We start from the raw sequence: 72,089 nt of genomic DNA on the forward strand, positions 1-72,089 counted from the left end.
AGCAGGTTCACGTCCTGGTAAGCTCTCCTGATGGAGTCCACCTCGCAGCAGAGCAGCTGCTCCTCCATGGTGCTAGCTTACTTCTCCGGGGGGAATAACAGCACTTTTTTACCACCACAGCCGCCGCTCCGGGGCTTCAGCAGCGAACAATGCGTCCAAGTAGAGCCACTGTGATACCGAGGTAGACGAGGCGAAAGCAGGCCAAAGGTGAACTCTGTGTTAAACCACTTTGTTGTCGATGTCTCTTCTGCTGCTGCTGCTGCTCCAGTTTGTGTGAGCTCTCTGAAGAACAGAACTCTTCCCCCCGCGAGACAAAAAAAAAAAAACCCTGCCTCGCGCTCACCAGACACGCACGCACACAAACACAGAAGAGTCTGCCGGCTGGCGCGCGCTCAAGCAGGCGGAGGTGGTGGGGTAGGCTTGGTTCGCGCGGTGACGTCAGCCGTTTTTGAAGGGGGGAGCGGGCGGGCGGGGGACCAAAGAGACATGTAGTCTGTGAGGGCACGCTCGAGGAAGGGATACGATTATATACATATATTAGGAAAAGAGGGAGTGTGGGCGGGGCTTGGCGGTGGTGGGCGTCGGTAGGGGGCGACAGGGGCTCGCAACTCCCTCTCTGTGGAGCTGAATTAAAGAGAAGCATCTCTCTCTCTCACACACACACACAAACACACACACACACCAAACATGAGGTGAACACATGGGACAGTTATTTAATGTCCTGCTCTTATTTACACATTTCACTCCTGCTCCAAAACAGCTTCATGTCAGCTGTAAACATGCCAATGATGCTAATGATGCTAAAGATGCTACTTGTATTATACCTATTAGAATAGTGCAGAAGCCAAGGCAGTGTCATCATCAGTGTTATATCAATGACCCGAGAACAGCAGTGTGTGTCGGTGTGAGTATTAGCACATTAGCTTCATTCTCACAAAAACACACTAAAATCCATTCATGGATAAAGTTCTACCACAGAGCAAATAGTAGTTTAACACTAACATGTGCACACACACACACACACACACAAACGGGAGGAGACTTGAGTTGCACCAATGGGAGGAATTGCTGTTACTAGGCAGATGTCAGTGTAACTTTTCATGTGGGGAAAAGTTCAGTTCACTGGAAAAGTTGACCTTGTCATCGATAACCTCGTCGCACGTCCTTTGACGCGTTTAAAACAATGGAGAGACACAGATTTTTTAACGCTCAGCCTCACACCCAACCTGAAAACCACTCAGAGAACACAAATCAATGCAGAACGCCTCAGGAATCACAGATTTTTACAACCCGACACACAGTAGATCAGTACGACTCTGTTATTTGAGTTAAAAAACAGCATTAGCGCATTTTGATCTCGTTTCAATATGAATTGGAGGTTTTCACATTCCTGGAATTCCTCTCTAGGCTATTGGCTGGACTACCGTAATGACTGCAGAGGGTTCCACTGGTGCAGGAGGAGCACCATCACACACTGTCAGCACTCAAAAACTCTTTTCAGGATTCTTCCATGGAACTTTATATTCAGTATATACGGCTACAACATGTTAGCAGTTTTACTCCACTTTGATTGAATGTTTGTGATTTTATTTTCCATGCATTGAAGTGTTTTTTATTTATTTTGATGTCCCCTTTACCAATGAACCCATTATTTATTATGTGTGTGTATGTATGGGTGTATGTACATGTGTGTATAATATATGTATACATTTGTCTAAATACCTGAAGCATACACTTTGACAGTATTTAACAAAGCCTACTTTCTTATTTGCTTCACAGAGCAATGTAAATATGTAAATGTGTGTGTGTTTGTGGTAAAGCAGAATAACTTTTTAAAAAACTTTTTTCAAGTGATATGTTGAAAAACAACAACTCTAATTTTAACTCTAAGTCGTTGTTCTCATCCTCTCCATCTCCTGCAAATGTAACTTCTCTCAGTCTGCCCAGTGTCACTCATTCACACACACGGGATTTATGTGTCAAACAAAGGGAGTTAGAGCATGTGACTTTTGCAGTGAGGCTCTTCTAGCAGTTTTATGGTAACAGGGGAAGGGAATGTTTAAAGGAATAGGGACAGCAGAGTTGAAGTGAAAGCAGGCAGGGCACAAACTGAGACTGCTGATCACACCAGCACAGTGAAAAGAAGAAGTGATATTAAGTCAATGCTGCCACCGTCTTTCACTGCCAGCTCCATGTGACGCTTTCTACTTCTGTCTCCTGTTTACTTCCTCAAAACTGCTTTCAGCCCTTTGTTGAAATTGACTACAGTGTTTAATGCAGACACTCCATTATAATTCAGGCGTTGGTGTCTTTGTCTTGTTCATTAGAAGATAAGAAAACAAACAAGAGTAAAAAAATGCCACGTGTTTACTTTTCCAGTGAAACAAAGCTTCTCAGGTTCCAGCTGGATGTTAATTCTGGAGAAAAGGCTAAAGCGTTAGTTTTACTAACGTCATTTTACCACAGGACATCTGTAATATTAATGGCCAAATCGCACTGGATAAGAAGTCTCAGTAAAACGACTACAGTGTGAAGGTGAAAGTAATGGAGCCACCGCTCCAAACAGCTGTGTAAATCTGTGATTTTAGCTTCTCAGGACCCAGGAGCTGCTGCTTCATTTGGTCCCTGAAGTAAACACAAATAAAGCATTTCAACAACTGCAGTCACAAAATAGCACATTTGAAGTGATTTTAGTGATGGAGGCAACAACTCCTGTGTGCTGTGATGTAAAATCACAGATTTTCTTCTATAGATTTAAAACTTTTTTTTTATGTCTATTTTCTACCTTGTTGTGATCTTTGGCTGCTGTAACACTGCACATTTTCCATAAAAACACTTCAGTTTCCTGCTGCATTTGCCTGACAGCAAACACAATGTTAAGATTTCATAGACTTAAACTGGCATATATTTGATTTGATGACTCTTTTGTGAGGGGCCCACAGTTGGTGTAGTGGTTAGCGCTCTCGCCTCTGCAGCAAGAAGACCCGGGTTCCTGGGTTTGAGCCCTGGTTGGAACAGTCCAAAAACATAGGTGAATTGACCGTAGGTGTGAGGGTGTGAGTGAATGGTTGTTTGACTCTATATGTGGCTCCCTGTGATGGACTGGCAAACTGTCCAGGGCGTACCCCGTCTGTCGCCCTATGTCAGCTGAGATAGGCACAGCACACCCCGCGACCCCCGGAGGATAAAGCTGTAGATAATGGATGGATAGGGACGTCTGACACATGAATCAAACTGAACAGTGCAGACCTGTAGATCAGTTAGAAAAACTTCTGAACTTCCTGAAAACATTGACGACGAATATTTAGCTTTACTACCATTAAAAAGTTGTTTTGAACATTTAAAAGTCTCTGAAGCACTAAAGGATTTGTAATAGTTATTTGTCTCACGAGGAAAGAAAGTGAATGTGAAGTCTCATAATGCGTTCAAGTTAATGTTTGATTTAAGAGTTAACACCTCACTTAATAGTGCCCTAACTATGACCATGCCATGTGTGACCACTTTCATTTTGACTCTCACAGAATATGTGATTCACTTTCATTCGTCCTGCTTTCCAGAGCTGTCTTTCATTCCGTCTTTGGTGTGTGTGTGTGTGTGTGTGTGTGAGAGAGAGAGAGGGAGAGAGAGAGAGAGAGAGAGAGCGTGACTGTGCATGCACACTTGCTTACTTATCTTACTGTCACACACCAGGCCGCATTCACTTTTATCTATTTTTGCACTTCTTATACCAATTTTTATTAAAGTGTATGAGCCTATCTCCCTCCCTCTCTCTCTCTCACACACACCCTTAAACATTGTTATATAAATGCCCTCTTAGACAACAAAACCATGCATGCCTGTCATTCCTGCATGCGCCAACACCAACAGCAAGGTAACCATTTGCATAATATTTGCATAATATTTGCATGCACTTCTACTTTTATATTCTTCACTTAACAAATGTGTTTTCCACGTAAATATTACACAATATTTCAGTTGTATTATGTGTGTGTGTGTGAGTGTGTGTGTGTACTTGAAAGTCTTACTTGGAATATAAAGATGCATCAGGACTTCAAAGCAAGGGTGAATACAAATCACCACAATACCACTTCCCTTCCTCCAGCCATCGCACACACGCGCACACACACACACACACACACACACACACACACACACACACACACACACACACACACACACACACACACACACACACACACACACACACACACACACACACACACACACACACACACAGGACAGAAATAAAGAGGATTTTTCCTGTGAATGAAACTTCTTTCTCAGCTGAGGGCAGGTCCACAATGACCCTGCGAACACAGATAGGCGGGGGTCACTCTGGCCAAGTGTGTGTGTGTGTGTGTGTGTGTGTGTGTGTGTGTGTGTGTGTGTGTGTGTGTGTGTGTCCTGCACCATCACTGACCTAACAGCAACTCTGGGTGGCTGCTCAGAGGCCATGTAGGGCCAAGGGCAAGGATAAGAGAGAGAGAAAACAGCACAATAGATCAGTGGGAGTTTGGTGGTGGTGGTGGTGGTGTGTTTGTGTGTGGGGGGGCATTACTCTCTATCTCACAATCACAGTTGTGTCTACACGGTGCTGCAATGACACATTCGTGTTAATGGGGCTTTTGCTAATTGTTGCCCTGGCCAATATTTGACGTACAGCCAGCTCAGGATGTTCCAACCTGCAGCCTCTTTATATGTGGTCCATATTCTCTGCACTTCCTTCCTGCTGAGCTTCAGGTAGCTTTCTTCTCCTTTGAGGACTGGAAGTGATTTGTTGAGTTAGTTTGGCTCGATGAGGACCAGGAATCACAATAGAAGAGATACAGCAGTGGTGTATGGGTACAGAAAAACATCTAATGTGTGCTATACTTGAGTATGAAAAGGAAATGTGTTGCTAGATTTGTTTTAGCATTGATAAAAAAAAGTATCCTTCCCTTAGAAAATAAAAATGGTCATGCACATTTTCTAAAACATGCCAACAAGGATTTTTAACTGAAAAATAGAACCCACACATTTAATGTCATCACGTTTTATGGATAACTTTGCATTTCTTCATCATAGGCCTCATCCACACAGAACCCCAAAAACCAACGCTGTAGTATATGTATGTCAGGCCTGTAAGTGGCGCTGTAACGCTACACCCAAAAAGACAACGTCATACACATTATAGATATAAGCAGAAGAAGTGAGGCAGGGGAAAGAAAGAGAAATAAAGAAAGAAAACAAAAAGAAAATGGCCCAGGACACATTAGCTCACAAGAAGGCGTCCGGCGCCCACAGACACTTTCTTCACGCTGCTGGTGTCGGGCTGACGTGGGTTTACCCGCTTATTTATCTGCAATTGATGAACCACCATCAAAGCAGCTGTTTAACGGTACTGAAGCAGCAATGGCTGTGATTAATGCACGAGCCACAAGGGATATCACATATGTCCCACGTCCTGTGCATTTGTTGCAGCCGTTGTGGCCTCAGTGTCATTGGAACGTGGTCTGATGCATCTCACGTCAGATGCATGTCCATTTAGTGTTTGGGATAAAGTTAGTTAAAACATGATCTGCTCTTTATGTTTATCTGCTGCATTACATGCTCTGTAATTGTGTACAGCCTTAATAGACTGCTTTGTTCCATGAACATGTATATACACTATTCACAAAAGGTTAGGGATATTGGACAAGAATATCCCTATGAAAAGTTCATGCTACAGTGATATTCTACCAAGAACGCAGGGCATTTAAGTAGAAGGATGCAATGGTAATTAATCTCAAACAAGAGCTAACAACAGTGGTGGCAATACCACAACAAAACATATCAATGTCTCAATAACTTGATCAATTTTAAAGTGTTGTCTTGGTCTCATGATGGCAAAATTTGAACATCGTGATGAAGAGGACTGTTTGAATACAAATTGTCATTGAACCAGAACCACATTGACCAAATGGATCCAAAATGCACAAGAGGAGTCAGATACGTAAAATAAATAGAGGCTTTATTGCTCTCAAAAAATATGAACAAAAATGAACGCTCAAGGCAAGATAAAAATGCAAAAACGTCAACAACAAAAAAGAATGCACAAGGCAAGATCAATAAAGCAAAAACTAAACCATCACAAAACTCAGAACACAAGAACGTGGAGGATATAATTCTTAGCATAGACACTGGGTAATCAAATCGCAGGAAACACCCAACGCACTGACAGAGAACATGTGTGCAGAACAGTGCAAACAAAAATGGAACCCTCACCAAAATAAAACTCAACTAACATATCTGCCGATGTGTGACAATGTACATTTAGTTCACCTCTAAAGGTTATAGTGCATTTTAGGTGCATTCTGAAATTGAATCCGAAAGCCAAACATCCCTAACTTTTTGTGAGTAGTGTACATTCACATACACACCACAATACATATGCCCACTTTTTACTGGCCCACCCAAAAGTGGAAACATGAATTGCATCCCTGCAAGATTGAGACCAAACCTGTGCAGAGACACTGGATGTGGCTACAAACCTTCAAACCGCTGTGGGATAAAGTAACTTATCATGCAGGGGTTTGTGAGGAGACAACAGAAGCACTGGATATGGATGTATCCCAGGACATGGAAGTGGAGCGTGTGTTGGGGGCCCCAGGCCCAGTGTGGCTATAATCTCCATTGTCCCTCATCAGCATGGCCTACATGGCAAAGCAAAAATCCCAACTCCATGTGAGAGGGCGGGAGTTCAAACAAAGGGAGCCCTTTTTCCAACACAAAGGACTTTTCTAAAAACTCCTGCTCCCAGTGTCCTAGACACTTCACACCTGTGTGTGTGTGTGAAGTGCAGACAAAGCAGAATCCAGAGTTTCATTAATATTCATTGATCACTAAATTGACGTTGTGTTATTTGGCATTCATTGATTCAAGTTGCTCAATTCATATTGTGTAATTTGATGAAATAGAAAAACAGCTGCATGAGAAGAGACTGTGATATACTGTGCTGTATAAATACTGTGCTGACATGTTTGCTTCACCTGAGGAGGTGGAGACTTTCTGTCACAGAGGAGTTCAGGTGTGTATGGGAGATATTGACTTCATTATTCCTAGATTTTATTTATTTTCTTTCTAGGGGTTGGGATGTTAGGGTTGCCAGGTTTGTGACTTGATATTAAAGCTGACACAGTTACAGATTTGATCTTTATACATACAGTGGTATGCAAAAGTTTAGGCACCCCTGTAAATGTTCATGATTTTCCTTTATAAATCATTGGTTGTTTGAATAAGAAGTTTCAGTTAAATATATCTTATAGAAGACAAGCACAAGTGAAATAAAGTTTATATGATTTACAGAAAGTGTGCAAGAATTATTTAAACCAAATTAGGCATGTGCATAAATTTAGGCACCCTTGTCATTTTATTGATTTCAACAGTGTTGGGGTAACTAGTTACAAAGTAACGGATTACAGTAACGATATTACTTTTTTGGGTAACAAAGTAAAGTAACGCATTACTCTAAAAATATTGGTAACTACACTACTTTACTTGACTATAGTAGCGTGCTTTTCTGCGTTATCCATGCCGTGTTTGCTTGTGAGTAATGTTCTGATCCGTTTAAGTGTGTTTAACAGCACGCACCTGTCTTTACCTGCTTAGAGTCCAAGATCAGTTTGGAGCACCAAAAAAAACGATTCCAACAAGATGTGAGTACACGGGTGGAGCAGCTGGAAAGTCTGTGCGCAAAAGCGAAACTTGGCTGCAAACAGTGCAGATTATGAACTCCCTGCGACAGAACTCTCTTCTCTCTCTCTTTGAGCAGTTAATCTGATGCATCTGTTATTCCCTTAATTACAGCGCTAAAGCATCTTCTACACAAAGATTGAGACAACGGAGTGAAAAGTGAAAAGTGCGCTTTTCACAATCTGTCAACACGTTTTACTAAGATCTATTCGGGTTCCCCTGTATTCCATCGCGACTGTACTCGATCCTCGCCATAAAGATCATTATGAAAAAAAGAAAGAAAAAAAGATCATTATGTATGTGTCATATATGGATGTGGGGATAAAACTGCACAGAAATGATCCAGTCTGCGTTGGATCATATGGTTTTACATGCCATTCTGTATTATACAATAAACACTATGTGGGCAGGCTAAGTGATATATCTACACGGTAAATTAAGAATGGGAAAGTACAGTAATAAGTAGTGAAGTTACTTTTTGAATCCAGTAACTAGTAAAGTAATCTCATTACAATTTATAGAAGTTACTAGTAAAAAGTAACTCATTTTGAGTAACTACCCCAACACTGGATTTCAATTCCTTTAGCACTAATTATTGGAACTCAAAATTGGTTTGGTAACCTCAGTGACCCTTGACCTCCATACACAGGTGAATCCAATCATGAGAAAGTGTATTTAAGGAGGCCAATTGTAAGTGTTTCTCCTCTTTGCATCTTCTCTGAAGAGTGGCAACATGGGAGCCTCAAAACAACTCTCAAATGACCTGAAAACAATGATTGTTCAACATCATGGTTTAGGGGAAGGATACAGAAAGATATTTCAGAGATTCAAGCTCTCAGTTTCAACTGTGAGGAACATTGTGAGCAATTGTGGCAGACCAAGAGAACTCTCAGATAAGCAGAGGCGAAGGATGGTGAGAACAGTCACAGTCAACCCACAGACCAGCTCCAAAGACTTACAACATCATCTTGCTGCAGATGGTGTCACTGTGCATCGTTCAACTATTCAACGGACTTTACACAAGGAGATGCTGTATGGAAGAGTAATGCAGGAAAAGCATAATAAAAAAGAAATAAGAAATAAAAAAAGAAATAATATTAAAAAGAAATAATATTACTATGTATATATACATAGTAATATTATTGACAATAATAACTGACTATTACTGACTGTCTATTGCTATTGTCAATAATATATATATGTATAATAAACAGTTTGTTTGTTCATTAATTTCTGGCACTGATCGTGGTTTACATCTTGGTCTGGACTCCCAGTCCCAGGTTGGTTTTGTCATGTAGACCTGGCAACTTACTCATATTGTACTGTTGTGTGATTTGATGATAGAAATGTTAATATTTTTGAGTGGCAATGTTTAATAATATTACTATGTATGTATATATACATAGTAATATTATTGACAATAGCAATGTTCATTTCTGGCATTGATCGTGGTTTACATCTTGGTCTGTGATTGATGATAGAAATGTTAATATTTTGTGTGGCGATGTTTAATTTGCATTGTTCACGGAGGGTCAAAGGAGAACTATTGTTGCGAACTCCACACACAATAGGGTATTTAATAAAAAAAAAAAGGTTATATCTTAAAAAGCTTAACATTAGTTCTTAAAAGTGACATTTTGTGAAACAATAAGGCGTAAGGAATGATGAAATGGGCGTCATAGTGGAAGCTTACTTAATCGTAAATGACTATTATGGATACGTTTCTGAATATGGTTGCATAGAAAATGGTTCCATTGGGGCGGGAGTTCTGTTTACGAATGAAGTTTGTTAAGATCATGGGTGGTGACTAGATTTGTGTTTGTTTTTTAATGTTTCATAGGAATCATCTATTTAAGGGTTTAACTGATGGTTGCATGGTTCCACTCTTACTCACATACATTTTGGCCTTAGATCAGATGGTTAATGGTGATAAGCAGGACTAACAGAATATGGTAGAAATGTTAAAAGTACTGTCTTGGAATATAAAAGGGGCAAATCAAGCTGTTAAGAGGAAGAAGCTTCTTTTAAATCTCAAACAAAACAAGTGTCGATTCATCTCAATGAAATGAAATGAAATGAAAGTGATTATATTTTATATATTATATATTTAGAACAGATGTGTTTGTACATTTGAGAGGAACTTGAGTTAATCAAAACACTTCTCACAGTGCTGTAACATGAAATACATGTATCTGTTATTATTTTGTGGTTCATGGGGTCCTTCCAACATTCTGTGTGTTGTTAATGCCTGTCAGGAAGGACAAGGCTGGCAAACTAAACAGTACGGATAATTATAGACCTATTGCCCTAACTAGTAAATCCTACACAGAACACACTACAGGACAAAGGATGTTCAGAATGGGGCTCTCACAATCAATCACCTGCTCAAACTGTAATGACAAGCACAGCAGATACAGTTGTGTTCAAAATAATAGCAGTGTGTTTAAAAACATGAATAAAGCACACAATAGTTTGTATTCCCATGCATTGGAAACACTGCACATAATATTCTAAATCATAACATGAAGAAAAATTCATACATTTTTAACTACTACTAAAATTAAGAAAACAAATAGCAGTCTGCACTTTTCTTTACAAACTCAAATACTTACTGTATACATTTAAAAATCTTAAGGATTTAGCATCCCTGTGAATCAACTAAATGAATATTTAGAATAGATAACCATGTAACAACTGCTTCTGAGAACTGCTTCACATCTATGGTGCATGGAGTCGACCAACTTCTTGCACCTGTGAACAGGTATTCAAACCTATGCATTTTTTGGTTTTGCCTCAGAAACAGCATTTTTGCTATCACCCCGGATCGGATTCAGGTCTGGGGATTGGGCTGGCCACTCCATAACTTTAATTTTGTTGGTCTGGAACCAAGATGCTGCTCTCTTACTGGTGTGTTTGTGGTCGTTGTGTCGTGTTGAAACACCCATTTCAATGTAATTTCCTCTTCAGCATAAGGCAACATGGTCTCTTCAAGTATTTTGATATGTGCAAACTGAGCCATGATCCCTGGTATGTGATAAATAGGCTCGACACCATAGTAAGAGAATCTGCAAGCAAGTTTCTCTACTTCTTTTTAGGCCAGTCGACGTCTTCTTTGGCAAATTGTAACCTCTTCAGCAAGTGTTTTGTGTCTTTGATCCATTTGAATGGTAGTCTTCGGTTTCCTTCCATGTCTCTGGTTTTGTTTTCCATTTTAAAGCATTGGAGATCATTTTAGCCAATTTTTTTAATACATTTTCCCCTCTCCAGTCAACGTTTTAGTCAAAGTATTCTGTTCTTGTAAACAATGTCTGCAACTACCCACAAGTTTTTCAGAGAGAAATGGATGTACATGTGCTGGCTTCATCCTTAAATAAGGGTCACCTGATTGACACTTGTTTTGTCACAGAATTAATTTCCTCACTTATTGAACTCTACACCGCTACTATTTTGAACATGACCCTTTCAATTAATTATTTAACTACACAGACCCAACATTCAAGGTATGCATGCTCCTGAGTCTATTGGTTTTCTATGACTCTACTACACCTACTGGTAAATTATTTGCCATGTTGTGATATCATTTCTACCAAAAACAGTCACTGATCTGGTTAGACATGTTGGACTGCTATTATTTTGAACACAACTGTACAGGTTATATGGCTGTGCACACCTGTAAATACATTCTGGTGTAGGGTTTGTGCGGACCTCTCAGGGGTCTCTGTGCATACTGGTGGATTTAACTCAAATATAGACACGAAAAAATCATGCATGCCTAAACATTGCCAAGAAAACTATCTTCATGAAGGAAGCCACTCAGGATCTGCTCCCTACTGGGGAAAACAAGTCATGTTTATGTTTTTCAGTGTTAAAGCTGCAGTAGGCGGGATAGCTAGTAAAATATTTTTGAATTTCATTTGCAGTTTTTCAAAGGTCCGGTAGACTGGAAAGTCCAGCAACTGCTGAGAACGCATGGTTTTATTGTTATCCTGAAAAGTTTCCTTGCTAGTGACATAACTGGCAGGTCAGACCATTCCTCTGAACAGCAGCTTCACCTCCTCCTCTGCAGTTATGGCAGTGTCAACAATGGATTCGTGATGAGAGAGATAAGTATTTCAAATGTTAATTAATTAAACATGTGTTTGCATGTTTTTTTCTCCTGTGTAGCATGAGCTAACGTCGGCTGACTGCTACAGGACTAAAAGGGAAGTCTGTGTGTGTGTGTGTGTGTGTGTGTGTGTGTGTTACAGGCTATAACAGCTCATTGTGTGGAGTATGTTCATGAGAAGTAAGTCTAGTATATTTAGTTTCTGAAGTAATTATCAGTGCCCTTATTCTTCTTTTTCATGTAAACATTGTCATTGTAATTTTTACATGGTCCATAATAATGTTGGTTTTCTTACTTTAGGATATACCACACCTGGTTCATATATGTGTGTGTGCTGTCCATATGACCATATGATATAGCAACGGTTCAGTTGTTCTCAAGTGCCATTGTTTTCACTCGGTTTCATGTGCAGTTTTTGTGCAGAAATTCAAAGCCCCTCCAAAAATATGTGCACTATACACTTCACAGGTGTCCATAAACACAAGCATGCACTGTCATCTTCAATCACATCAGAACTTAAGATGAGACTGCTGGAAGTTTATAAAAATGCAACCTGTGGAACTAGTCATTTCTTACCTGACAAGATGGGCAGAGCGTTTACACAAGAAGTGCAGGATGCTTAGCAAAAAGTGATCGAGTCTGATTCAGACAGCGATCAAACCCAATCTGACACGGAGGACACGGAAACTGCAGAGGAGATCTACCTGTGCCTGAATCAACTTCTGAGAGCTCCTCTGACACTGGGGAAGGTGAGACAATGGCAACCACGTGATGGACCTCCAGAAATGGGGAGGTGTCCACCTGTGTCAATTTCTTCTTGTCCTTTTCCCTGGCAGAAGAGTTGCTGCAGAGGAAGATGGCGCTGGTGGGCACCACCTGGCTCTACAAACCGGCGCTTCCTCTGCAGCTCCTGCAAATGCAGGGGAGAGCTCTCCTCAATGTTTCTATTCACTTCAGCACACAAAGATCAATCAGTTCAAGCACACAAATCCAAAAAGTACAAAGCAAAGGTGGAGGTCAGTAAACAGGCGATAGTCCAAAAAAACCAGGAAAACAGATCACGACGAATTGCAAGAACGCTGGAACGTTTGACACAGAGGTACAAAGACAAACTGGCACAGAGGGGAACGGGAACACAACTTATGTACACATGAGGTGGAGGGAGACAACAAGACACAGGTGAATCTAATGAGGGCGGGGCAGACAATCAAGACTGGAGGGAAAACACAGGAGCAGGAAGTGAAGCAATCTGAAATGAGAGGATAAGTAAGTTTCAAAATAAAACAGGAAACATGAAACGTGACCTTGAGGGGAATGCTGAGATGTATGTGTATGTATATGTCCTGGTTGGATATTTAAGGAAAGAAAGAAGACCCACTCTGGGAGTTGAACGGCTTACCAGAACTCCCACACATCAGGTGTGTTGTGCTGGCTATAGCTGATTCACCTTTGGACATTGCAATAAATGATGTTAACCATTCATTCCTGATATTACCTTGTTGTGATTTTATTTTAGTAGCAAAGCAACTGTTTTCCTTCCTCATACACACCACATTATGCAGGACTGTGCAGGCAACAATGATATTGCAGGCCCTGTCTGGAGTGACCCTCAGGTGACCCTCTCAACCCCGGCCCTTGTCCTGGCATGGGCTAGATTATAGGCCAACTCTCCGTCTGTTCCAGGATCTACAAGGGGGATGAGGAGGAAAGGCTGGCCTGGTAATTCACCTGTGGGTGCAAAAAGTTAAACTCACAACTACATAAAAGGATAATTCATATGTTTCAGATGTGTGGTTTTACCTTGTGATTATCTTTGAAAGATTGTACTGGCCTGAAATATCTTTTTGTTTTGATACCTTACCAGTTCTAAATCATTCTTACCTCACCATTAATGCTGTGGAAGGATGTTCTGTTTATAAAGTCCCCTTCATGCGCTCCTGAGGGATGTTTGATTTGAGTGCAGTCCACAGCACCAATCACGTTAGGGAAAGCTCTAAAGCAAAATGCGTTATAATACCACAACTTTAAGGGAACATGTTTTTTTTTTTTTTTTTTCTTATCGCCCTATTTCTCTGCTGCCTATTGAAACCAAAATCCTAGGGAAAATCTTAGCTAACAGATTAAAAAAGCACATGTGTGCTATTATCCACCCTGATCAAACAGGTTTCATGCCAGGCAGGCATATGTATTTCAATTTGCGCCGCTTATTCCATGTGTTGTATACAGAGCACACAAAGGGGGCAGTAGTGATCTCTTTAGATGCTCAGCGCGCATTTGATCAAGTGGAGTGGCCATATATGCTGTTTACGTTGGAAAAATTTGGATTCGGACCCTCCTTTATGAAGTGGGTTGAGATCATTTATACACACCCTACAGCTTCTGTTATCACCAACCAAAATATTTCATGTCCTTTTGCAATCAATCGCGGGACCCGTCAGGGGTGCCCCCTCTCTCCTTTTTTATTTTCTATAATTATTGAACCATTAGCTTCCAGTATTAGAAAAAGTTATGTAATATCTCCTATTGTTATGAATGGACAGGAACATCATATCTCGCTATATGCGGATGATATTCTTCTGTTTGTTTCCCAGCCTCAAACATCAATACCACATCTTTTGACATTAATCAGTAATTTTGGCAAACTCTCTGGATTTTCTGTTAACTGGGACAAAAGTGAGATAATGCCAATTTCTGAAGTTGATATTACATATATACAGTCCACTCCCTTTAAAAAGGCTTTTGAAAATTTCACTTACCTTGGTGTAACAATTACAAAAGATCCCGAGGACCTCTTGCGGAAGAATTGGCATAATAAGATTGAGCAACTCAAGCAGGGTATACATTTTTGGAAGACTCTCCCTATTTCTCTAGCTGGAAAGATAAATGCAATTAAGATGATTGTATTGCCACGTTTTCTACATCTCTTTCAGTCTATTCCGTGTTTCATTCCCCAGTCTTACTTTAAACAATTGGATTCCATCATTATACCTTTTATTTGGAATTACAAAGCGGTAAGGATCACCAAAAAACATTTATGTAAACCTAAAAATACTGGAGGCTTTGCTCTACCAAATTTCAAAATGTATTACTGGGCGGCCCATTTGTCTATGCTTGCTTGGTGGAGAAAGGGCCCCCCCTCTTCATCATATTGTTGCCCTGCGTGGCTGCGTATAGAGCGATCACTTTGTAAAAAGACCTCCTTGCCAGCACTACTCAATAGCCCCACCATAGCTAAGAGGTCATATTACAGTAACAGTTTTGTAATTAATGGTACTGTACGCATATGGGAACAGATAAAAAAACATATCAAGGCCCCAAATATATACATTGATACTCCAATTTGTGAAAATCATGCTTTTTTGCCTGGCCTAAATGATATAGTTTTTTCTGCTTGGAAACAGAGGGGCATCAGTTGTGTGAGTGATTTATATATTGAAGGGACTTTTGCCTCATTTAAACAATTACAAACCATATATAATATCTCTGCCTCAAGCTTTTTCAGATATTTGCAGATAAGAGATTTTGTTAAGAAGAATATACCAGAATTTGAAGTTCTGAGCAAACATGATAGTCTCGAGGCAATGAACCAATTCAATCCGGCCACACGTGGGGCAGTTTCCCTTTTTTATCGAATCCTGAATGAGAGAGCTCTGCTGAATACAGAGGTTTATAAAAATGCATGGGCTGTTGAACTGGGCATGGAGTTGAGTGGGGAGATTTGGGAGGAATGTCTTTGTAATGTTCATAAATGTTCAGTCAATGTGAGACACACCCTTATACAATTTAAAATATTACACAGACTCCACTATTCACAAGAGAAGCTGCACAGATTTTACCCCACTGTTTCACCCATGTGTAATCGATGTAAATCTATGTTGGGTAATCTTTCACATACCTTTTGGTCATGCAGTAAACTCCACTCCTATTGGAAAAGCATTTTTCACTGTTTTTCTGAGGCTTTTGGAAAAACCTTGGCCCCCAGCCCGCTGGCAGCGGTACTGGGAGCCACAAGTGTTCTACCTTCTACCAACAAATACGAGAAGAAGGCTATTCTTTTCGGGATGGTGATAGCGAAAAAACTGATTCTACGTTGGTGGAAAATGGACTGGGTACCGACATATGACTTGTGGTTGGGAGAGATGTCCAACACACTTCATCTTGAGAGACTGAGGCTTTATAACGAAGATAGAGGAGAGGTATTCGACAAGACATGGGACCCTGTGCTGAGATATTTAAAGGGGAATGACCTACAAACCTAATACTTCACTGGCCACAGATGCTTACGAGTTCTTATATACTCCATTTTATTCTTCCATTTACTCATAAATGTTTTTTCTTTTGTCATTTGCCTTATTGTCCTACTATGACCATGGAGTGATATCATAATTTCAGACGCGCTATGTTCTGTTTGTTTTTTTTGTTTTTTTTTGTTTGTTTGTTTGTTTTTGCTTTCTATGCTGTTTAGGGTCACGACCAGGTTTGGGAATGAGTGAAATATTAGCCTTATAAAGGGTTGGGGGTAACATAGAACCCTGAACCGAGTGACTTAAAATGCGTAGTATGAGAGGTGACAGCTTAGAGTTGAATACCTTGAAAAATTCAATACTAAAACCATCAGGTCCTGCAGCCTTATTATTGGGGAGAGAGGAAATCACTTCTGTAATCTCGTTCAAATTAATATCTGCATCTAGCGAGGAAGAAGATTCTCCTGATAGTTTAGGCAATCCCAGATTCTCAAAAAAGTCTTCCATCGCTCCAAGGTCAGGTTCACCCTGTGACTGATAAATACCCTCGTAAAAATTAGCGAAACACTTATTAATTTTTTCAGGATCCGTCAAGAGAGCCCCATCACCCGTTCTGATGGAATGTATGGCCCTGGAAGCCTGAGATTGCCTCAGCTGGCGAGCTAGTAATCTCTGGGGTTTATCACCAAACTCAAAATACTTTTGTCTTACTTGAGCCAGTAAGCGTGAAACATTCTTGGACAATATAGAATTATAGTCGTACTTTAATGCAGTAATCTTCCTTAATGTCTCAGGATTATTACTTTCCTTATACAGTGCTTCTAGATCAGACAGTTGTTTATCTATTTCAGTTAACTTTTCTTTAGATTTTCTTCTCTCTGCTACTTCATAGGAAATAATGTGGCCCCTCAGAACAGCCTTCATGGCCTCCCAAAGCATTGAGTCGTCTACCTCGTTAGTGTCATTAGTATTTATGTATAAATCTATTTTGCTTGAAAGATAGGAGCAAAATTCCTTGTCTTTCAGAAGGGTGTTATTTAGACGCCAGTTGAACTGTCCTAGTTTATGATTCAATTTAAGCTTTAAAGAGACTGGGGCATGATCTGATATGAGAATATTGTGATAAGTACATTCTACTATTTGTGACAGTAATCTAGAATCCAATATGAAATAATCAATCCTCGAATAAGACTTGTGAACTGCTGAGAAAAAGGAGAAATCTCTCCCAGTAGGGTTAAGAAGCCTCCATACATCGACCAGATTATTAGACTGTATAAGATTATTGAGGGTTATACTGCACTTAGACGGGCTTATTTGGGGGTGTTGCCTATCAAGAAGAGAATCCAAAACACAATTGAGGTCTCCACCTAAGATTATATTTTCGGTTGACATACTAGATATATTGTTGAAAAGATTCTGAAAAAAAACAGGATCATCGAAATTGGGCCCATACACATTTATCAAAGTTACTGGTACTGAATTTAGCTCCCCTTTAACTATTAAATATCTGCCTCTGTCATCCGAAATAGTTTGTGCATGAACAAAAGGTATTTTTTTCTTAATAAGAATTGCCACTCCTCTCGTCTTTGTACTAAAATTAGATTGGAAGACATGTGATGCCCAGGAAGGACATAATACTTTTGCTGCTGTTTTTTTAATATGCGTTTCTTGAAGGAAGCAAATATCAGCTTTGAGTGTACGCAAATGCGCATATACTTTTCCTCTCTTGAGTGGGGTATTCATCCCCCTAACATTCCAGCTCACTAGTGTAGCATCACTGTGCTTACTTGGCTCACCTAGCATAAGTAATACCTACAACGAAACATGACCATGGCATAAAAGGAATATGCAGTAGACGCAAAAATAGGAAAAAAAAAGAAAAGAAAAGAGAGTGCCAAGAAAGAGAGAACATCTAACCCAACACACGAACACAAAATAGGGGGGAAACACACCCCCGGAGCTGCGATACCATACCCCAAACAAGAAGTCAAAGCTAGAACGTAGGCGCCAAAAAACAGCCCACGCTAGCGTATAACTGCTCACCACCCTTCACTTAGAAGGAGGACTCCCTTCACACATGAGTAATAATGAAATGAAAACACATTTAACCTCACCCGGTTTTAGAAAACAGTCCGAAAATTAGTCCACATCCCGACCGGACATGATATCTCTGTCCCAGTCCTGAGCCTCTCGACTGAGGAATTTTTCGGCTTCGGCCGGGGTGTCAAACGTGCCCGTGTTGTCGTTCACCGTTACCACGAACCTCGCCGGGTACCTGAAACCGCACCGTAATTTCCTGGCTCTGCACTTCTCCCTGACATGTTGAAAGGCCATCCGTTTCTTCATGGTCGCTGAAGTTAGGTCAGGAAAGATAAACACAGGACGCCCGTCGTACCGCAGTGGAGCTTTCTCCCTCGCCAGCCTCAACACCAGCTCCTTTACCTGGAAGTGGTGCAGCCTGGCGATGATAGCCCTCGGTTTCCCGTCTTTAGCTGGCGCTGCAAGTCGGTGGGCCCGGTCCACAGCCACAGGTCGATCAAAATGCTCCTCTCCCAGCAGCTTTGGTAGCAACTTGGTGACAAATTATTGGAATGTAATTAATATTACCAGCAATTTTGTAGAAGTTGTCTTTGATGTAGCACAATATTCTGTGGCCAGGGAAGGTGATGAAAATGTGTGCCAGACTAAATATACATACACACCCTCTGAATAGTGCGGCAAATTGTGCCTTTATTCAGGTTTTCAGCATTGCCAACTGAATAAAGGAACAAACCTCGCTCGCAAAACAAAAAAAAAGTTCCATGCAGATCATCTGAGGGATGGTGAGTGCAGAGCTCCTTGCAGTGGGATGCTCAATTTTGGGACCAAGCAGTCTGCACAGATATTGCACAGATAGCATCACCGCCGAACCGATATCTCATTGTCCAACCTGTCTCAAACCCCGCCTATCGCTCAATGTCTGCTGTGATAGGCACAGCACCTCTCGCGACCCTCCGGTGGGTGGGTGACAATTAATTCCTTATCCTACTTGCATGTAACAGGCCCCAGGTGAGTGGAAACTGCTGATTTAACTGTGACAACAAGAGGTGAACAATACTTACGTGAGCAGTGGGTCATTCATTATCTTTAATGATAGAGACATTCCATTACATAGTAAAAGTATTGCTGCCTGCCACACTTTTCCCCAAAAATAAAATAAAAGGGCCAAATATCATCATCTGACAAAAAACTGAAAATTGAGCTGTTAATTAAAGGGACACTATGTAGTATTTATGGGTTTATATAACCCAAAATCCACTCTTTTATACATATTATGTGCTCCTGCATTGTCTAGTCGCTGTATAATTGTTTTTGTTTCATTTTCGTAGTGTTTCTAAAAGTCATGTTAAATAACATGGTCGCGGGCCGTGGTTGCATAGCCACTGTTAGCAGCGAGACGCCATGTTTCTACCGGAGCCTGTAAGGACAAACGTGAGAGAACAAAACAAGCGTCTCTTTACTTGTAGCTTAAGTCCCGCCTCCTCTCTCTCCGCTTTGTCTGCTAAGGCCGCGGTAGCTCGCCCTCTCCCTCGCCTCACAAACCTCATCTGCTGACACGGAGAAAGACAACGAGGACGACATTTGACCAGCTGCGGATACCGTAGCGCTCAGGGAAGGGAGGGGGTGAGCAGAGGAGCAGTTCTTTGTTGTAAATTTCAGCCTCTCCTCTAGATGGCACTATAAACTACTTATTTCCCCTTTAAGCAAGAAAATAGAGGAGTTTATGTAAATTAGCATCTTACAAAGATCAATGCTGAAATTGTACGGCAAGCACAAATTCTGAAGAAGGAAAAGCAAATTTAGATATTTAATATGATAATTCAGATTCCAGCCCTCCCCCATCACTACAGGTGTGCCAAAGAGGAGAAACACTTACAGTTGGCCTCCTTAAATACCCTTTGTCATGATTGGATTCACCTGTGTATGGAGGTCAAGGGTCACTGAGGTTACCAAACCAATTTTGAGTTCCAATAATTAGTGCTAAAGGTATTGAAATCAATAAAATGACATGAACTTATGCACATGCCTAATTTTGTTTAAATAATTCTTGCACACTTTCTGTAAATCATATAAACATTATTTCACTTCTCAAATATCAATGTGTTTGCCTCTTATATGATATATTTAACTGAAATTTCTTATCCAAACAAACAATGCTTTATAAAGGAAAATAATGAAAATTTACCACTGTACTTATTACCCTGTCCACTATGATTACAAAAAGCTTTTTGGGTGTGTAGCACACAGCGTGTGTAGGTGCAAGTTAACATTCCTTTCCCAACAGAAGTGTGTGGAATGGTTGTTGATGGAATGTTGATGACGTTCTTCAGTGTGTCTGTCTGAGGAATGCACTTGCAGTATGTGAATGATGATGAGTGCATGTCAATTAATTTGTTGAATGGCAAGATTGCAGTGTCAAGCACTTTGCTTTATTAACCATGGACTGTGAAAAGAATACCCTGCATGTGTTTCTTTGATAATAATGACAATGTAACTTATTATTCTCCAAAATTGTAAAGCTATCAATCCCTGTGCTCTCTCTGCTTTTTTAAACTACTTTGCTTCTCATGTTAATGAAATTAAAAATGTCATAATATCCCACACGACTCAAAATGATGTCATGAAATAAGGTAACTTTTATTGTACCCGAGGGTAGATTTGGTTGCAGGTAAAAAGAGAGTAGGCTGCTTACACACACATAGACAACATTAATGATATTGACAGAAAACAGTGACATAAACAGTGGCAACAGTGCTCAGACATAAAGACATGGTTAAAAAACAAAGTATTACAATTCAGGGGATAAGATGCAGAATAAAAGTCATCATAACAGATACATGCAGCTAACCCAGAATAAATAGATATATAAATATATTAAGAAGTCTGTGCAGTCAATGAGTTAAATAAGTTAGTGTGTAGTCTCTCCAATCAGCCTACTAGCCCACCTTACAATTTGGTTCAAGGAATTCTTATTTTTTTTAGTGATAGGTTGCTGAACCAAGAGACCAGGTAAAAAGAGATGACAGATTCAATGAACCAGCGGTAAAACATAGTGAGCATCTTTCTGTTGATTCCCTTGTAGCAGGCTTACACTAACAGAGTCATCTGCATACTTTAAAATAAATCTGTCTCCTCTGCTGATGCGGCACATGTTGGTGTAAAGGATGAACAGAGGAGGAGACAGGACACAGCCCTGAGGAGAGGCCAGTGGAGGAACATATCTGGTCAGACAGTACTCCATTGACTGGCACTCTTTGTGTCCTATCCTATCAGACTCGTCTTCTTTAAGATTTCATTTCTTACTATTTTTTTCCAAACGTTTTCATGACGATAGATGTCAGTGCAATAGGCCTAAAATCATTCAGTACTTTGGGCCAGCTTGTCACCCCTTAAATGCAGATACGTCTTCAGACTGTAGGGGGCAGAATAACGCGAAAGCTGCGTCCAGTCTGTCAACTCCAAAAAAGAAGAAGAAGAACACATTTACGTCACGATCATTTATAACGATCCGTTTGTCAGTCAAGTTATTAGGTTGTCAGTTAGTTATAAGATGATACTCATACAAATACCACAACCACGGACATATTCAGCTGACAATAACCACACACCACGACTTATTGAAAAGTAAACCATAGCAAACCATCGCTTGTCCGCACTGGCCGGCTATTGACAAAAGATCGTATAATAAAAATAAATGTTACGCAACAATGACGTCAGTAATCCATAATATGGGCCTAAACTAAGATAATACAATGTTTTTCATCATTTTTATATCTCTATTAACAAAGAAAATACTTAATTTGTATCGCACTCGCTTCGCTGCTTTCGACGCCATCTTTCTTATGTGAAAACACGCAATGCATTCTGGGTAGCCCTTGCTCCCAAGGGTGGTCTCGGAAAATCTCAATATTGAGGGCGATACAGCCCTTAAACTTGACCCTCAACGTAATTTTTCTGAGAATCGAGACAGCACTTGCACTAGAGGGAGCGCGCATTTTTGAGCTTTCATACTTGACCAGGCAGAGCCCAAGTTGTTTGCAGCCATTTTATTTTCCAGGATTGTTTTAAATGTCCACAAACCAAAGATATTCAGTTTCATGTCATAAAGAAGCAAAGAGAAGCTGCAGCACTAATGTTCATCACTACTGTTGTGTGTATTTGGTTCTTAGGGGAACCTTTCATCCTCATGGATGAACTATAACATCTTTCAAAGTTCAAAATACAAAATAGTGTCATTGTATCATTTAAAACAAACAAAAAAAAAAAATAGGGAAAAATTAAACAACATTCAACTTTTAAGTTTAACTCTGCTCAGTGTAGGAGAGAAACTGTGACTGAGTGTGTTCGTCTGTGTTTTCAGTGATCTGTAGCATTTCCTTGAGAGCAGCTAACAGATGGTATCCTGGGCGGGTGCAGTCATTGACAATGGCCAAGGCTTTACTGAGATGTTGGCCACCTCCTCCAGGGAGGGACGAGGATGGCCAATGATCTTTTGAGCTGTATTTATAACCCCCTGCAGAGCCTTTTGGTCTGCTGCCAAGCAGCTGGCGACCCAGACAGTAAGGCAGTTAACCAGCACGCTCATTTACAAAACTGTGCACAGGATTCATGTTAAAAGTTGGCATATGCATGAAACACAGAAAGTGCTTATGCACATACATATTCTAATTAATAACACCATGCACATGCACCCTTTCTCTTTATAAACACATTCAACTCCTATCAGTACATATGTGTGAGCTTCAGCTAATATGGTTTGTGTTTATATAGTGCTTTCTTAGTCTTGAAAATGCTGTAGCTGCTCTCTGTCACAGTTTTGCCATTCACCCATTCACACAGTGCCAGGACACATCGACATTTCTCTATTTGAATGAATGGGATGAATTAATGAAATTAAACAGCAAAACATCACTAGAAGCACACTATATTATAATTAAACATGTACGTTCTGGATGGAATTTCACCTTTCGTACGTGTGCTGCAGAGCTCACTCTTGGGTGATATATAATCTGGAATAATTCCACTATCATACCCATGCCAAAGAAGTAAATAATGATTCCAGACCTGTAGCCCTATTTCATTACTAAATTAGTAATGAGATGTCCATCCTTCAGTTATCGAGTTATACTATTGTTTTTTTTAAACAAATACCACACAACAGATGAGGATTAATAAGTAAAAAAATTACTGATGTCAGCTCATCCGTTTTGTTTATATTGTATGAGTGCTACTCCCAAGATTAATGTCAAGAAAGCATACCAACGAGGAAATATTTGCTTTCTGATGGAGAAATACTTTATAGAGAGGGCCAAAAGGAGTTGAACTGTGTTTTTGAGACTGGAGAGGTCTGAAGGTTAGTAAGAGCAAAACAATATACCTGTGTGTGAATGACAGTCAGACCGTCAAGTAATGAATGTTGTGAATAGTCGTTTAAAAGTCACTAAGGGCACCCACTAACAAGACCCAAAAGTGTAGATTGGGGTTTATTCGCCTTGGCTGCTGTCACCTGCTAAAATGGTCAAAAGTTTTTCAACCAGTTGCTCACAGGGCTGTGCTAGCACTACTTTGCTAACCTGTCCCTGTCAGAGAAACTCACCCAAGAAAAGAAAAGTTAGCCCAGTGTCAGCTTGCACAGCGTTGTTCTGAACAGCCTTCCTGATATAAACCTAACGTTACTAAGTTTAAATGAATTAAAATTCTTTAAAATATTTCTGTTGGGATCATTTTGTAAAAACCATGGACGATGGGCTGCGCCATGACCCATATAACACCAGAGGTCACAGCAATGTCACGTGACACTTCTGAGGAACATTGCAGGAAGTGCAGTCGGAACTGTCAAAGTTAACAAACAGGAGACATAGTTTCATTCTTACACGCTTGTCTCTGCTTCTTTTTGAGTAGTCACCAATTAAATATAATATAAACAAATATTATCACATTTAAATGTGTAATTAATTTAAAAGTCGGAATTTCAAATATAAGATCCCTCGTTGGTATAAAGATCGAGTTAGAGAAGTTGGACCCGAAAATGCAGACGAGAGAATTTTAACAGCTTTTAATCATCAAAATCTAGTTGCAGTGAGAGAAAGCAGGGGGAGATGAGGGCGTCCGTTGCAGTTGAGTCGGGGACGAAGCGAAGCCGGGGAAGTTCTGACAGCTTCGGAACAAACTCACGATGAAGATGGAGGAACACCGGGGAAGCTCCTGAGGCAGAGTAGGATCCATGGCTTACAGAGAAAGCAGAAGACGTCGTGACCATCGGAGCTTGTGCAGAGTAATCCAGGATGTGATAAGCGGAGCGCGTACCGAGGCGTGTGCCATTTGATGGGAAAACATTCCCCAGTATGGAAACATTTTGATCTTGTTTCTGATAATACGGTAATAGTTTTTTTTTCATAGTGGGGCCTACCCTATTTTACCCAAAACAAGGTATAGTTGTAAAGTCTACATCTTTTAGGTTTGTGATCCCATACTCTAATAGCATTCTTCACCCTGTTTTTTAAAAATATATATTTCATTTCATTCCCAGGTCAAATGGTTGTTGTGTGCAAAGGAGTTGGGCTACAACAACAATACTTGATCTATGCTGAGGCATCTCCGTGCCTTTGAAAGCAGATACTCAGGCCAACAGAGGTGCACCAACCCAAATTGAGTCCAATTGAAATCATATTAATAAGACACTCTTCCAATGTTGTTACCATATTGGTTCTGTTAATGTCTTTATCATTGTGGTTGACAACCACAATGATAATGACATTAACAGAACTCATACAGTATTTATAAAGCTTATGTTGTTTTCTTCCAGTGACTAGGAAGCAGAAACTGGATGAGGCCTTGGTCTCCATGATTGTGTGAGACACACAGCCTTTCAGCATTGAGGAGGATCAGGGATTTGCAAAATTGGATCCAACCTATGTAATCCAAACAAGGAAGGTGTGTTTGGTAAAAAAAAAAAGTATGAAGGTAATTTTACATATGAAAACTAACCACTATTTTCTTATTTTCTATTAGGCTGTGAAGGCTATGGTCAAGGCCAAATATGAGGAGGAGAAGCAGGAGGCCAAACTTCAGGGAGTTTAACATCTGATATGTGGACATCCATTAACATGGATGCCTACCTGGCTTTAACATGCCACTATATTGATGCAGGCACTCAGGTCAACTGTCGTGGGAGTGGTCTATTTCCCTGAAAAACACACTGCTGTAAATTTAGATAAACATATTTAAATCTCATTGTGAAAAAGTCTCTTGATTTGACCTGTGTTGTCCACTATGTGAACGAAGGCAAGGAATCTGGTAGGATATTTCTGGAGCAAGTGCCAAAGTTGGTTCACTGACAACATTTTCATATCTGTTAATGTATTATTTGTTTATTATTGCTCCATTTTTCACAATAACTTTATTTTTTTGTGTTTTAAAGGAGAAGCTTGGACTGATTCAGGAGCAAATGGGGAAGCCTCAATTTAAAGGGGAAATAAGTAGTTTATAGTGCCATCTAGAGGAGAGGCTGAAATTTACAACAAAGACCTGCTCCTCTGCTCACCCCCTCCCTTCCCTGAGCGCTACGGTATCCGCAGCTGGTCAAATGTCGTCCTCGTCGTCTTTCTCCGTGTCAGCAGATGAGGTTCGTGAGGCGAGGGAGAGGGCGAGCTACCGCAGCCGTAGCAGACGAAGCTGAGAGAGAGGAGGCGGGACTTCCGCTACAAGTAAAGAGACACTTGTTTTGTTCTCTCGCGTTTGTCCTTACAGGCTCCGGTAGAAACATGGCGTCTCGCTGCTAACAGTGGCAATGCAACCGCGGTCATGTTATTTTACATGACTTTTTGAAACACTACGAAAATGAAACACAAACTATTATACAGCGACTAGACAATGCAGGAGCACATAATATGTATAAAAAAGTGGATTTTGGGTTATATAAACCCATAAATACTACATATTGTACCTTTAAACTAATCCAGGAGGTGGAAACCCGATGGAACAGCGCCTTCCAAATGCTCCAGAGGTCGGTGGACCAAAGGGAGCCTGTGGGGGCAGCTTTGAGTGGCTTAGACAGTGACATACCCGTCTTAACATCGGAGGAGTACAACAACGTCACTGGGTGTCTGTCCATCTTGGCTCTCTTCCACAAAGCCACTGTCGAGCTATCGGAGGAGAAAAGGGTATCTGGGTCTAAATGATCGAGAAGATGCTCCAAGAAGAAACCACCAGGAGCACTAACTCTCAAGCGAGAGAGCTGGGAGAGCACCGAAGCAAACACCTCCGAGAAAAGCTCTCCACATTACAGAGCTCCAGCATCATGTCCTTTCCAACACTACTCGATCCCAGATTTAAAACATTAGGCAGTATGAAGACTCTCATCTGAGTGTGCAAACATCATAAGGGACACCAGCCATCATCCATCATCTCCAATATCTTCATCATCAACCTCATCACATAATGTAGTTGACAGGCGCGGTCATTTTATTTTTCTCCTTTAGTTAAGTCAATTTATATGAATTATAATTATATATATGTTTATGTTTCTCAGGAACAACACTGTGGAGTCATCTAGATGCTTCTGTTATGGCTTACAGAATGACCCACAACCTAACAGCTGATGCCTCAGTGGAGGTTCAGCGATACCTTTCTGAACCAAATATTGGGAGGACCGAGGACCAACTGATCTATTGGGAGGGGCAGAAAGTCATTTACCCCTAACCTGTATAAGCTTTCAGTTGGATACTTGTGCATCCCAGCCTCATCTGTTCCCTGTGAGAGAGTGTTCTCAAAAGCAGGAGAAGTCATTTCAAAGAAGAGGAATCTCCTGAATCCTAATACAGTAGAACAAATACTGTTCTTGAATAAAAACCCATAATATCCACATCAGTTCCACAAGCACATATACCACCCTCCCCAATGTTCAACAATCTTCCTTGTTAAAACAGTAGCACTTGAAAACAAATACTCTCTTCTCAGTGTCATGTTTGTTATTGTCTCATAAGACAATGATGAAAATGACATAACGGTATTGACACACTATTTACAATATTACATTTATTTACGAGTGCACATACAGATAGAAATTTTATTTATTTGGATCAGTACCTTAAAATTAAACACAAATGTGTAATGACCTTCTGGGATTGTCCCTGGTTATTGATCGTGGCAGCTGCTCCCTCATCATCTAAACTGGGACTATTGATCGTAAAGTAGAATTTACTTGTCTACACCCAAGAACAAAAACAAAAGACTAGATTGATTTGTCCTGTATTCCTGACCTTATGTTACACGTGTATCATAATCCCTAAAGTCGTGTCTGTCTTTTCACAGGTTTGAGAAACAAGTGTGAGAAAAAAAACAATTGAATGTACCTCAAGTTATTTACATAAGTATAACTTAGCTTCTGCTTCAACTTGAAATTACTCATTTAACTTGATGAGTTAAAAATGTTACTTTAAATTTAGCTTAAAGGTACAATATGTAGTATTTATGGGTTTATATAACCCAAAATCCACTTTTTTATACATATAATGTGCTCCTGCATTGTCTAGTCGCTGTATAATAGTTTTTGTTTCATTTTCGTAGTGTTTCAAAAAGTCATGTAAAATAACATGACCGCGGACCGCGGTTGCATAGCCACTGTTAGCATGTTAGCAGCGAGACGCCATATTTCTACCGGAGCCTGTAAGGACAAACGCGAGAGAACAAAACAAGCGTCTCTTTACTTGTAGCGGAAGTCCCGCCTCCTCTCTCTCCGCTTCGTCTGCTACGGCCGCGGTAGCTCGCCCTCTCCCTCACCTCACGAACCTCATCTGCTGACACGGAGAAAGACGACGAGGACGACATTTGACCAGCTGCGGATACCGTAGCGCTCAGGGAAGGGAGGGGGTGAGCAGAGCAGCAGTTCTTGGTTGTAAATTTCAGCCTCTCCTCTAGATGGCACTATAAACGACTTATTTCCCCTTTAAAGTAATACAGGGCATTATTTCAACATTGACAAAAAAACAATAATTTTACTATTTTATGGACTGGAGATGTGATCGGAGACCACGGCAGTGTTCACGTGTAGCTTAGCCTACCGTCATTCGCCGTGGTTATGTTTGGGAATTGTTTCAGTATGAATTTAGTCATGAAAAATTTCCACTAAAAATCAATACATTTATTATCTACCATTCTGTTTGCTGTAGTAGATCATATTTGCAATCCCCTAGCTACTTCAGGTGTTGCAATGCCCTACTACAGGTGAGTTTTTTCTGAAGTTGTTGGAAGACAGGACTGGAATATCAAGGGAGACAAGTTGTCATGTTGAACAGTGGTTTGGAATAGTACTGTGACCTGGGACCTTCATCTGAACCATGTACAGATCCCTATAGGATAGATACATTGAGCATATAATGAAACACAACTCACAACAAGATCGTGGATCATGGATATAAAGTCAGAGGAGACATGGGCCAAAATGTGAGAAACAGAGATTGTCGTTGCAGCATTTAAATCATCTAACAATTTGATTGAGTGTCATGAAAGGCGCCTTCAAATATAATGCATTATTATTATTATTGTTATTAATAATTGGTCTACCTCCAAGATTTCCTCTCACTTCACAATCTCCTTGATAGCGAGGTTAAAGAATATTAACTTAACCAACAATTTAATAACAACTAAAAGCCTCAAATGCTTCTGGCGAAAAATGTAGAGAACACAGCCGCGGATCTTTAGGAAGTTGTGTCCTTCCACAGGCATCTTCCCACTCCTTTCTACGGTGGCCCTGAGGTGCAAAACACAAACGCAAATCACAAAACACAACACACATCAAAAACACAAACGCAAATCAAATAACACAAAAACATTAACTCAACACGGAAACACAAATCACAACGCAAACACAAAAGCAGAAAACACGAAAACATTAACTGACAACGCAAACACAAAAGCAGAAAACACACTAAAAAAAACTGTTCCCTCAGTTTCATGAGTATTCAGTGAACTGAAAGAGAAGCTCTTCATATATTGTTTAGATACAAGACAAATCACCCACATTCATAGACCAATGTAGGTTGAATGTTTAGTTTTCTGCTTCGGTCGGGATTTGAACTGGGGCTATCTGTAGTGTGCACTTCTACTTGGGATGGCAGCTCTACCAAGTGAGCTACAGTGAGTTAAAGTTTTCGTGTTTTCTGCTTTTGTGTTTGCGTTGTGTGTTAATGTGTTTGTGTTTTCTGCTTTTGTGTTTGCGTTGTGAGTTAATGTGTTTGTGTTTTCTGCATTTGTGTTTGCGTTGAGTTAATGTTTTTTTGTTTTCTGCTTTTGTGTTTGCGTTGTGAGTTAATGTTTTCGTGTTTTCTGCTTTTGTGTTTGCGTTGTGAGTTAATGTTTTCGTGTTTTCTATTTTTGTGTTTTGCGTTGTCAGTTAATGTTTTCGTGTTTTCGTGTTTTCTGCTTTTGTGTTTGTGTTGTGTGATTTGTGTTTCCGTTTTGAGTTAATGTTTTTGTGTTTTTGATTTGCGTTTGTGTTTTTTGATTTGCGTTTGTGTTTTTTGATTTGCATTTGTGTTTTTTGATTTGCGTTTGTGTTTTTGATTTGCGTTTGTGTTTTTGATTTGTGATGTGTTTTGTGATTTGCGTTTGTGTTTTGCACCTCAGGGCCACGGTACCTTTCTCCTCTTCTTGTCAGTGGGAAAGCTGTGTAAACTCACAGCACTTCCCTTGTTGCCTTTTAGTCGACCACAGCTGCTAAAAGACTTCACCGGAGCGGGTGGATACAAACGGAGACTTAAACCAAATGCCTGTCCGACAATTCTCCCACATAAGGAGCCTAAACGCCTGCGTGAAGCGAGTGAAATTCGTGTTAAAAAAGCGCCAGAGACAAGAGACGCTGGATGCTCTCCTGAGCAGACAACCCACTTCTGCAGTCGCCGCTTCACTGTATATCCTAATTATCTATAAAGCACACGACAGCTCTGGATGCTAATAATTTCCAAAATGATTGATATTGGAATAAGTTTGATCCCACAATAGCTTACCGTAAACATCTGCTGACAAGAATTGGAACTTTTGACAACAAACACTCTCCCTCTCGGTTACCATGAAGACGCAGTTGCCGCACATACACCACCGGTTTTGTCCCACTCTCGCCTCATCCCGTTTTTCTTGCTCTTCATTTTGATGCTCGTTTTGTGAAACATTGTCAGTGCTGTCCTCCTCCTGTATGTTTCGCTCGGGTTCAAATTGAAAAGGCTGAACACATGACATGTTTATACTGAACAGTCACAACAGGGTCCCGAAGCCCCCAGTACAACCGTTTGACGTCACTACCCAGAGTGCATTGCGACGTTAACAGCAATGGCGACCTATGAGTTAAACTATTTTTACAAATTTTATAAAAACGAAGACATCAAGAAGGTTTTTTTATTAGGGCTGTCAAAAGATTAAAATGTTTAATTAGATTAATCACAGGGTAGCTGTGGATTAATCACGATTAATTACCATTCGTAAATATGCCTGAAAAATTCTAATTTTCTCTTTATATTGTTGTAGGAACGGAGCGATAAATAAAGTATGTGAAAATATAAATGTAAAGAACAATAAAATACTGTAAATAACTTGTAAAAACCTATACAAACTTAGTAAAAAATAAACATTACATTGTAAAGAACCCACATTATAAGACAAGATAAATAAATAGAAAAAATATAATACTGTTAATAAATTTGAAAAAACTTTTTGAAAAAACTACACATTGCACTGTAAATAACTCACATTATAAACAAAATTTAAAGTATAGAAGTTAAATAGTTTTCTTACTAAACCCACAGCAGGAAATTCCTCATCAGCACCTTTGAAGCACTGTTACTACTAGTTAGCGTTAGCGTCAGCTAGCATTCTGACGCTAATGTTAGCTGCTGTCTGTGTCCCCGTTAGTTAGACAGTGACTGTTAATGTTATGATTATATCATTATCTGCGCCACTTACAGCTGTGTGTCTTTCTTTTTTCTTCCTCTTCTAACTTCCTGATTGATAACTCCTCTTCATTTTCCTTCAGCTTCATTTACAACTTGCAGAACAGAACTATAACTTCACACAGGTTAGCGTGAGGTGACGTGGGGCCCCATTAGGGAGGTTTCCGACAGAGATGTCATTGCAAATCAACCATTGTTGTTTAAGGGGGACAGGTATGCGGCTTCTCACTGGGGAATTTAGGCTCTGAGTGTCGGGAGCCCCCCTATCGGCTCGGGGCCCCATGCAGTTGCCTGTCTTGCCTGTTCATAAACTGCACGTCTACTCGTAGTGCGATGAAAGTGAGAAAGTGCGTTAATGCGTTAAAACAATTAACGCGTTAATTCCACAAATTAATCATCCTGCGTTAATGCGTTAATTTTGACAGCCCTATTTTCTATATCAATTAATTATAACTGATACTAACATTTATCTTTTAAGAACTACAAGTCTTCATAGCCGGGGTTCTTTTTAACAACCACATATAGAAAAGGTGATCTAGTTTACAACGGCTGTATCAGTTTCTATTGTTTCTATCGGGAACCGAAATGTGTATCTGTTAGTGCTGTCAAACGATTACAATATTTAATAGCAATTAATCGCATTAATGTCATAGTTAACTCGCGATTAATCACACATTTTTATCTTTTCTAAATGTTCCTTGATTTCTTTTTGCACCATTATTTTTCCTCATTTTAAAGGTCACATAGAGTGGTCCTGTTGCACATATATGTTAGTTATGGAGGTCTACTTACATATATTAACTTGTTTTTATGGTCAAAAACCTCCTAGTTGCTGCAAACTAGCTGATAGAAATCCTCTTTTCTGACAGTGTTTTTCTGCTGCGAGATTTCAGAGTGAACTTTCACCCCCAGAAGACAGAGTCTTGTGATTGGCCAGTACTATCCAGCACATCCGTTCTCAGAAGCGCAGCGCCCCCCTCTGGAACGGCGGATGCACTGCTCCTCATTATCAAAACATTGTTTTAACAATGTTTAAAAATAGCTTCTTCACGACTCCCCGCCGCAGTCCCTTTTATGACTTTAAACCGGAGTCAGACCCAGAGTCAGAAGACACTGTTGCTCGTGAAACACCTCCACAACGGATGTTCTTCTTCTTCTGCGGTTCAATGTACGTAACCGGATGTGCCCGGACTAGTGCCCGGAGCAGGACGATCGGTTGTTCAGGAGAACCGCTGCTTACGTAACTATTACGGAATTTTCAGAGATCTCGTTGAGCCCCGAGATTACAATAAAACACAGCGTTCTCAGCAATGGCTGAACTGTTTGTTTCGAACCGTCAGTCTTCATAAACAAGGTAATGACGCAGATACACACCAAAAAAAACAGCGATAATAGAAACTTCCGGTCTAGTTCCGCTTTAATACTCTTATCAACATAGAAAAGTGGATTGGCTTGCTTTGTGTAAAATATATTTGCATATGTTGGCATATACTGTAGTGTAGGCCTGAACAATTAATACAATTTATCTTAATTGCAATAGAGCTTACTGCAATTTCAAGACACAATATTTATAATATAATATTTGGTCATTTGGAATAATACACCGGCCACCCGGATCAGGAGAGACCCGCAGCCGTCCGTCCCAGGGTCAGACTCACGTCCACCCTGGACGATGTTCCAATTCTATTTCAAATAAAATGTCTTTTTTCTTTTTAAATGAGGAGAAGGAAATTATTCTACCCGTCATTACTGCTTTTCTAGAACACATCAAAAACTGTGAGTCTGAGGAAAAATCTCCCTGATTGGTAAAAAATGATGTCATTTTGGTGCTGACATGGATACTTTTATTTTTATATGCCATTTGTTACATCCCAGCTCATTTGGGGTGGAAGGGTAGCAACACAAATAACCAAGATGTAATTAACAACATTAAACAAAATTGTTTATTTTACAAAGGAGTTGATGGTAAATTCACAAAATGATCTGGCAAACAACAGAAAATGGGCAGACACCCTGACCTTTACCCTTTACTTCTATGCCTTTCTGTATCTCTTCCATCTGAGAACATCCTGTTTGAAGGCTTGCAATGGCAAGGTGCTGTTGATCAATTGTTGTCGTCTTGGACTGACGATGTCAAATGAACAGCATGATGAGGAGGACTGTTTAAATACCAATTCCAATTGAACCAGGAAATGTATTGGTTGATTCATGGATCAAAACCCTGTTGTGAATTTTGCCAACAGCGAGTTGTGCAAAAAGATATATATATAATACAATATAATATATAAAATTGAATGTTTTTAGTTTTCTTCAGTCAGTCATTTTGACATTTGCAGTGTTGTCTAAGATGAAGCAGAAGAAGAAGCTTCACTTCTGCTTCCGTAGTAAACAAACGAGGCACGTCTGCTTGTCCCCTTGCTGTCCATCTCATCGTCTTCCTCTTCATGTATGTTCATTTGCATCCTTTTACAGCAGTTCTAGTTTTATATGTGATTGTTAATCCTGATTACTGCAGCTTTAAGTTTGTCACCAACAAAAAAATCAATTCACACCTTTATGAGTTACAAGTCATTATCCTGCAAAAAGCTCTTCAAATATTTTGGAACATGATTAATCACTCCTTCCGTCAGACATCCCCACTGTGGTCTAAATAAATGCAGAGTCATAGTTTAGGTTTTAATGTTGAGGCTCAGGGGTTTCCTCGTTCAGTGGTCACCTCGACACTTGGGCCACAGGATTACTGCTTGAGAGGGGGATAATCTATTTGGATGTGTCATCTTGAAAGTATAGAGCAAACAATGGAAAACTTAGTGAGGATGGGGCATCGGATAATTATACACACTCGTCAGTGAGTCATATACCTAATCCCCAGGGACTGGTTTGATGGTCCATCTGGGGCAGATGGGCGAAGGTGGCGTGTGTTCAGCATTAGCCTGCGTCCGACTGACTGCCCAGCCCTGACCCTCCTGCTTTTGATCCTATTAGCAGGTGAATGAGGAGATGGACATCAGAATGACAGCCTCTGCCTGGCTTCCGTTTGACCAGCTGACCCAAAATCTCATTAGTCTTCACAGATGCCGCTCCAAAAACTGGCATATTGCACAAGGCTTCAGCTAATTCCATTCAGTTGTTTTTGTCAAAATGTATGAGGGGTTAGCTATTTTCATATTATTGCCAAATTGACTGTTTTGCAGTGACAAATTAAAAATGTGTGTGAGTGGTTTGGAAATAACATCATGTTTTATTACTTTTATATTTATATCATGATAATCAGTGGATGTCTTGGTTTTGCATTTAGTAACATTATATCAAGTATCTCCTTTTCCTGCACTGGTTTATGAAATGTTGTATCTGGATTCCTTTCTATCAGCTTATCATTCCTTATTCCTGGATCTTGAAATTCTTTAGCCAAGTTTGGTCCAACATTTACAAATTATTAAATCTATTTACCACTTCATCCATGCTATGAATAATCTTATCTTTTTCTAAAAAGAATGTAGGATAATCAATCTGCTTTGAGTTATTTCTAATTATACTGTTTAATATATCCCATATGCCATTAATATTGTTTTTACTGTTCTCTGGTAATTTAGTATAGTGCTCTTTCTTTTGTACTCTTAGGGCCTGATTTACTAAGATCCCAAATAGAGAGCTCTAAATTGTGTGCGCATGCTTAAACATTGCGCCCGCTGCTGGATTGTTTTGCATCCAGCAGCGGGCTGGATGCAAAACAGCCCACTGCTGTTTTGCGGGGGACCTACTGAAATTGGTAATTATACACGCAAAAATAAAAAACAAAAAAATAACATATTTACATTTTCTCCTCCCAGCACACGCAAAATTGCATGTAAACGCCCCACATTGCATATTAATTAATATAAGACAAGACCGCCAAATGGGTTGTGAGTGCTGTTTTGCCCGTCTGTGAGATGCAATCCTCTTTGCTCCCCGTTAGTAGATCAGCATCAATGCAGATGTGCGTGTGACATCCACTTTGGTAAATCAGGCCCTTAATATATTGGTCAGTTTTTCAAGGGTTCTTGGTAACACTAATGGTTCCAGTAAGAACCATTTTGATCTAGAGAACCCTTTAAAATCCCAGTATAGTAGTGGCAGTCGCTATCTATGTTTAACAAAAAGCTATTTTCTGGATCAATATCATGTTCTATTGGCCTAGTTGGCCCAGGTTTCTCCGGAAACTCTGGTGTTCCATCCAAAAATATCCATCTGCATAGTGTCAAAGCGTTCCGAATGTTTTTTTTGCGTTGGTTCTTCAGCTTGTCCACCTCCTTCTCCTTGAATTTAAAGCTTCTTTTAACTTCCTGTAGCTCCCTAGTTAGAGAGTCTATTCTAGTGTTGTTGGTCTCAATAATAATCTGGACAAAGCCCTTGAAAGTTTCCTGCCATTATGTCTCCTTTTACTGCTGCAGTAGATTGTTTACCTGACCGAGTGACACCAGTTCGTCGTCAGGTTTCATTTCAGCTTTAGAAGCTTTCTGTGGCATTTTCAAAGTCTTTCAGCTCAAAAGACTTCAAGCTGAAAAGACTCAAGAGAAGCCACACCACGCTACACCAGTGCGGCGTTCCGTGGTTGTTGTTTTGCTTCGTTAAAGCTCTTGATTCTCCTGTCTATTTCATTGGATGTTTTTATAAAGTAGAAGTCAGAGAGAGAGAGAGAGGATAGTGTGAAACGTCTTTTTCAATGGATGAGGAGAGGGATAGAGGATCAGAGGAGCCTGCCGTGCATGTGAACGTTTGTTTCCAACAAGCTAACAGCACAAATCTGAAAGTACATTTGAAAGACATCAGATGTTGCAGGCTTATATTTCAGCAGAATCAACGGGTCAATCTGTCTTGCAAGTTAAAGATGGTTCTCCATTTTACTCAATGCTATACTGTAAAGCCATTCAAGATGCGGTCAGACAGTTTGATTTCACAAATGTCACAGTAGAAATGCTGTACAAGGGAACATCATACAAGAAAGGACAATTCCTTGTCACAGGGAGCATGGACTCTGTGGAGTTTGGCGAATTAGTGCTTATTTTGATTTAAAAAATTACACTTAGGTATATTGTGAAAGTTCATTATGTCATCTGATTGAACTTTTTTTGTTTTTGGTTACATTAGTAAGTTTTCCTTTACCTTGTTAACAAATTCCAGCATGTATCTTCTGCCTTACTTCATAACATCAGCTGATAAGGCCCATCACCACCAAACATCAGGTGACAGTTCTGAGGAAGGCGGAAGATACACACTGAAAGGACGAGCTTTTCATAGTGCATGTCATATCCCTCTTCACAAGAACACCTGTCACCACACTCAATGTAATAAAAAAAATGAACAAAAAAACAATATATGAAGAGGCCATTCACCGTGTTTACCTTCGTTAAGTAACCTGAAAACTATATCAAGCTAACCATACAGACCTACTTACGAACCTATAGACACAGCAGAGTGTTCCGTTAATAGTTCGTTTTATGAAGGATTCGCTCTGTTACCAGGGCTCATCATAGCTGCACCGAGATATAGAATGTGATCTATATCTTTATATGTAATCTACTGAGAGCCCTCATTTAGTTTTAAATGAAGCCTAGCTATTCTTACGGCTTGCGTCTTGGGCCGTTTTTTGTGTAAGGGCAGAGATTGTACACAGGGGCTGTTTTGGGGCACTCCTGTGAGGTTGAAGGCATGCTGAGATTGGCCTGATAAGCAGCTGGCTGGTCTGTTGTAGTAGGTCTGCCCCGTTCTTCTGGGGCCGAAGAACAGGCAGGATTTTCACACGCATTCGCCAGTGTCTTAATGATGTCCTCATTGTTTAATATTGCTGCAACGAGATTGCGAGCGGCCTGACTCATTGTCACTTTTAGCTGCAGCATCCACTCGTTTCACAAGATGGCCGCAAGCACTGCAGTGAAGTCCGACATCATATGTTCAAGGATTCATTCAATATATTCAGTTTCATTCCATATATTCAAGGATTCATTCAATATATTCAGTTTCATTCCATATATTCAAGGTTTCATCCAATACATTCAGAGTTTCATTCCATATATTCAAGGATTCATTCAATACATTCAGAATTTCAGTCCAAATATTCAAGGTTTCATTCAATATATTCAGAGTTTCATTCCATATATTCAAGGATTCATCCAATATATTCAAGTTTTATTCCATATAGTCAAGGTTTCATTCAATATATTCAGAGTTCCATTCCATATACTCAAGGTTTCATTCAATATATTCAAAGTTTCATTCCATATATTCAAAGATTAATTTCCTGAATGGCATGCCATAATATACATATACACACACACACAGAGAGAGAGAGAGAGAGAGAGAGAGAGAGAGAGAGAGAGAGAGAGAGAGAGAGAGAGATCCATATGGTGGCATAATCCAGGAAACAGGCGGATTAAACCAAACCTTGTGATAATACATGGCCAATGAACCTGAAAGTCGACGATTATGGTTTTAGTGGCGTGTGAGACAAAGGTGCGAGAGCTAATTTGAGTTGTGCTAGTCTCACCACTGTTCAAAGCTCATGGTCTGAGCTGAGAAATGATGAAATAGAGCGTTTCTGCATCAAGCACAGATGGTCATCAGCACGCGTCACAATCACATTACATCCACTGCAAACACACCAGCTGTCGACATATCACATATTAAATTATTTGAAATAAAGCGTAACCTAAAAGTCACAAAGTTAACAGTGGAGAGGTGCACACATGAGCTGGTGTAGTATGACGCTAGGTGTAATTAGCAGGGTTCCCAAATGTAAGGCTGGCCCAGGTGCAGACAATCAGGGCATCAATGAGACCAGACAAGACAGATGAAGTGCAGACAGGAAGACAGAAAAAAACCGTCACCAAAATAAAACCAGAACACAAACTAAACTAACTGAAGCAGACTTAATCCTTAACATGGGACATGACAATAAAAAGACAATTTAAATCACTGTCCATTTTAAAACCCAGATTTGTGACTGTATGCTTAACATGTGGTGCCAAAGGGGCTAGGTGAACAGGAGGGAGATCCCGTGTTTCCTAAGGATGAAACCCAAAGGAAATAAATGCAGGGGCCCTAAATTTGAGCCCTGTGGGACCCCACATGACAGCAGAGCAGGATAAGCAGGATAAGGTTTCCGAACCAGCAACCCTTACACACAGTTCTATATGCAAGATATGACCTGAACCATTCCAGTGCAGTACACCACAAATACACTTGGTGCTCACACCAGCAAATTAGTGTTGTGAATTGTGTTGTCCTTTAATTACCCATGGATGAACTATACCAGGACATTTTTATTATACAAGTCTTTAAATATGCTTAGGAATGTATCATATGTACTGTTAACATTGTTCTTAATGTCAAAATGAACGCGCCAACACGGGATGATTAAGCATCAACACACTTTCTCAGTTTGATTGTGCCACGGGCAGAGGTGCAGCTTGTCAATAGCCCAACACTCAGAGCATGAGTGGTGTTTTAACTGAAACGCATCAAAAATGTGCAGTGGCCAGCCACATCCCCATTCCCTTTAAACAACGGGCTATTTGCAATGACATCTCAGTCAGAAACCTACCTAATCAAATCGTCAATCCCACCTCAGTTATCAATCAGGTAGTGAGAAGATATTTTGCCAATATGGTGCCCGCAGGCACCACGTTTGGTGACCCCTGCTTTAGACTGTAGAAAACATAAGCCAGCTGTTGCTTGGTGGATATCCCGGCCAGCTCACTGTCAGTGTTCCATCAATCCATGCTACCTATCGATATCTGCTACTTTGTGTTTCTGCACATGTGCAGAGCCACATGTCCAGCTCTCATTTCCATGCCCATACTTTTCTGCAACTGTGTGGTGTATCCAGTTATTAATTAATGAGGTTTAGAGCATATTAATTGCATTTTAAGAAAACATGAATTTATAGCATTAGAAAGCCACACTGAGCTGAATTAATTAATATAAGGAAATAGCCTTTCAGCACCTTAAAGATCATCAGTTATTTAATGTATAGTTATAGTGTATGAGATAGTCATAGTATACTTTATTAAGAGTGCAAGTGGAAAACCATTTAGAATTTTTGTTTAACAGGGTAGCAAAATACAATAGTCTCTGCTATCGATTTTTGCTGCAGTGGCATTTTTTGACGTAGCAGCAAACACTGACAAACCACCGGCTTCCCCCTCACTGGCCACAGTCACTGCCCTCACGCATGACCAAGGTTTAATCTAGAGCCCTGTGATGATGTCGTTCATCCTGGTATCGCTCTGTAGTTAGGCGATTTGCTTGTCTTTTCTTAGTATTCTGCAGACATTCACCTCCTCAACGAACCCCAGTTCAAGCCGCTGAGTCACTGAACTGTTGAACTGATTACTGAGTGACCGAGTCGTTCCATGGGTCTGTAGTGAGTGAACAGATCACTTTGCCCGCTTTTCTCAACAAAGCTCAGCTGAACTGAGACAAACAAACCGTTTGCAAGATCTTTGGTAAGATTGCAGAGAGGAAATTTACCCAATCCCCATATTGCATGCGTTTGGACTGTTGGAGGAAGTAGGAAAAACCACGCACATGGGAAGAACATGCAAACACATTGGATTACTGAATTCCAATTAATAAAACATTACAATCCATTGTTAAACTGATGTTTGTATAAATGTAAACAGGATCTTGTTAAAACAAATCACATGCCCAAGTGTTTCCATCCAAAACAAATTTATTCATATCATTCATTTCAGGGTAAAGGTCTCTCTTTCACTACGATTGGTCCAGTAACCATTTCCTGTTTCCACTGACCACCTGCAAGACAAACACGATAACTCTTAACAGGTACACGTTTTGTTTTTTTTAGATTTAAAATGTTTTTGCAATTATGTCAAGGTCTACAGGATGTTTTGCCTGGTGTAAGGTATTCAAGTATTAAAGCACATTTAACCAACAAGTCAAGTCATTGGTGAAACACTTGGCTAACTGACCAATTAGCAACGCCTTTATGGTTCATTATTGGACCATAGTGTAGTCTAGAAAAGACTGCACTTGCAGGTGTCATCAGTTTGTTACAGTGAAGACTCAAAACAATTTTTTTTTTCATAAACCTCATATATGGACACAAACCAATAATCAGCCATTTCGAGCAGAGCCGTTCATCAGGTTAACTGGAACGTGCATGACACGAATGAAACCTAATTAAAATGGCAGGGAATTTGAATCTCAAAATGTTTTACACTGGCTTTAATATTTTGTCTCTGTTTTTTGATGTGTAAAAAAAATATTGTATACACATTTATGGAAGCATTTAGCAGACATTTTTATGCAAAGCGACTTGCAAAAGAGGAATAAGCTACATGGTAGTAGTCTTGGAAAGAACTAGATAGGAACAGTATGAACACTATGAAGGTCGGGCACAGGTGACATTAAGAAAATCTAATCATTAAAAGAGCACCATTTATGTAGATAACAGAATGGCACTGCATTATGGAACTTTTTTTTTTTTTAATAACTATTCACATACACATCCACATCCATGAACATAAGGCCCAGGTCGAAAACAAAACTGGAATTTCCATTTAAGCACTCAAAATCTGGAAATGATAATTTCATTGCATGGCTTAATCTGTTTTTTTTTCTTCTTTTTGAATTCATGATTACAAAATTTAAAACAATTATTACATATGCACTGCTAAAGTTTGTGGAAACTGCTGATTTCAGTTGACACATCAACATACCTTCTTTGGTCAGAAGACTCTGTTGTCCTGTCCCACACTCTGTGTCACAGCAAGAACAGGCTCGGTGTATGCCACTGGCTTCTGACCACCTGTCAATCACACGCTCACTTAATCTTCTGCAGAAATCCTAGTTTTAGAATCATCTCGTCACAATAGTCGAGCTAAGGCTGTAGTTCAAATAAGACAGGCAAAAAAGTGCATGTCTGACTCCAGTCCAAGTGGTTATATGAAGGAGTAATCGAACTATGAATCCCATTAACCAGGTATATTAGACTAATGTCACCTTTCCACTCTACAGTCCTAGCACGCCCCTACACGGTTTGGTATTACTATAGTACCTCTGTGTGGGAGTCATCATAGCATGACTGCATGAAACTGCCGTGACCCCATTCTATTAGCGACACACAAACGAGTGACTTGTAAAGCAGATGTTTTCCATGTGACTGGATTATTAGAACCAATTTAAAAAGATTTGTTCACAGAATTGTTCAGCACTTCTGCATGAACAGAGCACACACGAACGGATTGAGATGTGGCTCGCATTAATAAATACAGATTCCTGTTAAATGAGATTTTAGTTTTTAACTGATCTACAGTTTGGCATTGTTCAGTTTCATTCTAGTGTTGCCCATTGCCTCCATGACAGTTCCAGCGTCAATACTCAGTCTGTTGACGTCACATCCTATCGACTAAGCTCACGAGGAATCTCACGAGAGCAGGTACTTAAAGTACCACGTACTGTCGCTAACAGAAAAGCAAAAAAAAAAACTAAATGTGCCGAGTCCAGCCGTGTTGGGGCTGGGCAGTGGAAAAGCGCTTTAAGAGTAAATCTATTTTAGTCAGGCTAACGTGTTTAGATGACATTACGAAGAACCAAGTTATTGTCTTAGTCTGACCGACACTGGACTTTTAACACAAATCAAAATGTGCCAGTGATTTACATGCTGTGCCGTGTTCTGCAAAGTATGAATCATCCTTCATTTTATAGCAGAACATGGCAGCCACAGCTGAACAGAACAGAAACCATGACAAAAGTCATTAGAAATGAGAAACATTTGACAATGTATAAAAATAAAACTGTTGACAGAGGTTAAGATGATGGGAATTGTAGTGTTTGCAGTTTCTCACCCATTTGAGAATGAACAGGCCTTGTTTGTAGCATCAACAGGTGCAGATGCTGCTGTTGCTCTCATACTGCATGTGATATAAATCTGAAGAGACACAGCATCAATCAATTTGACTCAACAGTCAAATTTAAAGTGTCGAGTGTTCCGAGACTCACCACTCCAGTGTTGTCCTGATGGAACCTGAATGCTTCCACCTCAAACTGTAGCGTGTCTTCCAGAGAACGAGGCAGGAAGCGAGAACTGGAGCTCGTCAGCTGACTGTCGAACAGACATCTGGATGTAGCACAGGACCAAAAGGAGTTTAATGACAAAAAAAACAAAACAACGCAGAACAAACAGAAAAAACAGCTCAGTGAACCGACCCATTGTTTCCCAGGAAGGCATATCGAGGGACAGTGTCGACGTTTGGGACCACAGTGGCCACACAGCTGTCCATAATCACTCTGAGTGGAAGATGGTGAAATTGTTTGACTGAAACTTCAAACTTCATCATCTCACCCAACACAAACTGTGCAGATGAGCGAGAGAACTGCCAATCATCTGAACAAATAAAAAGACAAGGCTATCAGGACCACTCCAGATGCTATACAATAGGTGCATGTGTGAGTGGTGGTGGTGGGGGGGGGGGGATGCTCACCAGTCATGAGTCTGAGGGAGAAGTAGAGATTTTCTTCTGAAGCTTTCATGACACTGAAAGGAGCCCAGCTCGGCTTCACCAATCCACTGCTCACTTCTTGTTTCCTAAAAACAAAACAAAGAAAGTTAGGGCCATCAGTAGAATAAAAAAAAAAAAATATGAATGTCACATTATGAAATTTGTTAATCTAGATCACATGTGTCAAACTCAAGGCCACGTCATTTTATGTGGCCAGTGATTGATTAATTGGTCTTAAAAATCTGCTGCTTTATGGTGCGCGTTGACCATAAACTACATTTCCCACAATGCATGGCGATTGCGTTACCCGCAAAGTGACGCCACCGCCACTAGATCGCAGTGCGTCATTGTATACGCATCATGTGACGAGTGAAATTGAATAAGTAATAAATACAGAAAGTTATTTAGCAATATTTTATGGAGTAGTTACCTTTATTTAACATTATATTTGGTTACATTTATTCTGTATGACAGTTACATCTGGTCCTTTGAGGGTAACCATTATGCTGATGTGGACCTCAGTGAAAATGAGTTTGACACCCCTGCTCTAGATCAATTGCAATTAAAGGTTTGCTTTCTTTTAATGACTAAATTAATGAGTAATCAGACAATTTCAGACATCATTATTTAATTGTATTTTTCTTTTTAAACACAGAACTATGTAAAACTATCAAGGTGCCAAACATTCAGTTAGTTACACAACATCTGACCTCAGGTAGTGACACTCGACTTCAACAGAGACATCTCTGGTGCGGAGTATTGGACTGTCTCCCAGAGGACTGGGACTGTAGAGCAGCATGAAGACGTACACAAAGGAGTCTTCGGACATCTGGAATGGTTTACAGTAACATTTTCTATACATTAGACAGTATCTAACACTGAAGCCAAATGCATATCTCAAAGTATAGTTGAGGTTTGTTTTGAAGTGTGGCTATGAGGTACTGACACAGTCGGTGCCAACTTTACTGTGGACACTCATCACAACCAGGCATTTTACTGCAATGCTAAGCTACCACCACTCATTCACAGAACCCACATTTTGGCAACTGTACTCGCATGCTTGAGAATTGGAACAGCACTGAGGCTGAAGTATGGATATTGAGAAACGATCACATTTTAAATTGACAATATGCATGGTCACTTCCCGTTTTTAATAAATCCTTTGTGCCAGTACCTCATGTAACACTTCAAAACTATAGCTGCAACCTGCTAAAGGCGCTGTAATATCAACTTTGTTGTGCACTGTTTTATACATGGCAAACTAAAGCCGTATAATCCATATAATAATACGCAATAAACATGTATTAAAGATTTGGTGCGGAACCTCACCAGAAGCAGGCTGCCACATCCATGCAGCTCTGACTCAAAGAACAGGACATCAGGATCCTGCCCTGTGGCAGGACAACCTCCCAAAGTCACATCTGATGGCAGTACCGGTTTACCAATTCCCAGAAGATCTTTCCTCACCACCACCTGCACAGAGCTCTCCCCACAGGTAGCACTGATGCTGTCAACTGCAGTGGGAGTCCTCAGCTCAAACTCTGGAGGGTGCCGTGGCTGTTCCTCAGCTGGTGGATCTGGAAACTTCCAAGACAAAGGTTCATGGATATATTGCTTCTCCTGTTGGACATCTGAGAGAGGGAGACGCCAATAAACATATTGCACACTGCAATGTAAATAACAGACAGCATCTGCATTTATATTATTATTATTATTATTATAATGGGTCATTTGTAAAGTGCTTTAGGTGTCTAGAAAAGTCCTCTAGAAATGTAATGAATAATAATAATAATAATAATAATAATGATGATAATAATAATATTCTCCTATAAGCTGCGCATTAGTTGCTAGTGTTGAACATAGCACTGCCGTTCTGAAAAAAAACCCTACAAAGTTGGGTCAGTGCTTTCTTTGTCACTTAAAAAAAAATATCTGCATCCTAACTGGCGTTTAACTACTACAGCCTTTACCTGGAAGTGTTAAGGACATTCAATAAAATGCCATCAGACATCGTCATTGCACAGGAAAAATGTCCTCACATGGCACTGTTGCCTTACAGTAGGAAGGTTGCTGGTTTGTATCCCTGTCCATTGTGTGGAATCAGTTTGTTCTTTCATCATCGTTTCCTCATGTTCATGAAATGCAGATTTTTCTCTTCACACAAAAAGTATGCAAGACTTGAAGTTCACCCAGTTTTGCTTAACTAAAAATGTTAATCTCAATTTAAAGGTAAACAACAGCTTTACAAGTGTCGTGAGAGCTTCAGTGAGCTGTGTGTGTGAAATAAACGTCCAGACTCCTCCTGATCACGCCAAGTGTTTGTTTGTTTATCAGCTGCTTGTGAAATAAGAGCATCAGCCTGAATGAGCGTCGGTCCTGGAGGAAATCAAAGTCAGATTTTTAAACCATCATGATGCCCTTGAAACTGTCCAACTCACAATTGTCCTAATAATGGAAATTCACCACAAAAAGATTACACGTTGCTTCTTTAATTGAGATGTGCAACAACATCGTATCGTCCCTACTTGTAAGTCACTGCCTGTAAAGCCTTTTTAAAAAATGTCCTTCATCCAGGTTTCATGATTGCAAAGCAAAGTCAATCAATTGGTCAAAGAGTTTCATTCTGATCCTGCAGATGCAGCCCATGCCTACCTGCTGAGTGTTGAACTTCCTTTAGTGTCTGGCCTTCATCCCAGTTTAAACGACGAGCCGCGGCTAAAGCGCCACACAACAGCCACAAAATAACTCTGACGGTTGACATCATGTCAGTGTGTTCAGTGCTGTCTCAGACTGGCACACACACGTCTGCAGCAGGTGACTTTGTTAGCAGCTAACATGTGGCTCCACCCTCTGCCTGATTGGCCTCATTGGCCCAGCTGTGCCTCGTTTAGCTGCTCCAAAATGGAAGCTTTATTTATTCATACATGTGGGGACATTACTGTGAAAATGAAACAGCAGACATGTTAAATTATATATGTAGGTTTAAATAATGGTTGTACAATACACAATCATAGGTAAAAAAAATACATCAAAATGTATTTTAAAATAATACATACATGTATGAAAGTAAAACACAGCATTTAAAACAATTACATTTACATACTTTCTCAGCCGATAAAGAAAAAAGTATAACTCATTACTTTGTTTTTGTTTCCTTGCATATTTGATTTCTCCTTTCAAACTGAAGGTGGAAAAACACTCTTTTCTGATATTTGACTCAAACAGAAAAACAAATTAACAACATTTCTATTTGGTTTTTTTTTACAGTTTGCCGGGCTGAAATAGCAATAGACCAGGGCTCTCAAACTCAAATGACCTGGGGGCCAATGCGCATCTACTGTGGTCAAGAGGGGGCCAGCCAAGAGGAAAAAAACAACTGTTCACAATATTGCATCATGGTATCACACGTATACTTAAAGGGACAATATGTAGTATTTATGGGTTTATATAACCCAAAATCCACTTTTTTATACATATTATGTGCTCCTGCATTGTCTAGTCGCTGTATAATAGTTTTTGTTTCATTTTCGTAGTGTTTCAAAAAGTCATGTAAAATAACATGGTCGCGGGCCGTGGTTGCATAGCCACTGTTAGCAGCGAGACGCCATGTTTCTACCGGAGCCTGTAAGGACAAACGCGAGAGAACAAATCAAGCGTCTCTTTACTTGTAGCTTAAGTCCCGCCTCCTCTCTCTCCGCTTTGTCTGCTACGGCCGCGGTAGCTCGCCCTCTCCCTCACCTCACGAACCTCATCTGCTGACACGGAGAAAGATGACGAGGACGACATTTGACCAGCTGCGGATACCGTAGCACTCAGGGAAGGGAGGGGGTGAGCAGAGCAGCAGGTCTTTGTTGTAAATTTCAGCCTCTCCTCTAGATGGCACTATAAACTACTTACTTCCCCTTTAATAATACTATTTATGATGCAAAATTAATGTGTTAAGCTGACGTCCAGCTGTATCTCCCCCTAAAGGTTGATGGGCAGGCTGCACTCCAACCATTGTTTGACTGTCTGGCCGACATCAAGGCATGGATGGGTGCAAACTTCCTCAACCTCAATGAGAGCAAGACTCAGATAATTGTTTTTTGGCAAAACCTCTGCGGCCTTCCCCACCGATGCCCTGGGCCCTCTCGCCTCTAACATCAGGACTTCTGTTAGAAATCTGGGTGTGATTTTTGACAGTGCCTTTAAATTTAAGCAGCAGGTCAGCGCAGTAGTAAGGAAAAGCTTTTTCCACCTGAGAACCCTAGCTAAGACCAAAGCCTACCTGCCGCAGAGCGATCTAGAGAGAGTCAGCCATGCTTTCATAACATCTCAACTGGACTACTGCAACGCTCTTTACACCGGCATTGATCCATCTCAACTCCGCCGCTTGCAGTTAGTCCAAAATTCAGCCGCCCGACTCCTCACCTGTACCAAGAAGCGAGATCACATCACCCCGGTCCTAGCAACGCTCCACTGGCTCCCCATCCTCTACCACATTGATTTCAAACTTCTTCTGACTGTATACAAATCCCTCCATGGTCTGGCCCCCACTTATCTGTCTGATATTCTCCACCACCACATCCCATCTAGAGCACTTCGGTCAGCTGACCAACTGTTGTTGGAAGTGCCCAGGACCAGGCTAAAATCCAGGGGGGACCGAGCCTTTGCAGTAGTATCCCCCAGACTCTGGAACTGCCTCCCCCTACACATCCGTGCAGCACAGTCCCCAAATATTTTTAAATCCCAGCTAAAGACCCACCTTTTTTCTCTTGCCTAAAATTAATGTTTCCTTTTAGTACAATCCAATAGTGTCCCCTAGTTACCTTTTAATGTTCTCTTTTTTATTCATTATTTTAATTCAGTCATTGTATTTCAACCCTCTTCTTTTACTTATTTCTTTTACTTGCATTAGGCCATTTCCAATGTGTATTTGCACTTAAGGACCAAAGCACTTTCTGTGAAGCACTTTGGTTGCTGCTCAGCGGCTTGTAAATGTGAGTTATAAATAAATTGACTTGACTTGATGGCCAAACCAGAGGCTTGCAGTTTGTTGCAACGTCGTGTTTAGCAATTAGTATCTTCAATTCAATTCAATTCAATTCAATTCAATTCAACTCAACTCAATTAAATTTTATTTGTATAGTGCCAAATAATCTCAGGTCTCTGTACATAGACAGACATAGAAATCTCTGACAGAACCAGACTCAAAGATGTGCAGCATCTGCCCCGACCATTTGGGGTGAAAGGAAGTGTGAGTGCACCACAAGAATTCCCCCAGCAGTCTAGGTCTATCCTAACACAGGACAGAGAAAAGTTGTGCTTTCGGGGGTCTTGTCTTGGTGAAATTGATACCGCTAATAACATTGGTCAAAACAGTGTTTAGTTCCGGACTCATCAGCATCACTGCCAGTGCTTCTGTACGTATAATACAGTGCTTCTACTGTGAATTTGTCGAGAACCTCTTGATTACTGCACACACTCCCTTATTTTTTTTCCTGCAATGGTCTCTACTCCCATTTCAGCCTGTGGTCTTTTATCGGCTCCTACTACTACTACTTTTGTACACTCTGAACTGGGGAGAGATCTCCGAACCAGAGACTTCTGAAGTCTATGTGATTGACTTAATGTTCAAACATCCCTTTAACTTTATTTTATGAGCTCAGTCTTGCTCACACTTGTTTAAAAGGACCAATATTTGTGTGCCTTTAAATTTGCTGACTGGTTCTGGTACTTGTGTTCAGTTGCCTCTATGGTTTTCCCTTTCAGCACACCAAGTCACTTCCCCACTACATCCACACACGCACGCACATGCACACGCACACGCACACGCACACACCAGCCTACAATTTAGTACAGTAGATGGGTGACAGAAGGAGATGTGAGGCAATAGCCCCCTCTTTCAGGCCAGAAAAAGACCACAATTGTGTCTGAGTGCCCTTCTCTCCCTAGTCTCGCCTTGCATGCCTCTGGAAGAGCAAATAAAAGAGAGAAAGAGATTTAGAGAAAAGGAAATGGAAGGAGGGAAGGCTGGTTCGCTGTGCAGCTGCTCCTATGGAGGCCTTAGGATGAAATCAGAGTGGCTGAGAAGAAAGGAATGAGACAAGAGAGAGAAAGAGGGGAGAGGGGCCACCCATAGGTGTGAGGCACACTCCACAAATCAGACCACTTTTTTCCAGTTTCTCTCTCTCTCTCTGTCTCTCCCTCTCCCTCTCCCTCTCCCTCTCTCCCTCTCTCTCTCACTCTCTCATAATTTCTTTATCAGTGTTTCTTTATCAGCTTCTAGTGTAGTGGCCCTCCACAGAGAGGTGATTGTGATAACACTGAAGAAGACACATGGCACACACACACAGGGCAAGAAGTAATGCTTAATTTTCCTCTCATTACTCTTATTGAAGCCTCTGGTTTACTTCTTTTGTCTAAGTAACCCTGTCCTGCTCATCAGTGCGGGTTTTATGTTACATTATCAAGCCTGAAAATGAATAGATGCCTGTATCCGTCTCTTTTTACTGCAAACCCTGCACATTATCTCTCAGTGGGATTGCACATCTGAAATCACAACCCAGTCTCAGCAAATTCAAATGTGTAATTTTTTGCACACACACCAATTAGTGATAGTCAATTTGACCTCTGCATTCAACCTTGATAAACACACCAGTAGTTAACACACACACACGAGCCTGGCACAGGGAAGCTATGGGTGCCATGCTCAGGGGCTTTGTGACATGTTTTGTGGATTGAAGTGTTCCCTTCTTCTGATTTTTCAACAAGAAATTCAAAATCAATTCAAATTGGCAAAATGCTGTGATGAAAAAGGCCTCTCCTGGGTTAAAGCACTACAATTAGTTATGTTTTGCATGTGAACATGAACCAGAAACAAACAATAAATGATATAGTCCATTCGAAATTTGAACACAGGCATAGGACCAATTAAAGCTCTTAGTATATGTGATATATTGAGGTATTGGGAGAACTTGTCCGAAATTAAGGCTTTAAGGACATTTGGCGCCATTGGAAGCAGAGGGGAAACCAAGGTCCATTTCAGGAAATGGCCATAAAGTAGCTGGATCTCTCACTTTACTGTTTCTGTAGATTTTATCAGCACCTGCTGGAGGGGATCTCGGTCTCGTTTAGATGGTAGCCGACCAGACTGTTCCCCGCCACTTTCCACCTTTTTGATCAATAAATAAAATACATATTGACTTTAACAATAACAATAAGAGTGTGAATGGAATGTTAGACAACCCACGTAGTGTGGTACAAAATGTCCTGCGGTCAGTATGTGACTGTGCATGGCCGAAATAGGTAAGATTAATAATAATACTTATCATCATAGTCTGATTGCCTTTTGTGTAATTAATGTAAAAACATGTTTACATGAAAATACATAGGCCTACAACTTTGGGAAAAGTCTCTCAAGCTGCGTTCGATGTGTGATTCCCTCCAGCTGATGAGGATGCTGTCAGATCAGCAACTTCCATCTTCAGATCCCCAAAAGAAATAGCGGGGATTCATTACAGGTGGGATTGAATCAGGGCTCACTTGTGTGGGTGGATTATGAATTTGAAGAGGGCGATGAGGCCATGGAATTCTCTAAAATAGGAGTTTGGATGTGAAGCTGCTGCAGATCAATGCGTGTGTGATGTTGCCCCCCGACCCCCCAGCAGGAACCATCCGTATTTAATTGTTCTGTCTACTTTATAAACATCTCTGCCTTATATTTTAGGGAACACTGTTTTATGAAGCAGAGGAAAAGCAACAAGTTCAGTGTTGTTGTCCAGCTGTTCCTGATAAGCGATCATGTGGGCTTATAAGGCGGGACTTCGCGATTCTCTGGTGTCAGTTCCTTGTTTTCGTTCAGCTGGTAAAGACTATTGCTTACTTCGCTCCTAGAAACTCTGACTTTTAAAGAATGCTACTTACCTTAGCTTCTGTGCTCAGGTCACCACGTCTCCTGCTCCTGGGAGAGACACGGAGTCGCAGCGGATTCCAACTCTACCGGAATCGCTGCCATCTCTGACTCACCAGATCCATCTGCTCCTTCCACGCCAACGAAGCAGCCGCTTCTCTCTGCGATCACTGTGGACATCAGTACTCCTCCCTGCTACACCTGCGAGTGGGTCTGTTCCTCTGGAACATACGAACGAACACTGTTGCCACGAAGGAGTCGCTGTGGAGAGCTGGTCCAGCTGCATTCCATTCCCGTTTACTCTCGTGTCGTACATTCACCTGTTAGCACTTGTCCGCCTGGTAGTTAATAAAATCATTATTTTACTTACCTACCGTTGTCCTGTCTGCATCCGGGTCCTCCTCCTTAAACACCGTTGGAACGATGCGGCGTTGCGGGCGATATTTTTACGTGGATTAAACGAGGAACTTCAAGACGAACTAGCTACACGCGATATGTCTCCAAATCTCAATTCTCTAATCGAGCTAGCTATTCGTCTTGATGGCCGTCTCAGACAGAGGCAACGGGATAGGCGACGTTCACCACCCGTCTTTTCCACCAGTGAACCGCCTCGTCACCCCGTTTCTGTTCCACCACCGTCACCTTTCTCCACGAGTAGCGATAGCTCCCCGGAACCTATGCAGTTGGGCCGAACTCGTCTCTCTCCCACCGAGAGACGACGTTGTATGCAGTCGGGGTCTGCATCTACTGTGGACAGTCTGGTCACGTCATCGCCTCCTGTCCTCTGCGCCCAAGAGACATTCACTCACCAGTACACGCAGGAGTGCTGGTGAGTAGAGCCGTAACCTGTCCTGCACCTACCCGTGTCACGCTGAAGGCCCAGCTTCGTTGGGGGACAGAGAGGACCGCTACCACCTGTCTGGTGGACTCCGGAGCCGATGACAGCTTTATAGACTCTCATTTCGCCGAACAAGCTGGTATCCCGATGACCCCCCTACCTCAACCCAAAACCATCTCCGAACTCAATGGGAACCTGCTGGTTGAGGTCACTCACTGCACCGTTCCCATCACCTTGATCCTGTCGGGCAACCACTCTCGTTGCCACCTCATCGGCCATATGACTGTGGAATAGACCTCCTCCCTGGCGCCACTCTCCCTTCTCGGAGACTTTTTAACCTCTCACGTTCCGAGCGCCAGAGCATGGAGGAATATATTATCAGTCTCTGGCTGCGGGGCTGATTCGTCCTTCCTCTTCTCCTGTGGGGGCCGGGTTCTTCTTCGTTGAGAAGAATGACGGCTCTCTTCGGCCCTGCATCGATTATCGTGGATTAAATGACATTACAGTAAAAAATCGCTACGCTCTTCCCCTCCTGGACGCCGCATTCAACCCCCTCAGCAAGGCGAGGATATTCCCTAAACTCGACCTTCGCAACGCCTACCACCTGGTCCGGATCAAGGAGGGGGACGAGTGGAAGACCGCATTCAACACCCCCATCGGACACTATGAGTACCTGGTCATGCCCTTCGGCCTGACCAACGCCCCTGCTGTGTTTCAGCACCTGGCTAATGACATTCTGCGTGACATGCTGGACAGGTTCCTCTTCGTCTAATTGGACGACGTCCTGATTTTTTCAGAGACCGAAGAGGAACATGTCCAGCATGTCCGTCTAGTTCTGCAGAGACTGCTCGAGAATAAGCTGTCAAGGCCGAGAAATGTGTTTTTCATGCCAGATCTGTGCCATTCCTCGGTTTTATAGTGGAACAGGGCAGTCTCGCTCCCGATCCCTCGAAGATCTCTGCTGTCCGTTGTCCTGTCTGCATCCGGGTCCTCCTCCTTAAACATCTTGGTTTTCCTCTAAAGGAAATCTGTGACAGTGAGATTAAAAAAAGAGATGAATTAGATCAATTAAATACAGATCTTAATTAATGAATCGCTCTTTTTTTAATCTATTGACAGCACTAGTTAAAACTTTAAAACATGTACTCATAGTAGAAATCTTAGTAATTGTTGGCTAGGTCAATTATGCCCAGCTCCACTCCGATGGTCACACCTGTTCCCTTCACAATGGCAGATTATGGGATGAAATGCCTTATCAGCCCATATCACTATAATGATGATAAGGACTGCTACACACCAGCAAATGCCATAGTGACTGCCCCCTACAATGGATGAGTATAATGCACAAAATAAAGATAATTCCATTTGCTGTGAATATATTTAATCATCAGTACGGATCTAAATATTGTAATTGGCTAACATTGTTTAGGCTGACTTATTATAAAATCTATGTTCAACAAGGGTTGAGGTACCAACTGCAGATGACACTGGCTAAAATTAATTGAATGACAGAATATGAATCATGAAGTTCTATTCATTTGGAAGTTAAAATGCAAAGTATTCCATGGGAAAATATACACACACACATACTATAGAGTACATACATCTGTGCTAAACATTTTTGATCTCCACCAGAGTGGAGGTTGTACAAAGTACTGACTCCCAATTCCTGTCGATCCTCTGACGGGTGTCACACGATGTGTCCATTTTCAGGCAATAGACGGCTTTGACATTGGGCAGAGTGATTGTGCAGGACCTGTGACAGAGTTCCTCAATCCAATCCAATCTGCAGGGTGTGCATCTCAATTTCCTGAACGAACGATTACCTGAACAGATTTCTTTGCTTTGTGGCAATTTGGCCTATAGCTGTGTTTTTTTATTTAGCATACCTCGTTCCTCTAATTAGACAAGCTAATGCCTGTGAGATAGTTCCATTCCACATCGTATTTCTAAAACCTCTCAAATTCTCTGTATAGTGGTTCCAGCATATGGTGTGTATCGTAGCCAGAAAGAAATGGCTGTATTATGAACAGTTTTGGAGAAACATATGAACATCACATCAATAGCCTTATCCAAAATAAATAAGATAGTCTTATATTAGTCCTTTAAGTATATTGCACGGATGAGTAACCTGGTTATGTGTGGTCTACTGAGTGCAGTGCTTGTTTACAGTCTAACAGCTGCAGAGAGGAATGACCTGCAATAATGCTCCTTTAGACATGTAGGATGTTTCAGTCTGTTACTGAAGGGTCAGTGCTGTGATGATATAGGTGCTGTGATGATAGGGGATGGGCAGTCATCCTGCACCCACCCACCGCCAATGGGTCAAGGGGACATCCAATGACAGAGCTGGCACATCCATCCATCCATCCATTATCTACCGCTTTATCCTCCACCAGAGGGTCACAGGGGGTGCTGTGCCCCCCTGCGACCCTCAGCAGACATTGGGCGATAGGCGGGGTACACCCTGGACAGTTCGCCAGTCCATCACAGGGACACAAATAGAGGAACAAACAACCATTCACTCACACACTCACACCTACGGTCAATTTAGAGTGACCAATTCACCTAATCCCCATATCGCATGTTTTTGGACTGTGGAGAACCTGGAGAAAACACACACATGGGGAGAACATGCACACTCTTTGCAGAAAGGCCCTTGTTCCAAAGATGTTCCAAACGGGGCTCGAACCCAGAAACCCTGGGTCTTCTTGCTGCAAAGGCAAGAGTGCTAACCACTACACAAACCGTGGGCCCAGCGCTGGCACAGAGAAGGGTTATTAAGGACTTGCATGAAGGATGGGCAACCTTCTTATCTCATCACTGCAGAAGCAGCTATATGAAACTGTGCCTAGCCACACCCAACCATGTATATAATTGTTGTAAATCTGCTCCTGGTCTATGGGCTGAAATATGTGCAAACAGAAACTAAATTTGAATCATTTATATTTGAATTTGAATTGCTAAACCTTATGTATGATTGTATTGGAAATAATTAATGTGACTCACATAGTTTGAAATTGTATTGTGTAATTTAAATTATCACATTGAAAAACTGCATCTGAATGGTATAATTTGAAATAGAATTTATTCGTTTGGAACTGAAGTCCAATGAAATCTGATCCTCACTGAAAATTCAACACTACATATATCTTTGCATTCAGCTCTCACAGGATACAGGAGAATCTTTGACAGTACCCTATGGGGAGAGCCAGAGACTGAAACGGCGTGAGCTTCATGGATTTGTCTGGGACGCATACGTGCTGTTGCTCTTGAAATGTTTCCCATAAGTAATGAACTGCGCTATATATCGTTGGCTACAGCGTGCCGTACATTCACAACAACAACACAAGTAATGAATTATAATGCCCTGCTGCTGCAAGCACACTGATCAGCAGCAACATGTTTGTCTCTGCTAGTCACGGCCTGAGCAGAGTCGCCTAATGAGTGAGTGAACTACAGGGGGGGCGTATACAAGGTAGGGCTGTGATTTAAACACTTAGTGTTGTTGTTGTTGTGGGTTTCCTCCCACAGTCCAAAAGCAATATGGAGATTAGGTCAACTGGACACTTTACACTGACTGAATCATTGTTTCTACATATATATAATGTCAGTCAAGATTTCTAACTTCTAAGTAGAATCCACTTTAAGACTGTTGACATCTTTTGTGACAAAGTGTATGTAAGTATTATTTATGTATTAAACAAAATCCCCCAGCAGCATCGTACATGCATCAAGAAGCAGCACCTTTACTTAATTTTACCATAACAAAACCATTTTTCTTTTTATTTGCCACTGGCCTTGTGAAGAGCGGTACATGCAATTATCCTGACAGCTCATGAATGTGCTATTCTTCATCAGCAGCCGCAAGGATGGTGAGGCCTGACAGCTATGACTGAGTCTGCCTGTGTGTCCCTGCATCACTGCTGTGATCAACAGAGACTCTTTGACTACAGGAGCAGCTCAATGGACATGCCTCGCAGGACAGATGCTGAACAAGTGTTAATGTTGTGCTTCCACCGCTTATGTACACACATGCACACAGATGGACAGATTGACCTGTTGTTAATCAGGCACATGCCAACATGATGCCGCTCTGTTCCTCACAAATGGCTGCATTCGCTTGTGTGTCTTTCACACAAGCCTGACACACTGCTGAACAGATGTAAATCCAACAAACCCCCCCCTTCCCGCCAAACTGACCCCTATAGCGCGCTTTCCTACCCCCAACAACACACGCACACACACACACACACACTCAAAATCCCAAGTGTGTATTACACGCCAAGCCCCACATCACACTACCCTCATTTTAAAACAGAAGGTTATAGACACACAGTGGCCGTGTGTCAGGCACATGGCAGACCAGTGTGTGTGTGTTTGGATGATAAAGCAGGTGCTTCTTTTGTCTTACAGACAGTAGCACTCCCCCAGACAATAGTGCAGAATAGACAGTTGCTTTCAACACAATATCATGACTCATCAGCGCTGTGGCCTGCAGCTTGGCGCCTTGTCTAGCTGTCAAAGTCTTGGCTAGAGGGGGTCAAAGACTCTGACCAGACACGCAGGCAGACTTTTCATAATGAATAAGACATGTTGTGATGTATTGGCCAATGGGCTGATCTACTGTACTCATTTCAGGAGCACCTGTTACTGTTGTATGGAAGTAACCCAGAAGATAAAATGAAGATAGAGCTGTGAAAAGACATAGAATGATAAATGATAGAAATAATCACCCTTTCAGTCTTATATTTTTATTTTATCCAAAATAAATAAATCAATTGTAGCACCTCTGTCTCAGGTACACGCTAAGCTCCAGAGAGAAAATCAGCTATTTTAATTTACAGTAGGCTACAGAGGGGTTGTATCAAATGCACCTCTAGCAAGCGTAGACCACCAGGTCTTCTGTTCACACAAACTAAAACAACAGTTTGTCTATGGATTTTGGTGTGGGAGAGTAAGTATGTTACACATTTCAGTTTCTTGTTGGGTTGATGTGATTAAAGCATTTGTGCACTTCAGTTGACTTTCAGAATTTAAATGAAATGTTCGTTTTGAAGGTGTGAAGGTCTAAATAAAGTTTTGCTTGTGATTTATTGTCATTACATGTGATTTGGCCATATGTAATTCAGACAGATTATTCCTGTAATGAAACAAAAAGGAAGTCAGTAGGGCAATTAATGACAATGAACGATGAACTTCTGCTCACCCTATTCAAACACCAAACCTAATATTTCATCCTTTGTTGGCGCTGGCACCATTCCCTATTCACCACTGTCTGTTGACTGAAATATGTCTGACCACCTGTTGTCCAAATGGCAGGCGTGTGTCCAGCCTGTGGTCACTACTGCATAACAATATGGATACATGGAAAAAGTAAGAGGGCTCATTTTTCCCCCTGTTGGCCTTGTGTTCTTCCCACACACACCTCCTTGATCTCATTGCATACACTTGATCAACTCCCTTGTATGTGTGCGTTTGTGTCCTGAAGCATGGCCGTCACTGAGGCCTCTGCTTCCCAACTTATTACTAACATCAACACACATTCACATGCTTTCATGTGCATGTGCACAACTAGTGTTGCACCAACACTAGTTGTTAAATAAATGTTTGTTTGTAAGAATCCTAATTTCAGGAGATTGATGGTGTATTGTCTGCTGTATGATTCCGGTCTAAAAACACAGTAGTGAATCATTTCACAAACACCAAAGAGGATTGAGCTCATTTAGCTGGAAGGCAACATTGTGTGAAACCAGATAGAAAACACAATGGTGTCGTCAGTTATCAGCCATGTGATCAGAGAATTAAATAGTAAGTGCTCTCTATTTATATTACATTTATGTATTTTTATATTGTATTTTCATATTATCGATGACCAGTTAAAGCACTTTACACATTTGTGACCCACCACGGCAAAAGTAGCAACAAGTTGGCCCAGCGCAAACCGATATTTTTTTTTTTCAACATGAGGGATTTTTTTCCCCAAAATGATGCAAGTTTAAGTTTAGAAGAAGCCACTAAATGCTTCAAATCACTGTACATCTTAACGAAGAAATAGGCTTCTGGCCATGCCGACGCCTCACTTCTGCTCGCAGACTTTATGCTAATTCATTAGCATTTCAGCTATTTGGACTTTATGCTAATTTGTTAGCATACTTAGCAAACTTAGCGGACTTTATGCTAACACATTAGACGTGTGACATTGATGGAAAGCTTAGAAATGCTTTCAGAATCTGCAAATAACTCAAAATGTCCCTCAGCCTACTTGTTCCTGGTTTTTCCACATAATGGAACATAATACTTCTGTAAATATGTTGTAACCCATCAAATCTCTTCACTAACTAACTTTTTCTTTAAGGCTGAAACTGAGGCAACTGGCTGATATACATTGGCTGATGCACATTATAATATGAATAAATGTTTCACAGCTTTTCATAATCTATGATACATCTGGGCCTCTTCAAATCAAGGCTAAAAACCTATTTATTTAGGATGGCTTTTAATACCGAGTAGTATGGTGACACTTTCATCTTTTATCTGATTCTATCTTATTTTATTTTGCACTATTTCATTGTTTTTACTGTTTTTAATTACTTTTATTTGTTTCCTCTTTATTTATTTAATTGTTGTAAAGCACTTTGGATCACCGAAAGGATTGTTGTAAAGGGCAGTATAAATAAAGTACATTTACATTTACATACATCCGAGATGGATAGATTAGATTTTTGGGGGACTATTGTTTTGTTGTCCAATTGCTTGGAGGTGCAAACTTTGTGCTGTGGCTCTGTCAGCACATTTCAGTCAGTAAATGCATTGAAAATTAATTTAACATGGTACATACTTATGGAGGTGGATTTGTGTCTTTATAATTCAATGAAAACGTTGCTTCAAACAACAACAACAAAAGAAATCACTTCAATCAAAAAAAAAAACTTTTTCAATCATAGAAAAAAAGTTTTTGAATGAAAAAAAAATATTTGAGACTAAAATAATTGCATTTGAACACTTTGTTTTCGTTTGAAAATGTTTTTTATTTGTTTTGTTTGTTTATTTTTTTTTTTTATTGAATCATTTTGACACAAATATCCCACAGTGTGCGGGTGCTTCCCCATTGGTCAGACATGTTTGAGTGACAAGTATCGACACCAAAGATGTCTTTCTGACAAGCAAGTCATGGGCGCCAGCAAGCCAGGGAGCAGTGGAGGAGTGAAGTGAAGTGAAGTTTTTTTTAAGCACTGTTGTGTCGTGATCATTGAGTGAGTGACAGCGCGAATGAGATTCGTGTCCTCATCCACAGTTCTCCAGTTCTCTGTCAGTTTGTCCGCGATGCGGCAAGTTGGCTGGTGTCGTTTGCCGAAGATTTACGAGTGAGTGACGGCCCCGGCGAACGACTTCGCGTGTGATTCACAGAACACGGCAGTTCCACTCCAGGCCGCCACGCTCGCTGCTGAGCTCAACTGAACTAAGAAAGGAACAAATCAGTTCATGAAGTGATCCCAGTCAGTTCGTTCACTCAAATGATTTGTTCTATTAAAAATCATTTAGTTGTCATAATGTCATAACCTGTGGGTCCAGAAACTCTGTCTCTGCCCAGTGAGGGAAGTTTTCTTCCTCATCACTGGACCTACAAATGAATTGTTCGCATCATGAACCAGGCAAGGACAGGAATTCCCACACATAAGAGTAATATTTTGGTTTTTGCTTTTGAGTACATATTAAGGGAGAGGTGACAGGTTTGTATACACTTGTGGAGAAAATCGTGTGCATAAATTGTTAATTGTGGCCACAGTGACAGGATAAGGAGAACAGTTTCAGGCCAACACAGACACTGATCAGATTAAATAAAAAAGTGATACATTCTCAGTGTGTATAACCTCATCATTAGATTATGTAATTATAATTATTTGAAATATTACCTCATTCAGTGAGTCCAACATTGGTTTTATTTTGGTCCCTGCAGTCCCACCCTTCTTCCGAAATATCTCCAAGAGTTTGTTGGTGTACCTGTCCAATCTGGACAAAAAGGTTCAATCCAGATGCATTGTGGTTATTCGTTTAAACTCCTCTTTAATCTGAACTGAGAAGATTAAAAACACAAAATCATGAGATCTCACATACACTTAGCTGCTGCATGAAAAATAACTGAATTTACCTGATGTTCACAGAACAGAGAAGGCCGTCTCTCCAAGAGGTCTTGGATTGCAGGGCAGTCCTTGACAACCTCTGTTCTTCTCATTAATTGACCTCTCATTGTTCTTCCTCTTTGTTTCCTTCAGCAAATCTACTCTCTCCTTCTCTAAGGTTTCCTCAGTCTCACCAAAATACCGTGTGGCAGATAGTTGACTTCTGCTTTTTATGTCCTTTTAAAGCCTTTACGTGAACCCTCTTCACTGGAGCATCGTCTCTTCAGTGTGTTCACCTCAAGCTCTGGAATGGGTATTTGGTGGCCTCTTAACTTTGCCCTGTAGTTGCCCGTGTTATATTTTATTCTCTGTTGCCAACCATAAAGCCCATTAAAAGAGCCTGGCTCTCTGAGGCATGGGTATTTTACTACCAAGGCTTCAGCAACAGCTAAAATCTGGACACCAGTTGGATATGCTGTGAAGCCAAACATAGTCTCTGCAAGCTTCTACTAGTTACACTTGGGTTGTTCAAAAGTGTGCCATCATTTTCATAAGCTTGCTTTCCTGCTTCCAGTGCAAGGTCTACATAAGAAAAGACCAGTATATCAAACTCAAATGGCCATGGCTTAGACCTGTAGGATGGTCCACTCTCATCTGGGGAGGAAAGCAGGATCGTGTCACTTCCATGAGAAGGAGCTTGCTTCCATAGTGAAACTGGGGGTTCCACTTCTGACATGAGACTCAAGATCACTGGTTCAGTTTTTACTACTTTGAGGTTAGCTTTGTCTTGTACTTCCTCCTATCGAGGTCAAAGTGAAGAACTGACCGTCAAAATCGATGTCCTGGTACATAACAGCGAATATATTTATAAAATATTTGAGACATGTGAACACTGTTTTTCTTTAATTGGAAATGTTTTCTTTGATTGAAGTGAAGGTTTTTTTGTTTGAAGCAACTTTTTTGATTGAAGTAATGTTGTTTTGTGTTTGGGCCATATAATGGGTAGGCCATGTGTCTTTATAATTCAATCAAAAAAAGTTGCTTCAAATAACAACAAAAACATTGAAATTAAAAAAAAAAAACACTGTGTGAACTGTGTGAAACACTGGTTCTCTTGTATTTATTGATGATGTAACTGCCTTTTTCAGCAGTTGCATCATCAATAAATACAAGGGAACCAGTTCCATTGGCAGCCATAAATGCCCACAACATGCCTACATGTCTACAACACGCCATAAAGGTCTCGTGCAGGGGTCACCAACTATATGTCGGTGACTTCCACTTTTCTGGATACTGTTGCCCTTGCTTGCACTCTCGTGTTTTTTATGGCCAAATCGGAGCTCCGCAAGACAACAATTCCAGGAATGTCTCATTGTGACGTAGCAATGAGCGCAGAAGTCAACATTGCATGTTTTATCCCCTGTACTTAGACTGAGGCGAACCCCAAACACATGAGTGAGTCATCTTTTTTCACACTTTGCTTACACATAGGGCCTCCAGAGTCACACAACATCACACACAATGAGAAATGATAAGCGGGATACTAATGGGCAGGGACACTCACACACCCCTTGATGGTAATCATTTTAATCGTGCATGCATTTACTGTTGAGTGCAGGTGTTGTGTCTTAGCAGAGCAGTTAGCGCGTATGTGGAGTGGAGACACACTAGCATCTCCCACCAAGCATCTGGCTGGGGGCTGGGGGTGTAGAGGGCTTTGTCGGGTGGGTGTGTGTGTGTGTGCCTGCGTGTGTGTCTGTGTGTGTGTGTGTGTGAGTGAGTCCCTTTGTACATGAGAGTTCTATGCATGTCCGTCTCTCCCTGTGTGCGTGTGTGTGAATGTATAGAAGATCAAGGGTAACCCTGGCCATAGAGGAGGTCAGCAGCGTGACAGCGTGGCTCTCCTAGCGACGGAGCCCAGGAATGTTCTCAGGGCCTGGGCCAGGGGAAGTCGGCTGCCCTGGAACAATCACACAAGAGTTAATATTGGCCCTGCAGGTCAGATGTTAAATGCCTGTAGGTCACAAGATGGAGGATGGTTGTAGCCAGACCAGAGGAGGGGGCAGCGTTGCTACATCTGTGTTTGTGTGTGTTCCAGTTCCTGCCAAAAGCACTCTTCTGAGTATTATCAGGAGAGGGAGCGAGCAAATACCCACATGGATCAGTCAGCATCTTTGTGAACATTACAGAGACAACACAGAACGTAAAACATATTTTCAATCAGTAGATAAAGAAATCAACACAAACAGTCAGCTAGACACAGACATAAGTTATCTGCATACATACCAACACATGTATCAGGATGTGATTGTGGTTAAATGCATCATAATTTTCAAAGGTATCCAATTCCAAAAATGGTGTCTTTCAAACTTCTCAGTAAATGCAAGGCAGTGTGGATCTTGCGTATCCAGAAAATAATTCATGCATTTTAAAATAGTATAATAATTGTATTCAGTAACAATATATATTTACAATATATACTTAATAATACAATTTTTGTTCATTTTGAAGATCAATGAAGGAACGTTTTACTGGGCATTTTAAACACTTTGAGACATAACATATAATTACTATGAATGTTTTAATTCAAATGTATGAAATATTTAACAGTGTCAATAAAAACATTTAATCTGTTAACTGGTTTCTACAACTTTCACCCAGGAGCAAAAACCAGTCTTAAAGGTACAATATGTAGTATTTATGGGTTTATATAACCCAAAATCCACTTTTTTATACATATTATGTGCTCCTGCATTGTCTAGTCGTTGTATAATAGTTTTTGTTTCATTTTCGTAGTGTTTCAAAAAGTCATGTTAAATAACATGACCGCGGTCGCATAGCCACTGTTAGCAGCGAGACGCCATGTTTCTATATTCAGCACATCAACTCTCAGAAGCACAGCTCCCCCCTCTGAGGGTTATACAAGTTAACGGTTATTAAGTTTAGACTTAACGTTAAATATATAATGTAATGAAGAAAATGTTGAGTTCAGACTTTTGAGTTTTCATTTCGTTGTTTCAAACTTATGTAATTGTAAGCATTGTTCATACTCATGTTGAATTGATTCATGCATTTACACTTTACAAACACTCAGAAACCCTCCGATCAATTCAGTGGCAGAGAAAGCTCATAGAAAAGATAAACATCTCAAGAACAAGAGCTGGAAAGGCAGAAGCCCAAAAGAATACAACAAATGCCACAAAGAAGTGCAAAAGAACATCGGGAACATCGGCAAGAGATCACAGGTGGAGAGGCTGGCCAGGCAGGTGGAGGTGGTGGCGACTTAAGGACATATAAAAAAAGAGCTGATAACATCACAAGGAAGCTGTGATACATATTCACACACCAACAAACCCATACTAGATGGTCTACTGATTTCAACCAAGGAAGCACAGCTAGACAGATGGGTACAACACATTAACACAAAAAAGGCTAAGCTGCGGCATTCCACCTGAAGCCCTTAACCCATTGGTTCTCAAAATGCGGCCTGGGGGGCGATGGCGACCCACAGTGAATTACAGTTGATAGCTTTACCACAGGAGGTACTAAGCTTTTAAATGTTTATTGGACATTACTGGATACAGACCAATAATTGTAAACTGTAGAACTGTAATCTGGTCATTAAAATTATTACAAATGGGATTTCCGTCTGTTTTTTTTCCCTTTGGCGGCCCTCAGTCCAACGTTGGGTTCCTAAATTGGCCCTCAGGTATCAAAACTTTGAGAACCCCTGCCTGAACCCATTGACGCTGGGAACGCACTGCCGCACTTCTACCATTAGAGCCGGGAGCGTGGCTACATAATTCTACCATAGATTGCGGGCAACCCCACATGCGCACACACAAGATAATCAACATCATCCCTGTACTGTTTCCATAGTATTATTCTGACACATGCACTAACGTGAAACTGTCTGTTCCTATAAAACAATCCTAGGCTACACTTTGGAAACACTTAACAATCGGAGATGCTGACGAATGTTAAGCATCTCCGATGTTTAACAATCCTTTATTAGTCCTTTATTAGGACTAATGAAGGACTAATAAAGGACGATCTTATTAGTGTTACATATCTTGAGGTGTGGCGTTAAAAAGGTCATGTCATTAACGTTAAATTTCATCCAGAAGTTGACAGTTCTGTAATTATCGTATATTTTCAACTCCAATGTCAAACAGGTGTGCTATATGGATCAGAAACAACACCCGCGTCAGGAGAATAATGCACATCTGGTGGAGAGATAGAGTAAAGAATGTGGACCTGTGGAAATCAACATGCCAGGCTCCCATCCACTGAGTTAGGATGTTCTCCCCATGTGTGCATGGGGGTTTCTCCAGCTTTCTCCCACAGTCCAAAACATGCAGATATGGGGATTAGGCAAATTGGACACTAAGTTTACCACAGGTGTGAGTGCGACGGTTGGATGGTTGTTTGTCTCTATGTGACCCTGTGATGGAATGGTGAACTTTCCAGTAGGTATGAGAACTTTCGCCCTATGTTGGCTGGGATTGGTACCAGCACCTCATGTGACCCTCGTGTGGAGGATAAAGTGGTGTAAGACAAATGAATAAATCAAATGCTGTGTTAAAAAAATAAAATAAAATTGGGTTAAGTCAGCGAGGCTCCACCTTCCCCTTGTACCCGCCCCGGAGATCAGGTTTCTGTGGGCAATAAGAATACATGAATGGATCTCTCTCTCTCTTGTACGCATGTGTGAACATTTGTTGTAGCGAGCGTGTTTTCCGATTGTTTTCTTGATTTGTGAAATCAGAAATACACTCTATACATTGTTAATGTGGTAAACGACTATTCTAGCTGCAAACGTCTGTTTTTTTATGGAATATGTACAGGTGTATAGAGGCCCATTTCCAGTGTTATTATAGTACATTGTGTTTGCTAATTTGCGTTAGAAGGCTATTGGATGATTAGAAAACCCTTTTGCAATTATGTTAGCAATGAAAACAGTTTTGCTGGTTCTTTGACGTAAGTAAAGTTTGAAGGGCTAAATTATTATTTTGAATAAAAATAATTATTTCTTGTCAATGTCTTGACTCTATTTTCTATTCATTTTGCAACTCTTTTGATTAATAAAAGTGTGACTTTTAGGGGTAAATACAAAAAAATTGTATAGGTGTAGAGATGTGTTGCATAGACAAGGCCTGCGTTTTGAGATTTTCCCACCCTGGAAGGCGTTTTTTCAAAAAATACTGTTTCAGGTCCTAAAACGCAGTCTCCGTTTAGCTCGGCCTGTCCTGAGGACCAAGCGCAGCCCTTGCTGTCTCCGTTGTCCCTTGACAGAGTGACGGACAGTGATCCTGTAAATGAAGGAGCAGCATTACTGCGCAGAGCGCGTTGCGGCAGCGGCGCGGTGCCTTGGGAGCCAGCGGTATTCACGGAAGATCATGCGATAATCTTGTACCGACGCGAGTTCGCGAGATCCCACGATAGACTGTGTGTATAAAGGAAACAACAACAACACAGCTTCTTTTCATTCTCCGACGTGGAAGAACTGTTGATCTGGTGTCATAAATTATTTTATGTTTCTCCACTTCAACAATCAGTCTCTCGTTGTACATTATGACTCTCTGAGACGCTCTGATCAATTGACTGTTTACCTGGCAGCACCAGTCACAACGTAATGTTGATGTGAAGTTGTGACAGGCTGTATGACCTGCGTATTGTGTTTTATTTTGAAAGGGGGGTGGAAATGTTTTACTTTGATTCTGTGTCGCTTTTCCTGTCTGGTGCGAACTGCTCTGTTGGAATTTACGAGGTTCAGCAGCGGCAACGGCAAAAATAGAACTGCTACCTATCGATAGCGCTGCGGCGCGGCGAGCCACTTCTGGGACGCTGCTGAGTCAATCCGCAGCACGTCTGGTGGAAATGCTCTCATTGTTTTGAATGGAAGCGATTTGCAACGGCGATCGCGCCGTTGACGTGCCACGGCTGCAATGCGTCCAGTGGAAATCCAGGGTTAGAAATAAAAGTGATCGGCTATTTGACCTTATTTATGTTTTATGTATTTTATGTTTATGCATGTATTATGTTTTATTCTGAAAGGTGATAGAAGTGTTTTTACCGTGTCGGACTTGCTGTCTGGTGCGATGTGCTCTGTTGAGCTTGATGCGATTTAGCAACTGCAACGTCAAAAATAGGACAGCTACGGAGTGGCAGCGATCAGCTCCGGCAACCGTGTCCAGAGGAAATCCAGCTTTAAGTGCAGCGTCATATCCAACAGCTGCTTCATTTGTTTTCATTTCTCTGTTTCTTTTTCTGAGTGCTGTATGTGCTTCCATTTCCCATAATAAAGTTAGTGTGCACAGTTTCTTTCATGTTCCAGAAATGGCTCATAAAGTTTTCTGTATTTTATTTAGGATAGTTTCATCCCTTCTGTGAAGTACACTTGTTGACTGAAAAGGTAAGCAAAATAAAAAAATTTTGAGCTGCTATAAATGATCCAGTCCCGATCAATTTTTTCCCCATCTATTTTGGGATGTAGAATATATCAGATACTGTGGGAATTCCCTGCCCTCAGTTCATTTTGCGATCATGCATACTGGGTTCACTCTATCAGAGTTGGTCATATCTGTTGGCCATAATGCAGGACCACTGAAATCAAGCATCTCTGATCCATTCTCTCCAACAGGGCAGCAAGCCCCTCCCACTCCACTGTGCCTGTCATCTGTCAAGCAGGCTCTCTCTGTCTCTTCTCTCTCACCTAAAGCCTGTCCCTCTGCTCAGGGGCAGGCAGCCCCTCCCGCAGCACTCCCATCCACAGAACCACTGCATCCTCATCCTCTCTCTCTGTCACTTAGATTGAGGCTGAACCTTCTCCTCTACATGTCCTCCTTTCTGACGGAGCTACCAAACACAACTGTTTCTGTCAGAGAGAACTTGCTGTGTCATTTATACAAGCTATTGGATGTTGAAATTAGAGCTGCCCAGTTGGATAACATTACAAGACTGGTAAACGTTAATGGCTGTACTGCCCGGCGCTTCCTCGCCCCCTGCTGCACCTGCTCCAGTCTCATCATCATCACATTTTTTTTCATAAAATCTCTCAAGCCTCAACTTCCATCTTCTCGTTTTTTCCTCCTCTTTTCTTTTTGCTGTCCATACATTTTGACAATTTACTCAAGCAGGCTAAATAAACGTTCTGTTGGCCAAACCATTTTTGTATTTACACGTAAGAAGCAGCCGGTAAAACCGTTCTAAACCGTTGTCGGGACCGCTGTCAGAGAACACGGTACCGAGTGGGGCACACCCGTTGTTGAAGACCAACGCCGGAACCCCTGAAAACCATCAGAACGGGCAAGCTGAGGCAGAGAGCCAACAGGTTGAAAGCTGAAAGAAAAATCAAGACCTGACAGTCATGATGAACACAGACAAGTTTCAGTGTGTGTGTTTGTGTGTGTGTGTGTGTTTATAATTACCAACTTACTACTACCTGTGGATGACGGATTTTGTGCATCTGTTGTTGGTTGAGGTGGAGCAGAAGTTCATTCGTGTGTGCCTCACAAGTGCTGCACATTCAGCTCTAAGTTTCCTTATAGCATTTTGGGCCTTTTCTGGACTGTGAAATCCAATGGCTTTGAATCTTGGATCCAGCAGTGTGGCGAGTGACAGGACAGTTGAGCTCTCGAGGTTCTCAAACTTCTTCATGTGGGTTGCTGTGATATTCTGTCCAAGAAGCTTGCTGTTACATTTGTGGTCTTGTGTATGACATCCCGCGTTGCTTGAAATAGCATCTTAACAAGTGGAATCACCATTGACCCTGACACTCTCCTAGGACAGTTCCACAGTTGCTGCATAGAACGGAGAGAGCACTTGGAGACATGCTGCAATTGTTTCATATTCCTCAGACGACAGAGGAGGAACATCTGTCCTAAGCCATGCCATCCTTAGGGGTAGGATTAGATAAGTTTATACTTCTTCCTACTCCTTTTCGCTCATGTAAACTGCGTTGCTTATGAGATGTTGTGTATACATTTTTTCTGTTCACTTATTATATTATTATTTTATCTTATTTATTTATTATTATTATATTTTTTTTTTTACACTGTCGTTTACATGATCGAAATAAAGATATCAATCAATCAATCAATCAATCAATCAATCAATCAATCAATCAATCAATCAGAGCTGCCCCGACTGTCTGCCTCTCATTATACAAGCGCTGCAACATCAAGGTGCTGTTCGAGCGTGTGTCCACCTCCTGAATGAGCTTTGTCACTGCAGCATTGAGGACGTATTGTTATTATACGCCAATTGCATGGGACAATGCAAGCACTGGACCTGTATGAACAGTAATGATCAAACAAGAAAACAAACTGTCAGGTGATAGAAATCACTTAAATCACCACACATGCAACTGTACTTAACTTACAAACTGCTAGCTTAAGCTTACTACTGTTGAATTGCTTGTTTAGTAATAAAGTAATACTCACCTTATTAGGACTGATCAGCTCAAAGTGTTCCCACATTTGAGAACGGCTTCTCTTCCTTGTTGGCTCCATGTCAATCAAACAAAAGCAGTGATGATAATGATGATAACAGCAATAACACATACAACAACTCCAACAACCCACAGAGATGTTGTGGGGGGTGTCGGGTGCCTTTAGGTGTGTTTTGGCGCGCACAAGCCTCCTGAGGCAAGTCTCGCGACGACGAGTCATCTCGCGATATGAAGCTATTGTGAGATTCATTCGGGGACTGAAGCAGTCACTGCTTCATACGTCGCATCGCTTACGTCACTCGCTCTGCCGCAAAGCAAGCTTGGAAACAGTGGTTCAAGGAGAACGCAACTTTGAGTTCGAAGCAAGGATCGGAGCTTCGGTATCAGACTGACATCACTATCAGAACCTGTATGCTTTGTCGGTTTACAACCTATTAAGTTGTGTGTAGAATAAAACCTCTTAAAGACACTCGAGTTATCCGCCGTACTTGTTCTGATTGCCCTTCACAGAGGGTAGTTTATTGAGTTCTAAGAAGCAGCCAGTAAAAATCTGGACGATTATCAAAATTTGTTTATTTATCAATGCTGACCAAAAATGCTGACCAAACAAAACCTTTTTTTTTAGGAACAATATAGACTTACCAGACTAGTTTCCACTAGCTCGCCTCACCTTGCCACGGTTATTCTGTATTTCCACTAGTGATATTACCTGGTACCTTTTTTAGTACCTGCTCTGGCGAGGTTCCAAGTGAGCTGAGGTGATACTATGTGTGATGTTGTCAGACTGCCAGTGTCGTCACTGGAAGAGGCGTGAGCAAGACGTCCAACACAAGAATTAAACCGCACACTGCCTAACTAGATTAATTAAAGACTTAAAAATCAAAAAAAACTTGTGTTAATCCTGCGATCAAGCGACGAGCCTCATCACAAACCCTGCCACTGTATTTCAGTTCGGTTGGGCCGTCTTAATGCCATGAAGGCATTTGACAGTGTTAATTGGTCATTTTTCTAACAAATATTTGAGAAATTTGGACTAAATGACAATTCAATTCCTCAGAACGCTTTACCAAAAAGGATGAAATAAACGGTACTCTGTCTGAGAGTATAATATTAGTCCAGGCAGGGTTGTTGTCCAAGCCATAAGAGAGAATAAGGATCTTTACTGATGATGTGATCTGTCTCCCTGTATTAACTGATCTACTTGAGAGGTTTTAAACTTGAACTTTACATTCCATCCAAAAATAGACAACACAAATACAAGATGAAGTGAAAAAAACAAAACAAAAAAAACTTTGGTTCCTCTGACAAAACCAATTGATAAACTATATTGTCTCTCTTTCTGCCTTTCTCGCTCTTTATAGTCATAAAGTCAGCACATTATGAGATGAATAATGGAAACCCTTACAACACGGATGTCTGCTCATGTTTAACAAAAATAAATACAAACTTAAATGACAAAAATAGTTTGTGTAGAGTCAGTCATAAACAAACCCTCCCACAGGTGGCGTGGTGTGTTGGCCTATTTAAGTCATGTTTTCTGTCAGCCACTCGGATCTCAGATCACACACTGTGCACATGTATGGAAAACCCTCTGTTAATGTTTCACACACCTGGGTGAAACAGGAAGAACACTGTAAAAAAAAAACACAATAGAAATAGAAAACAATGAGAAAACTCAACATTTCAAGGCAACTTGATGCAATCAATGTTTGAGTGTACAGCCCAACTAGAAAAGTTCCATCAGCTAATATTATTGTGTTAGAAAAATGTGTAGGTTAGAGTTGTACCAACTCAGTATTCTCTTTTCAAACAGTTTGCCTAACTAATCTTGTACAGATAATGTAAAACATATGTATTAAAAAATAAAAATTTTAGTTGATGGAACGTTTTTTTGGGGTTTTTTTTTAAATGCAATCTTTTGTTGGGCTGTACACACTCAAAAAATTGATTGCAGCAAGTTGCCTTGACATTTTGAGTTTTCTTTTTTATAGTGAACATCATAATGTTGATGTGCAGTCCCAACAACTCATTTCAAGTTTTCTTTGAAATTGTCATGTCCAGACAACAAGGCTGAAACTTGAAGTGGACAACACAGGAAAGCCTCAACAAATGTTTTCATATTGAGAAAAATTCTCCTGCATCACTTTACAGAGGCAGCTGATTCCCACAGGCCTCAGTAAAGTCCACAGGTCAGTGGGGGATCCTGTGTCCATGAAGACATGTGTGGTCCCTGGTCATCCTTCTCTCCCTCCCCCTATCATGGCACTGTTTCACTGACTGAGGCTCCCCTCCAACAATCAGGGCTTTCATGGGCGCCATAATGACAAAATGAAAGCCAGTTGTGTGTCTGTGGGGGTTTAATGACTTTCAGAGCTGCTGTGGAAATTCTGGACTCAGTCCAAACACACTACACTGCCTGCTGCACAAAGACCAAGATAAGGATGTGTTGGGCTGATGCTTTTGGTTCTTGTTGCAGCAGATTTATTTTAGCTTAGGTGTCATGAGTGCTGTCAGTAACTGTACTGCTGACAGCACGTCACTTAGTGTGTTTTTCCTTTTCTGCCTGAACAGGAACATCCTGTGAAGCTTGACTTTACCTGACAGCACATTGTTTGATGTTTAATGTTAATGCTCACTGCTGCTGTTTAAAGGTGATTTTGTGTTGACACATAAATGACCTTCCTGTTTCACTGTCTGTTGCTAGTAGCTCAATATGCTAATGTCTAAAAGGTAAATTTGCCCTGGCCTCCATTCTAAACTGATATTTACCATTGTCAGTCAAGCCCAGTTATAGTCATTAATGGAGTATTTCACAATACATATACAAATAGTATATAGTACATATAGTCAGCACATACCACACGGTGCACCTATGCTGGATGAGACAACATGGCTGCCTGAGGGAACACAAGTAAAAACAGATGTTATCCACTTAACAAAAGGCTCGCTTAATAAAATGTATGCCTGTTTGAGTCTATGACAGTTAGTTTGTCACAGTTGAAAAGAAGCAGAGAGCTCTTGATTGATTTTACCAATGCTGTGCTGACTGACTGATGGTCCAGGGTTCAACAGAGGCTGTGTATAGCACTATACTATATTATACTGAGAAAAACTGCAACTGAAAAGCTGATATATAATGTAATATAAAAATACTAGCTTAGATCTTAATTTAATAAATTAGGTGGTTTAGCTTTGGCCCATGGCCAAAAAGGCCCCCTAAAGACCTGAGCGTCACTTCATGTGAGAGACAATGCAATACTGCTCTTTGTGAGTATGGAGATCTCACCTTTAGTTTATCCATAAGCCTCTTGGTTCATAACAACTTCGACAGTAAAAGAAAATGACCTGTCACTACACGATTAGTGGACTAGTCACGATTATGTCGACGATTAAAATCGTCAACATCTATATGTGCCATAGGACCACTCTATGGGAGCTTTAACATACACGTAAACAAAAATATAAAACAAATTCCGAGACACAAAGACACAGATGACACCCCAGTGATTTGTACAGTGATTCAATGAGCAGTTCCATCAGGGGGACAGCAATCAATGGACAGGGATGTAGAAATCAAATGCCTGATTTGGAAGTACCTAAAGGTACAAATCTGGTTAGTAGACATATTAGTGAAGCTGTTGAAAACAATGTATGCCTTTGTTATGCGACACAAAACAAGTGGAATCTATGAGTAAATGTGAGGTAACAGGCGTAATTAAAGTGGATGTGTGAAGCCCAATAATATATTTGAAAGTTGGAAAGGTGAGGGCGCCGCCAAACTTGCACCTTTGAAGTGATGTTTTACAGACCCTTGGTTTATATGGAGTCTCAATACAGTCGGACAGTTATGAAGTGTATGAGTGTATATTTACATTGTATTAGGTCGCTGATAAATGGTCTTATATATTTGTGTTTCAGTTATAGTTATATATTAGTTATGAGCAAGTTGTGTTTTCAGTGATTGAAGGTGGGCTCTGATCATAGACAAGCCATCCCCCAAAGTTGGTTGGAGTTTGGTTTTGAAAATCACAGCAATTTCTTCCCTCGACGTTGATTACTGGCAGGCCAGCAAGGAGGAACCTGGGAAACAAAGCATCTGAATCAAAGACTAGGCCTCTGCTGCTGGGCTGCAGCTTAAGCTTTAGTGTTTTTCCAGGACATGGTCATTTGTGCAAGGTATCAAAAAGTAAAAAAAAAAGGATGTTTGGATAGTGACAGCGTTCCAATTATACAATATACATATA

The 72,089-nt window shown here is 40.9% G+C and overlaps 2 protein-coding genes across 2 annotated transcripts in view; both read right to left on the minus strand.

Moving 5' to 3' along the window:
• Nucleotides 1-68, minus strand: part of ccnd1 (cyclin D1) — a gene marked incomplete at both ends in the record, with an annotated part of 3,700 nt that extends 3,632 nt beyond the window's left edge. Inside the window, one exon of the mRNA XM_083893621.1 lies at nucleotides 1-68. This exon is cut by the window's left edge and continues 130 nt beyond it. Within this exon, the coding sequence (XP_083749747.1) occupies nucleotides 1-68 (68 nt within the window).
• Nucleotides 69-18,198: 18,130 nt separating this feature from the next.
• LOC310931135 (zona pellucida sperm-binding protein 3-like) lies at nucleotides 18,199-50,612 on the minus strand (the record flags this gene model as incomplete). Its single annotated transcript, XM_083894245.1, has 11 exons — nucleotides 18,199-18,630; nucleotides 28,783-28,849; nucleotides 36,645-36,789; nucleotides 40,760-40,848; nucleotides 41,888-41,970; nucleotides 42,042-42,159; nucleotides 42,249-42,426; nucleotides 42,524-42,627; nucleotides 43,252-43,370; nucleotides 43,871-44,172; nucleotides 50,549-50,612. The coding sequence occupies 11 exons, from the start codon at nucleotides 50,610-50,612 to the stop codon at nucleotides 18,199-18,201; spliced, it is 1,701 nt and encodes a 566-aa protein (XP_083750371.1).
• Between the last annotated feature and the right edge of the window lie 21,477 nt (nucleotides 50,613-72,089).

This window comes from Microchirus variegatus (assembly GCF_963457635.1).
Source record: "Microchirus variegatus genome assembly, chromosome: 8".
Classification (NCBI taxonomy): domain Eukaryota; kingdom Metazoa; phylum Chordata; class Actinopteri; order Pleuronectiformes; family Soleidae; genus Microchirus; species Microchirus variegatus.